The sequence below is a fragment of the Ziziphus jujuba genome, chromosome 1 (assembly GCF_031755915.1).
Source record: "Ziziphus jujuba cultivar Dongzao chromosome 1, ASM3175591v1".
NCBI classification, from domain to species: domain Eukaryota; kingdom Viridiplantae; phylum Streptophyta; class Magnoliopsida; order Rosales; family Rhamnaceae; genus Ziziphus; species Ziziphus jujuba.
This window is the reverse complement of record NC_083379.1, coordinates 35305835-35366782: the sequence shown is the minus strand read 5'-3', so window position 1 is coordinate 35366782 and position 60948 is coordinate 35305835. Positions and strand designations below refer to the sequence as shown.

The 60948-nt window shown below is 32.3% G+C and overlaps 5 protein-coding genes and 1 long non-coding RNA gene across 7 annotated transcripts; 4 read left to right on the top strand and 2 right to left on the bottom strand.

Moving 5' to 3' along the window:
* Window positions 1-648: 648 nt before the first annotated feature.
* On the top strand, window positions 649-10455 carry LOC107430502 (ubiquitin carboxyl-terminal hydrolase 14). 2 transcript variants are annotated; one of them, XM_016041356.4, is made up of 20 exons: window positions 649-1011; window positions 1582-1753; window positions 2328-2440; window positions 2550-2886; window positions 3454-3548; window positions 4098-4231; window positions 4305-4361; window positions 4466-4543; window positions 4840-4894; window positions 4980-5021; window positions 5258-5338; window positions 6547-6745; window positions 6818-6875; window positions 6973-7095; window positions 7459-7547; window positions 7651-7740; window positions 8931-9092; window positions 9357-9472; window positions 9604-9733; window positions 9955-10455. In XM_016041356.4, the coding sequence occupies exons 1-20, from the start codon at window positions 904-906 to the stop codon at window positions 10131-10133; spliced, it is 2418 nt and encodes an 805-aa protein (XP_015896842.1). In that variant the 5' UTR covers window positions 649-903; the 3' UTR covers window positions 10134-10455. The 2 variants fall into 2 exon arrangements, with proteins under 2 accessions (XP_015896842.1, XP_015896836.1); XM_016041350.4 differs by having other exon boundaries at window positions 650-1011; window positions 8922-9092.
* A 1136-nt stretch (window positions 10456-11591) lies between these two features.
* Window positions 11592-13870, top strand: LOC107430257 (cytochrome b6-f complex iron-sulfur subunit 2, chloroplastic). Its single transcript, XM_016041085.4, has 5 exons — window positions 11592-11771; window positions 11952-12196; window positions 12715-12832; window positions 13093-13275; window positions 13588-13870. The coding sequence occupies exons 1-5, from the start codon at window positions 11733-11735 to the stop codon at window positions 13687-13689; spliced, it is 687 nt and encodes a 228-aa protein (XP_015896571.1). The 5' UTR covers window positions 11592-11732; the 3' UTR covers window positions 13690-13870.
* A 145-nt stretch (window positions 13871-14015) lies between these two features.
* On the top strand, window positions 14016-18215 carry LOC107430186 (disease resistance protein RPM1-like). The gene is made up of 2 exons (XM_060817778.1): window positions 14016-15229; window positions 15302-18215. The coding sequence occupies exons 1-2, from the start codon at window positions 14920-14922 to the stop codon at window positions 17734-17736; spliced, it is 2745 nt and encodes a 914-aa protein (XP_060673761.1). The 5' UTR covers window positions 14016-14919; the 3' UTR covers window positions 17737-18215.
* Window positions 18041-24550, bottom strand: LOC107430519 (uncharacterized). Its single transcript, XM_060817780.1, has 6 exons — window positions 24167-24550; window positions 21759-23097; window positions 20523-20792; window positions 20155-20310; window positions 18762-18967; window positions 18041-18327 (listed from the first exon to the last, which is right to left on the bottom strand). The coding sequence occupies exons 1-5, from the start codon at window positions 24172-24174 to the stop codon at window positions 18848-18850; spliced, it is 1893 nt and encodes a 630-aa protein (XP_060673763.1). The 5' UTR covers window positions 24175-24550; the 3' UTR covers window positions 18041-18327; window positions 18762-18847.
* Window positions 24551-28297: 3747 nt separating this feature from the next.
* LOC107430280 (transcription factor MYB74) lies at window positions 28298-30358 on the bottom strand. Its single transcript, XM_016041113.4, has 3 exons — window positions 29992-30358; window positions 29572-29701; window positions 28298-29191 (listed from the first exon to the last, which is right to left on the bottom strand). The coding sequence occupies exons 1-3, from the start codon at window positions 30125-30127 to the stop codon at window positions 28366-28368; spliced, it is 1092 nt and encodes a 363-aa protein (XP_015896599.1). The 5' UTR covers window positions 30128-30358; the 3' UTR covers window positions 28298-28365.
* Window positions 30359-41089: 10731 nt separating this feature from the next.
* Window positions 41090-43180, top strand: LOC132799989 (uncharacterized). Its single transcript, XR_009634928.1, has 3 exons — window positions 41090-41598; window positions 41711-41771; window positions 42980-43180. It is a non-coding gene; the product is annotated as an uncharacterized LOC132799989 (long non-coding RNA).
* Window positions 43181-60948: the final 17768 nt, after the last annotated feature.

Genomic DNA, 60948 nt, shown 5'->3' with positions numbered 1-60948 from the left:
AAAATCAGTAAAAAGTAAAACAAGGAAGATTCTATTTTTTACATTTTATTACTTTCACATTTTATTACTTTTTTTTTGTCAAATAAATTTAATTATGCACTTCGATTGATAAATTTGATAAAATCAAATACAATTTATATAATCGATACTATGTAAAAAAAAAAAAAATTAAATTCACTTTATAAAATAAAAATTTAATATTAAATATTATTTTAGAAAAATCAATTTTGTTTTAACAGACACTTTATTATATAATATATTTATAAAGTAAATCTATTTACTTTGAACAAATTTGATCATTTTAAAATAATATTTAATGTTAGATTTCACTATATGAGAAGAACCTAATACTTTCTATAGTAAAATTGGTTATATAACTATGTTTGGAAAACTATTTTATTCTACTTAATTTTATTTATAGAAGTTTGTCAGGTTACAAGATAAAATTGCATGAACAAAAGATATATTATAGTTTGAAGAAGTAATATGGGGGATTTTATATATTTTAGGAAATACAATGTTATTACATAATAATAATACTAGTTCACAAAGGGTTAAACACAGTTTAATTACCAAGAAAAATGAAAAAGAAAAAGTTAACACAGTGTTGAAGAAGATGTTTAAGAAGGACACGACTCAGTTGGAAAAACATAAAAAAAAGGTGCTCAGTACTGAAATAGCTTAACTCGCTCTGGCTTTTTTGCTCGCTTTCTCTATTTTTTGTATTTTCGCTCCGACTCGTTTCAAAAAGTTTCAGACTTTGCATTAGCTTAGGGCAAAGAACATATTCTCTCTCTAAACTTGCCTATTTCTTTTCTCTCTCCTTGCACAGTCTCTTTTCTCTGTCTTTATCGGTTTCTTAGGAAACTTCTTCTTCTAAACCCTCTTTGATTTTGGTGAACGATGGTAGAGCCTCTGGACCTGCTCCGATCCAATCTCTCCCGGGTTCGGATACCAGAGCCCACCAACCGCATTTACAAGCAAGAATGTTGCGTCTCCTTCGATACTCCGGTAATCTATTTCTCACTTTTCTTTGATGTTTGTTTTTCTGACTGACTGTAGCAAATTAGTACAAATACTAAAGCTGATTTTCTTTTTCTTATTCATTTTTTTTTTAATTTTTTGTTTTCATAATCAGAAACCAATTTGTTTATTTTTAATATTTTTTCTTTATTACTAAATATTTTCCTATCTTTGTTTTAAATTGTTTTTAGCTGTCTGCATTTTGAAAAAACAAGTGCGCATTAGTGGGTTTTTATTTATTTATTTTCTTTCTATGCTATTGCTCTTTTGATGTTGAGAAAATGTAGGGTTTGGAAAAATTGTCCTTGAAATTTAACTTCTAAGAAAAGGTCTTATCATTCAACTTTTTTTGGGCAAAAATATTTACTTGGTTTTAAGAAACTAAATAGAAATTTTGTTCTACTTTTCTGTTTTTAATATCTTTTATCGTCATAAAATATGTTTGTTATATTTTTGTGGTGGGTGTAAAAGATATGCTATTTTTTTGCTTCCACCCCGATTGAGTTTTGTCTGGAGTTCAGTTGTTCTAATGGTGTTCTTTTTTGTGATGAGTTTCAGAGATCAGAAGGTGGCTTGTTTATTGACATGAATACATTTCTTGCATTTGGAAAAGATTATGTTGGTTGGAACTATGAGAAGACTGGAAATCCTGTTTATTTGCATATCAAGCAAACAAAAAAGTTGGCTCCTGAAGATAGGCCTTCGAAGAAACCGACTCTTTTGGCTATAGGTACTTTACATGTGCTTGTGTAAGAATGGAGGTCGTCGGCTATTGGACAGTATATCTAATTCTGTTTTCGAGTTTAGTTTATGCTTATTTACATTCTGTTTGATATGTAGGTGTAAAATGTCAACATGGTATTAAAGCCTAATTGTCTAACCAGTATTTTGTTCAAAACGTTGAGTCATTAACCATTTGTTATGTTGGTTTGATATACTTAATTGGATTCTCATAGCATAATATATATTTAAAGGATGGGTAAAAAATTCCTCTGATAGATACAAGGTGGTATGGCAATCTATAAGGGTTTTCCTGTTATCTATGTCTTGTAGATGTTTCTTTGTGGGGTTCAAATTAGTGTCTTAGATTAATCACATAGCTCAAATTAGATTAATCACATAGCTCAAATTTGGTAGCAGGCTGTAAAACGATAGTATGGCGGTGGTGCAGAGTCCCATTGTTTGTCTGTTTTTTTTTTTTTGTTTTTTTTTAATTTTTAATTTTTAATTTTTTTTATAATTAGTTAAATGGTGTTCTGCGGTGAAGAAACATGGTATAATCCATTTATTATAATGATTTGTAGGAATTGATGGTGGATTTGATAACAATGAAATTGAATACGAAGATGCTTACAGTATAGTCATACTGCCCGGTTATGTAACTCTTCCGTTTCCTTCAGTGGAGTTACCAGAGAAGGTGTTTGTTTCTGTTTCATTTTTTTTTTTTTTTTTTTAGAATAATCTATATATTTGGAGTAAAAAGATGGCATCCTAAACAAGAGTATTATTTGCCTATCATACTGAAGGTAAGGTTGGCAGTCGATGCCATTTTGAGGGCTGAAGGTGCTGAGCGGAAAGAACAAGTTGCAGCCTGGACAGCTGATAAAAAGCAAGTCAGTGCATATGCAATGAACTTGCAACAGATTGACAATGGTATTATTATTCCTCCCTCCGGGTGGAAATGTGCCAAGTGTGATAAAACAGAAAATCTCTGGCTAAATCTAACTGATGGAATGATCCTTTGTGGGCGGAGAAATTGGGACGGAAGTGGTGGAAATAATCATGCCATTGAACATTATAAGGAGACTCGCTATCCTCTTGCTGTAAAGTTAGGGACTATCACTGCAGATTTGGAAGGAGCAGGTACTGTTGCCTTGATTAGTGGAATGGTAAAATTTTATCTATGTACTTTTGATCCCTAGTTCTGTGCTTGTTCATGCTTGTTATTTAGTTCTCTATATGAGTCAGCTGCTTATTCAGTTGCTATGGCTGTATGGCATAAAATTCTCTTCAGTAAACTTTTATGGATATAAGAGTATTCACGTCATCGCATATCTAGACATCCAAAGTTTTGTTATTGAAACTGGTAATTTGCATCATGTAAGAAGAGCTTTGGCTTTGGCTCTTGTGTTTTGTTTTGGGGACTGCCTTAGTGACATGTAGAAGTAAGAGACATTGTATGAGTCGAGCTATGTAGATAGAGTGGGGGAGGAGATGAATTTGCACTCTCTCTTTCACTTCTTGAATATGTTAACTATTGTGTAAGAATTGTTTTGTTTTGCTTGGAAAATGCATTGGCAGCCCTACAAATTAAGGGCTAATTATGCCTTAGCTTAATAATCATGGTAGTTTGTTTTAGATGTTAGTTTATCTTGAGGTGTTTTGCATTGTGAGATTGCTAATGAAGAGTAACATATTGTGGCAGCTCAGATGTTTTCTCTTACCCAGAGGATGATAGTGTTTTGGACCCACTTCTCGCTCAACATTTGGCATTTTTTGGCATTGACTTTTCATCCCTACAGAAGGTTAGTTGTGGATTTAAACTTATTTTTTGGCATCTTCTGGTAGTTTTTTAAACAAAAATAGCTATAGTTTTACTAGTTTCCCTTTAAAGCTTCACATGGAGATGCAAGAAATTGAAATTTTCTACTCAGTTGAATTGATCTTCCAGTGGAGAGTAGTTACAATGTAGTATATCAGAGGGATTTATGGTGCTATATGATGTTGCTAAAGCTGTATGAACTTTAGAGTGTTGATTTCACTGTTTAACAATATACAAAACATGATATGGTCATTGTATGGAAAAGAGAGCTCTTTTGTGTGTATCATGTCTTAGAATTTATTGAAAATTAGCTCATATGTAAAGGCAGAAGTTCTGTAAATTTTGATAAGCTGCTTTGATATTTCATCTTTCCTAAAATTTTGAAGCCTTTTGATCATGGATAAAGAGCTCTGTTTTTTGGGTTTTTGGTTCCAAGTAAATACTTTCATTTGTTTTGAAGTTGCAAAGAAATTAGCCATGAGCTTGTGCATGTCTATTATTATGTTGACAACAACAATGTTGTTGTTTTCAGACAGAAATGACGACTGCTGAAAGGGAGCTTGACCAGAATACCAATTTTGATTGGAACCGTATTCAAGAAAGTGGACAGGAAGTTGAACCAATATGCGGACCTGGCTACACGGGACTTGTCAATCTAGGGAATAGGTAAATTTGATACTTGTAGTAGAGTGCTACAAAACATATTGTATTTAGTTTTTCTCATTTGGTTTTCTTGCAGTTGCTACTTGGCAGCAACTATGCAAGCTGTATTCTCAACACACTCCTTCTACTCACGGTTAGTTCTTTTCTTTTAATTTGTTTTGTAAACCAATATATGATATCACTTTGGAAATTGGTGAATACATATTTGTTAACATTTTTGTGTTATTATGGTGTTAGATACTATAAGAACCAAAATTTAAAGACGGCTTTTGAGGTGGCTCCTGCTGATCCTACTGTAGACCTGAATATGCAGTTGTAAGTATCAAACAGGTTTTTATGCATTATGTTAATCTTTTGTGTGTGTATATGTGTTGGTAGTGTTCTCTATTTGATGTTAGGTTAACATGTTTGTACTCTCTTGAACATGTGCTTATTTGCATATTGTGTACCTCATATATGTGATACTTATGCTAATACTTTTTTCCCTTTCACTCCTTGACTTCTTAATGTTTAAAAACCAATTCAGTCGGCTCTTAAAAGAAGTAGTTTCAATGGGAATTATATAGTATATCTGCATGAATCCATGTTTAAAAAGCTTGTTTGTATGGCAGAACTAAGCTGGGACATGGTTTGCTATCTGGTAAATACTCTGTTCCAGCAGTGGAGGTAAGATAACTATATATTGATTGGTTTTCTTGAAACGAAGGGTTTCTTCGTCTTATTGTTTTACGATGACTTATTTGTTATACAGGGAAAAGATAATGCAAATGCGACTACCCCAACAGCAAGTGCTGTAAGATTTCTCATTGCACCTAACTTTCTGTCTCTCTTTTTGGGTGTCAAGTTCTTCCTCAATCATTTATAACTTTCTGCCAACTTACTTCTTGCTTTCATTCAGTCATTGAGTTGTATAATGTGTTGGTCTCAGTATGTTAGTATTTGCTTATCATTATTTTCAATAGGGATGGATATTTTCTCTTTTGACTTGATCTGATTTCTCTTACTGCGTTAATCTTCTACAAAAATTAGAAACAGGAGGGCATACCTCCTCGTATGTTCAAAGCTGTTATTGCTGCAAGCCATCCAGAATTTTCTACCATGAGACAGCAGGTAAATTACCATCTTTTCTGATATATGATGAGTGATATCTAGTAATAACAGAAGAAACTGATGTTTTGTTTGTCTGAATGTATTTTTGTTGTTTCTTTAATCTTATGAGAAAGTGCTATGTCTATTGACACTTTTGCACAAAGTTAAGCTACATGTGGCTGTTTTGAAGGGGGGAAAAGTCAATTAAATAAGACTCGGATTTTGGTTTACTTTACGTCGTTGGTCATCAAAATTAATTACACATTGAAAGGTCATGAGATTTTACTATAGATGTCAGATTTTAATGGTATACTAAAACTTTGTGCACAAGCGTTTTATTGCTGTAAAAATAAGCTTGTTTATGTAATATATTTGCTTTTTAATATGCTAATGTTCCTAAAACAAGAAAGATATAGATTTATGAGCCTTATATTGCATGGTATATAAAAATATATATGGCTTTTTGTCTTTTGGGTGACATAAAAGAGAGAATTTCTGCATGTGACCTATATCATTGTGCATTATGCACTTATTAATGAAAAATCTTACTTAGGATAGCATGCACGGTGTCAAATAAAGGTTCATTTATGAGATATTTAATGGATCTCTTGTATTTCATATCCTTATTGACAGCATAAAATGCCTAATGCACTGATTGCATTGCTAGGAACTTAATTTGCATCATCCCGTTGGCAAATACTGCTGAGGGAACTTAATTTGCATCATCCTGTTGACAAATACTGCTGAGTTTTGTAATTAAGGTGGTTGGGATTGTCAAACAAATTATGCTTCATGGTTCACAATGTTAAATGGTTGGCTGTAGTCCTTGTCAAGGTTAATAAATAGTAAGCTACACACTAATGGTCGAAATGATTTCAACCTCAAATGGTGAACCTTGTGAATCTACTGTACCTCCATTTATGATTAAGGCTGCACTTTGCTTAATATGCGATTGCAAAATATTTTTAAGGGGAGTGCTTCATGTTTGATGACTTACATAACAGATAGAAGGCAACTATGTGCCTATTACTTGGCTTATCTGGTGTCTGAGTTAAGTTTCTTACTGTGGCTACTGTAGGCTGTACCAAACAATTGGACGATAGCTACCAAAAAGACTCCACTTTACCATCACTAATAATTCATCTTTTTATTTTCTCCTATAATGTTGTCAATATTGTGATATTGTTTGTTCTCTTTAATTTGATTACTTGAAACCAACATTCGTTTAGGATGCCTTGGAGTTCTTCCTACATTTTCTTGACCAAGTTGAACGTGTTAATTCTGGGAAACCTGAGGTTGATCCTGCAAGGTGTTTCAAGTTTGGTATCGAAGATCGCATCTCGTGTTCCTCAGGAAAAGTTGCTTACAATAGAAGGCTAGACTACATCCTTTCTTTAAACATCCCTCTGCATGAGGCCACTAATAAAGGTGGGTTCATTATTATTCTGGAGCATTATTCTCAAAACTCATATTCTCATAACTTTTTGTCTGACAATTCAGGAGAACTTGAAGCCTTTCAGAAATTAAAAGCAGAGAAAACTTCAGAAGGGAAGGAAGTGTAAGTTGAATACATTTTAATTATTTTTTGTTTTTTTGTTTTTGAACCTTTGATTACCCTGTGAGATTTTTTTATTAAGCCTGCCTATGTTTAGCAGATCTGCTGATGAGATTGTACGTCCAAGGGTGCCTTTAGAAGCATGCCTTGCAAGCTTTTCATCTCCAGAGGAGATACATGATTTTTACAGTACTGCATTGAAGGCCAAGACAACAGCTATCAAGTAAGGTTTTTGATATTTGAATGTTGTATACTGCATTGTAGTATTCATTTAGAAAGAAATCACTCCTGTATCTGAACTGTAGTTGGAATCATAGCTTAGTTAATTTATAAATGCACTGGCTATTTTAGTGGTCCAAACAGGCTTTTTGTTCACCAAGTTGTCATTGATTTGTTTTGTTCTTGTTACGATGACTAGGTTTATTAATGTTTTGAATTTAGATGACTCTCTCTCTCTCTCTCTCTCTCTCTCTCTCTCTCTCTCTCCATTATAAGATATTATGGGAAGTTATAATAACTCTTCTTTAATATTGGAATTAGACTTATTAAATTTCGTTTTCACTATCCACTTTGTTGATATCTGCAGGACTGCAGGCTTAACTTCCTTCCCTGATTACCTAGTCTTGCACATGCGGAAATTTGTCATGGAGGCAGGCTGGGTGCCCAAAAAGCTTGGTATTTTTTTTTTTTTTTTTGCAGCTTCTTAAATATTTTGTTTTTGCATTTTCTTTTACAGATTATTTAGACTTCTGAGGGCTTGTTTTTTCTGTCAATTCAGATGTATATATAGATGTTCCTGATATCATAGATATTAGTCACATGCGCAGCAAGGGACTTCAGCCTGGTGAGGAGCTGTTGCCAGAGGGTGGTATGTATTACATTCATGGGCTTTCAAATTCCTACTGGGTTTATTTTTAAAAAAAGACTTACGTAATTTGTATGTATTCCGCACTTGTTTATGTGTGTATTTTATTTTAGTGTATTATTTGATAAATATTAGCATGAAACCTCCACTAATTTTTAGCATGTCACTGGTGATGTATCTTATGGTGATCTAGTTTGGCAGATATCTGATTCACTAAAACTCTGAGTGGAACTGCAATGAGCCTCTAGGAGATAGTTTATTGTTGGTACCCAAGTGCGATAAAATGCTAAAATGCTCTGACATTTATATCAGCCTTGTGATTCAAGTATTTAACTGTATACAATTTTGCTATTTGATTCTTTTATTTTTCGTTTTCCTTTTTGACAAATGTTGCCTAGCAAGCTATGTAGAGACTTGATGCTTGTAAATTGAATCAATACCCAATAGATTCACTCAAAAGTTGAAATAGACTTTTTAACTAGAAAAACATGTTACTTTCTTAGATGTAACTGGACACATGTCAAATATATTCTGAATGTTAAAATACAACCACTTTATGTTAAGTGAATATAATTATAAGCAAGACATGGTAAGCTTTATTGCATTATATTCATTAATACTGCTGAGGAGGCATGCATTGATTAATATAAGTTATGATAAGCTGTAGAATATTTGATGGATCCTAATAGAGAAGATTATCTAGTTAGTAAAGGATGTTCATTTATTAATAATATACCTTGCAGTAGAGTCTTCTATTTATCCAAGAACTAAGTAAAGGTGAATCCACGTTTTGTTTTGTCCCAATGCACTGTGTATTCTTTCCAACAAAAAAAAATATAGGGATAGAGATGATGGAAGAGAAGGTGGCTTGTTTTGCCATTTAGGATATCCCATTCAGTGAAGTAGCCGAGTTCCACTTGTTGTCTCTTATTGCTTCAATTCTAAAACTAGCTTACAAATTCTGAGGTCAATGAGATGTTTTTGTCATGCAAATTTGACATAGTTTTTTGCCATATCTCAAATGGAATTTTGAGTTAAGCTGATTGAAGAAAAACATCTGCTGCATGAGACATCTAATTTGCTGTTCTAAGTCACATGTATATGTATTTTTGCTTTGTTATGTTCATGTGGTTGGGAATTGATCTTATGTGTGTCTATTGGCCTTTGTTAAATATTCTGCTCAGTTCCTGCAGAAGAGGTGGAATCAAATAAGCCTGTTGCCAATGAGGATATTGTTTCCCAGCTCGTTTCAATGGGATTTAGCGAGCTTCATTGTCAGAAAGCGGCAATTAATACCTCAAATTCTGGAGTGGAAGAGGCAATGAATTGGCTACTTTCTCACATGGACGATCCAGGTATCTGATTTAGTATTTTATCTTGACAAAAATTTATTCACTTTGGTAAAATCTGCGGATACTGCTGCTGAGTTGTGGTATTGACCATCATTGTTGTAAATTACACTGATCCTCATTTTAAGATTGTATTTTTCTTTTTTTTTTTTAACATGCATCTTCAGTTGGGGAATCTACTTATTAGTGTAATCCAGCAGCTGAGCTACAACATTGACTTTTATTAAGTTGTACTGCTGTCTGTTGCTGATTTGCTCTTTCTTTTTCCAGATATAGATGCTCCTATATCTCAAGGAGGGCATACTGTTGTTGACCAATCACAACTAGACATGTTGATCTCATTTGGTTTTCAAGAAGAAATTGCAAGGAAGGCACTGAAGGCATCGGTAATATCGGTTGATAGCTTTCAATTATTTCAATAATACACGGAAAACTTCCGTTATTGTTTAGTGTGAAGCCACTGAAATTTGTTAAACCCTTTCTAATTTTTTCCTTTTCATCTCATGTCTTTTTGCAGGGTGGTGACATTGAGAAAGCCACGGATTGGATATTCAACAATCCTGATGCTTCTGCTTCATCTGATATGGATGCAACAACATCGAACACAGTACCTACTGCTGATGCTGGGCTACCTGATGGAGCAGGGAGTTAGTATCTTATACCTATTCATGAGCATATTTTATTTTGTGTTGTTTATGTTCTTAAATTTTTCAAAGATAAAGCTGCTAGGACTTGTACAAAGCTTAGGAAATATAATATAGTTGTATACTAGTAGTACGAAAAACGAGTAAATCCTTTTCTGCTGATTCGTTTAGCTTGACAGTTTGACAGCAAATTTTGATCGAGTTGTTAACTTGGTGTTATGCAGGATACAGACTTATCGGAATTGTAAGCCACATTGGAACCTCCACGCAATGTGGTCACTATGTAGCTCACATATTTAAAGATGGGAGATGGGTCATTTTCAATGATGACAAGGTTGGGGCTTCCATTAACCCCCCAAAGGACATGGGGTATCTATATTTCTTCGAGAGGCTTAGTAATTGAAGATACCAGCTTCTGCAAAAGATGAAAAACGTGGAAAAAGAGCTAGGGAGATATTCAAATAGCGGAAAATAGATAGTGAACCAATTTTTTAGAACCATGAGCATTTTGTGTTATCTGCACTTTTAGTCTCTCATGTGGTGTGGCTCTCAGCAGTTTGTTTGTTTTATGCATCCCATCCAAAGTGCGAGGCCACTAGGACCCCACAGAAAGAAGGCCCAGAATAAAAAATTCCATGTTAAATATATTGTACTTCTTATAGTGTTATTTGTCTTATTATTACTATTATTTTTTTAATATATTCAACATAAGTTATTTTATTTTATTTTCGTAGAAATATGAAGTTTTTAGGTTAGCTATGGCTGAAAGCGTTTTGTTACTATTGAGATCAAGTTGAAAATGCTTTTAGCATATTTTTTTCTAAAAGAATGCGGAAAAAGTTATTGGGAAGAAGCCGGATTAAGATTTTTAGTATTCACTTCAAAATAATTCTTAGAAGTTTCCTTCCCAACTAGATTTTGTTCTGGAATACTTCAAGTATATTATTTTTCAACTTTATAGTTATCAACATCAAATATTTTTATCTTAGGATGAAAGATGCTGGTATTGAAAACATACTAAATTGGTTATTTGTTCTTGAATGACAAATAGATTAGGATATATCTATAGATATATTGATAAAATATACGTTTACAGTGTAATAATTATTTGTTTTATCATTTCAAACGAGACGTGATTAAACTTTTTTATTAGTTCAAATAAGAAAGTGGTGGGAAAAGTTATTATTATATTATTATCATAACTGATCTTTTTTAGTTTAAGATATTGTGAAAATTTTATAAGGGTTTTGGCTATATAATCCCTTGAACTGTGTTTATAACTGTACTTCGGTTCTTGAATATATATATATATATATATATATATATATTTTTTTTTTTGGCATTTTGATCTTTATTTCTTTTTAAAATGCATGTTAATATTTAAATTATATATATTGTAAAAAATAAAAAATTACAAAATTAGATAACCGTACAAATTCTTTATATGCTGTATCAAATCAATTGTATGTATTAAAATTGTTAAAAATTAAACTAAAAAATAGTTTAAAAACCAAAAAACATGAAAAAAAATAAAATTTTAAAACCAAATTGTCAAAAAGATTAAGAGAGGAACCAAAGTGCAACTATAGATATAATTGACAGAACTAATAATCCAATTTTACAATATAAACCTTTTTTGGACATAATATTTTATATATTCATAAATACTCTTCAGTCTCTCATTTTCTAATTCTATCGAAAAAAAAAAAAAAGTTCAATTACTGATTAAATGGATAAAATTTGGACGAATAATAGAGATTTTTATTAAAAAATTTGTAGAACACAGATTTACAACAAAAAATAATAAATAAATAAATAAATAGTATATTATAGCGATTACCGATATTTGATCGCCAACGTGTGGCTCTGTAACATCATTCATCTTCCATCAAACACTATCTCTTGCCTTATCCAATAGCTGCTGATTTTTTTACATTCCATCTCTTCCTCTCGTCAAAATTTCAACACCCACCACCTCTCTGTTCCTCCCAATTTCACTTCCATGGCTGCCTCTACTCTCTCCCCTGCAACTCCTTCACAGGTAATCCTCATCCTTCAAAGCATAGATTACAACGTCTCTTGTGTTTTTTTTTTTTTTCCATCTCATCATTTTTCCTCAAACTTATAACATGCTTTTAGTTTCCCATTTACAGTTTGAGAAGAGAAAAAGAAAAAAAAAAAAAAAAAATCAATACGACCAACCTATGTTTGTTGTTTTCAGTTGTGTTCTAGCAAGAATGGTATATTTTCTTCTTCCCAATATCTGATGCTGAAGCCCACAAGGACCAACTTTGTGGGAAAGGAAAAGGGCATGAGAATTACTTGCCAGGCCACTAGCATTCCTGCTGATGACCGTGTCCCAGACATGGGCAAGAGGCAGCTCATGAATTTACTGCTTTTGGGTGCTATTTCTCTCCCCACTGCTGGAATGCTGGTTCCTTATGCCACTTTCTTTGCCCCACCTGGGTAAGCTCAACAACAGTCCTGTGATTTCTAATTTCTATGCCGAGTAAAACTACATACTTGGCCCATTATTTCTTGTAGTGATATATTGATAGATGGAATTTGTACCTAGTTTTGTGATTTTCTTATTTGATTTTGAATGGAGTAATCAGCAATTAATCATTTTCCAGTACATATATATATATATAATTTAAGTTTGAAGGGCATTTGAGATCTTTTAGGATATAAACAATGTCAGAGGTAATAAATAAATCTATCAAGATGACTAAGTGCAGTCAATATTTTATTGGTTAGCTTTTTAATATAGCTAGTTATGGATTAGTGAACTAGGATATGTGTAACTAAATATAAGTTAATAAAATATTAACACATGACATTTGGTATGCATCTTAGAAGTTATTTGATATTTCTAACATTGTTCTAAATATGTTAAAGTATAGAAAAAAAAATAAAAATAATCTTATTGTTTATGGCATTCTTTTTTACGCTCTGTAACTTGATAAATACTGGCGATTGAATAGGGGGGGTGGGGCCGGTGGTGGTACCATAGCAAAGGATGCTCTTGGAAACGATGTTATTGCGGATGAATGGCTTAAGACCCATGGTCCTGGTGACAGGACCCTAACTCAGGGGTTAAAGGTAACTCTTGTGCGCTTTCCTTTGTTGCAAACCAGCTTCATATTTTCAAACTCCAAAATTTGTGGTTTATGAAATTAAACAGACTTTGAGATACATAATTATGTAGCATGATATGCAAAAGGACCCCCTTGTTATAATCATTTACCACTGCAAGCTTGTTTTGATTATTTTTTCTTGGAAAATTTGTGACCCAGAGTACATAAACAAAATGAGCAGAGATTTAAATGTTGGAAATGATTGATCTTCTCATGAATTTGCAGGGAGACCCCACCTATCTTGTTGTGGAGAATGACAAAACCCTTGCAACATATGGAATCAACGCAGTGTGCACACATCTTGGGTGTGTAGTGCCGTGGAATGCTGCTGAGAACAAATTCATATGTCCTTGCCATGGTTCTCAGTATAACAACCAAGGCCGTGTTGTCAGGGGACCTGCTCCTCTGGTAAGCAACCAAACAAGCTTTACTGCTATTCTATGCCTTTCCCTTTGCTGGTTTAAAGGATTTTCTATCTCACCACCTGATAATATATTATTTGAATTTGATCTCTTAGTTATAATTTCAAACATGAAAATTGTCTTAATGATCTTGAAAGTGGTAACCATAAATATGAGAACAACGATAATGATTTTGAATCATCGCTTGTATGCTTGTCTTGAGGTAAACTAACTTTTAACTTCAAAAGTTATAACTTTTTTTTTTCACCATTCCAAGACCTGTAAACTAATTAGAAACAAAATTCTTCATTTGGAACAGTCCCTTGCTTTGGCACATGCTGATGTTGATGATGGAAAGGTAGTATTCGTCCCATGGGTTGAGACTGATTTCAGAACAGGTGAAAATCCATGGTGGGCTTAGATCACCTTCCTCAAAATTTCATCCTCGATTTTTATGTGATTAATTTGTATACCAATCATCTTGGTTATAGTAAGCATTTTGAATTGGATTTGGAGAAAAAAAAGAGAAAAAAAAGAAAATCTGTCTTCAAGAATCAGAACTACTATTGTTAAATCCAATTTGTTCAGAAAGTTCGTATTGATGATATCTTGTAATTTAATTTTTTTTGAGTCAGTATTGAAACTTTTTCAATCATAGAAGAAGAAACAGACTTATTTAGTACCAGTTAGGAATTCGTTACACCAGTTTATATCTGGTAAAACAAAACATAAATAAATGTATTCGTGAAAGGAAATATCTCTCCTCTTTCCTTTCTAGCATTCAAACGGAGCCAGTCAAATCAGTAAATTTTTGCAGCATCATTGCCATAAAAAAGGTGTTGAAGTAAAAACTTTGGCATCCAAAATGGTAGTCGAACAGCCTATAAACTATAATATATCCTCCTAAATAAAAACCAAAGACATAGAAGGAGCAATCCACGAACAAGACAAAGACCAAATCTCTTTTTCAGCCCATAACATACAAATTTAAATCTAAACGATAATTTCTAATTGTCCTTACATTTGTAATCTCTAGAAATGAAAGTGTCAACGGTACTCTCTAATGTTTGTTTTTCAAATTGTTCAATGTATTCTTTGCTGTTTTAAATACCAGTAAATGAGGAAACCAAAGCTCCTTTAATGTCATAAAAGTAGGCCTCCAACAATCTTATGAGATTGACATATAGATGTGTTTGAACGAGGGCGTTTTCGATTTTATTCTAGTATTAAAATACTCTATTGAGTGGACAAATGACCCATTATTATATACTTCAACCATGATGATGTAACTAAAGAACTAATACGTTTGACCAACACCCGGGATCGCTAGTACCATGTTCTGTTTCTAATAGCAATGGTTGACACGTTCAATTTCCCACTTGCGTAAGTTACAAGGAACCACAGATTTAGGTTCATTCAAACTGCAGCCAATTGCAAATAATTTAAGAAAATTATAAGCTTGCTTTTTCTACAGGGTTGACTGGTATTTTTCAAAGGTCTATAATTGAGTTTGACATTTTCTGCTGGAAGAATTCCTAATACATTCAGGTTCTCACTGCTTTGCGCAGTCTGTTCGTATTTAAGAATATTGGTTTTATACTACTTGAATCATCTATTCTTTGGTATTATTTTGCCCATCAAGAAGCAAAATATGGCAGAGTGTGCAGTGACTACTGTGTCTGAGAAGTTGATCGACCTGCTTGTCCATAAAACACAACTGTTTAGGCGAGTCCACAGGGAAGCTAAAGCTTTGATAGATGAACTAGAGATCATTCAGTGCTTCCTCAAAGATGCAGAGGCGAGGTTGGAGAAAGGAGGCATGATCGATGGTGTTAAAACTTGGGTGAAACAAGTTATAGAGATAGCATATAACATAGAAGATGTCATTGATGAGTACCTTCTTCACATGGCACAAAGTTACCAAGGTCAGAGTGGATACCTCGGTGTTCTCTCCAAAACCGGTAACTTGCTTAAAGCTTTGAAACCCCGTCTTGATATTGCCTCTGAGATTCAAAATGTCATGGCATCATTAGGTGAAATCAGGAAGAGAAGTGAAAGATATGGCTTTAAATCCTTGGAACAAAGATCAAACAGCCAAATTCCAAATGCTGAACAGCATGACCCTCGTTTAGATTCCTTTTTCATTGAGGAAACTGAACTCGTGGGTTTTGATACCATCAGGAATGAGCTTGTAAGAAAGTTGGTTGAAGGTAAATCAACACGCATGGTCGTTTCATTGGTAGGCAGTGGCGGAATTGGCAAGACAACTCTTGCTAAGAAAGTCTATGACAATGAAGCGGTGAGAGAACACTTTGAATGCCATGCTTGGATCACAGTCTCTCAATCATATGATATGGAGAAGATACTAAGGACCATGACAAAGAAGATCTGTGCAGTTGCAGAATGTCCTCTCAGGGAAATGGACTCAATGCAGGAGCTAATCAATCATCTGAGGCAATATTTGCAAACAAAAAGGTATGTCTTTGTCTTTGACGATGTCTGGCAAATAGATTTTTGGAAAGTTATGAAGCATGCTTTGCCTTCTAATGACAAAGGCAGTAGGATAATCATAACAACACGTAATGATATAATTGCTGCATCTTTTAAAGAAAACTCATGTGATTTTGTGCAAAAGCTTCTACCTCTGTCTCAAGAATTGGGATGGGAATTGTTTTGCAAAAAGGCATTCCGATACGAGTTTGAGGGGCGTTGCCCTCAAGAATTAGAGCATTTGTCTCTTGAAATTGTTAAAAGATGCCAAGGATTGCCACTAGTAGTTGCGGCTATAGGTGGCCTTTTGTCTACAAAAGAGAAGGTCATGTTCGAGTGGCTAAGAATGCTTGAGAGTCTCACTTATGAGTTGGAAAATAATCCCCAGCTCACAAGCATATTAAGAATTCTATCTCTTAGTTACCATGATTTGCCTCACCATCTGAAATCTTGCTTCTTGTACTTCGGCCTTTTCCCAGAAGACTATTCCATTACTGATGTAAAACTATTCAAGTTATGGATTGCTGAGGGTTTTGTGAAAGAAAAGAAAGGCAAGACAATGGAACAAGTAGCAGAGGAATACTTAATCGAACTCGTTCATAGAAACTTGGTTGAAGCTTCATGGGAAACGGTTAATAAGTCGAATAGATTGTGTAGAGTGCACGATTTGATGCATGAGATTATCAAGTTGAAGGCTGGTGAACTTGGTTTTTGTCAAATTTTGAATGACAAAGATTCACGATGCAGAGGAAAGATTCGTCGATTATCAATCTACAACTGTAATAAAAATGTTCTAGACGCCATTGAAGATCATGGGGTTCGTTCAATTTTCTTTTTCAGCATTGAAAATTTGCCCAAATCTTTCGTGGCTGGTTTGTTTAAAAAATTTAAGCTTTTGAAAGTGTTGGACTTCAGCTATGCTCCTCTTGATCATCTTCCTAAAGAAGTGGGGAACCTATTCCACTTGAAGTACTTGAACCTAAGGAATACTCAAGTGAAGAAGCTTCCAAAGTCTGTTGGAAAACTACAGAATCTACAGACATTAGATCTTAGAGGTACCCTGGTGCATAAACTTCCCTTCCAGATTAACAAACTTCAAAATCTTCGACACCTTTTGGCTGTGTATTTTGATGAGAAGGTAGAATTTAGTTCGAATTCAGTTCGAGGCATAAGGATTCAATGGGGAATTGGGAGTTTGGATGGGTTACAAACATTGACCACTTTGGAGGCACCTCATCATGGGGTTGATCTAATGAAAGAGTTGGGGAATTTGAAGCAACTGAGGAGGTTGGGAATTTCCAATTTGACTACAGAAAATGGTAGGGAACTTTGCTCTTCAATTGAGAAGATGAACCATCTTGAACATTTGGATGTATTCGCAGCAAGTAAAGATGAGACTTTAGATTTGCAATCCATTTCATCTCCACCTCCTTTTCTTCAACATCTTGTCTTGACAGGTCTGTTGAAGAAGTTACCAGAATGGTTTCCGAAACTCGAAAACATACAACAGTTATGTTTAAGTTTCTCAAGATTACATGAGGATCCATTAAAATGCCTCAAAGGGTTGCCTAATTTGGTGAATCTTTGGCTTTACCAAGCATACGATGGAGAGCAACTACATTTTGAAGAAGGTGGTTTTGGAAAGCTCAAAGTGTTATCACTGGGAAAAATGTATACACTAAAAGTGTTGAAAATTGACCAAGGAGCATTGCCACTTCTAGAAGAGCTAGGTATTGGACCTAGCCCTCTACTGAAGGAAGTGCCCTCTGATATTCAAAACTTGAAAAACCTCAAGCTTTTGAAAATCTACCAAATGCCCAGAAAATTTGTGCTTGATATGCAACCAGGAACAGAAGGCCGAGATTATTGGAAAGTAAAGCATATACATTCCGTCCATTTCTGGTACAGAGTTGAGGGAGATGTTTATGATATCTATAAGCTGGGTGATCCGCACCTCTTGGAGCATTTGCAAAGTTGAGCCTTCTTATGGGGGTGCACTTTGTGTGAGAGTTTAGGCACAATTTGTTCAGCCAGTAGGACTTTGTTCTACATTTTTCTTTGCTAGCAGAACTATTTGACCATTTTGTTTTTCGGTTCAGATTAATTTCCCCCCTTTTGAAAAGTACTTATGGGTCTGTATTTTGTGTGTGAATTAGAGGTATAACAGCTTTTTCCTTTTTATTTTTTTATTATTTATTAATAAGTATTGAGGGGAAAAATGCAAAAGAAAAGTTTTGGATGTATCAATACGTGCTAAATCCATTACCCAACAAGAAAAAAAATAAAAAAATAAAAAAATCTTACTATACTATTAAGTAATGTAACTTTCACTTTATTTGATTCACCAACCATGTCCCTTGGGACAATACAAATGGAAATCTTCAGTTGATAACCCCAATTTTGGATTTGATCATGCTGGTGCTAAAATCCTCCTCTCAATTTATACTCCCCCCCCCCCCCCCCCCCCCCCCCCCCCCCAAAACCAAAAAAAAAAAACTCTTTTTTCTACATTTAATGATAAAATTCTCTAATAGCATTGCAAGAGGAAAATAGCTGAGTTACCCTCCGTCTGCAGATGAAGAGTCAAAAGAAAAAAATTACTTAAAAAAATGCGAATAAACTATTAAACTGTATATATTCTAGAAAAGTATATAATTACCCATAAAAAAACTGCCATTCCTTTTCTCTTATTTTTTAAAATTTACCTTCTAAAAATCAGAAATCCGAACGTAGAGAAAATTGAACAGAAAGTAAAAAACGAATGCAAGAGTGCAAAAAGAAATAGCTCATGAGCCAAAAAAGTAATATTATCAAGGAAAATTTTTTCCTTCTTTCTTCAGTTTCTGTCCAAAATTTTTCCTCCTACACTACAAGGTATATGTTTATGGCACTTTTTGAAAAGAAAAAGGTAACATTAATAAAGTTATAAAGAAGAAGAAATGACTAAAGGTTCTAGCAAATACTAAACAAAATAAAAATATAATAACAAAAAGGCAAACCTACCTCATGACTATATTTCCCATTGAACAGCCAACCCCCCATGACTGAAAAGGTTTCTTTTTGAGAGATAAGGAAACAGATGGAGCCTTTTATGGGGCTATGAGCCCTTCAATGGTGTAAAAGAGAGATTCAGCCCAGTCAGCTTTAAATAGCAATGCTTGCAGAGTTTGCATTACATCACATTCTGGATCAAGCTTCCGCTGCCATCCCTAAGATACCAAGAAAAATTTCAAGAATAGGAGAAAAAAAGAAAAAAAAAAAGAAAAAGGTTTGCTAAATATCTTTCACATGGGTGCAATACAATACAATAAGAACATTTTTTCAAAAATAGCGAGGCTGGTGTAATTTACAAGTTAACAAGCTTTCCCTCCTATCCAAAGTCTCACTAGAAATGCACTACTTTTATTGCTTTGTAGCTAAAAATTCATTCTCAAATAATTAAAGGTCTACGTGGATATATCTATGTAAAACTAGTAAAGCGAACGAATTCAAGCCTACTGAGAAACCTTGTCAGGTTGTGAAGCATGTTTCATGAATATCTTATCAACAAAAATATCAAGCTTAAGGTTTGATTTTTTCCCAGTGCATTTAGGATTGCATTCCCAGACCGAACCCAAAAAAAAGCATATATATATATATATATATATATATTATGAAAAAGTTGAAAAAAGAAGAAGAAAAAACTTTTTCAGGCTCTGAAGGCCTCATATTCTTTGAACTGGAAAGAAAAAATGTGTTTCTAGGTCATATTCTTTAATCTGGAAAGAAAAAAAATTTCTGTATCAGAAACATCCAACAGAAAGATTGAAGAAATTGCAGAACGCCAGCTTTTGCGTCACAGTCACTTCCTTAAATTCAAAATAAAAATTGTTGCTTTTGCGTCACAGTCACTTCCTTAAATTCAAAATAAAAATTGTTCTCATAAAATGATGTGAGAAATGCCAGGCCTTGCTATAGAAAATTGCAGAAACAAAACCACTCATATTCAAATAAATGTTGATAACCACTCTGATAACCCAATTGATACATATGAGCATGGCCACGTACATGGTTGCGGCAAAATTTTCAAAATTCAAAAACAACACTGAGGGTCAGGGCAAGAAACAAATATAAAGGTTTCTATACATATAAGTTAACATAAAACGTCAAGGACAAATAATACCCTATAGGTTGAAAGCATGCTCAGACTTAGACCTTCAAGGAAATGTTGACTACCTTTTCACATAACATGTGAATCTTGCTTTATGATAAAATTTATGATCATCCAGTAGAGGTAATAGGTTTAAACAAGCATCAAACAATATGTGATCTATGCAACACAGGCACAATTTTGTGGACCGAGTATGTGCAAGGCTTATGGTTTTGGAAGGACGTTGGGAGGAAATACAGGACTTACCTCAAGAACCAAAGTGGTTACCATCACGGTGCAAACATTGCCATCAATATTGACTTCATGTCGCCTAACCTGCTCAAGCAGTTGGTGCATGCAGTCTGCAGGATGGACAAATTCACCTTCTGAAGAGTTCCAGAATTTGAAAATTTTTTCTACTTCCTGATAAACAAATAAACTTCATAAGGCATTTGGCAGATATTATTAAAAGAATTAGACTTGTGATCTATCTTAGTCCATTCTAACTAAAGAAAATTAAAAAAATATATGAAAAGCATAGGTAGTAAATGCAAAACACAAAATTCTTTTATAAAAAGAAGAACTAACAATGTGCCCCCTTCTTTTCCCCTTTAGCTATGTTACAAATGCATTACCTCGACAAATGCCCTAGGATTTGGACAGTTTTGCTTTCTAGACAACCTAAGTGTGCACTCAGCTGCAGTTCGCCCATCTCGAAGGGCAACAGCTTTAAAGAATTCTAGCAAATTTAATCGGTCTTTCTTTGAAAGCTCAGCTGTCATGCCTACATCAAGGAAAACGACATGAGGCCTTGATTTGAAGAGTAGTTCATGTGATGATTTGCTACGTTTTACACGAACAAGAATGTTTCCAGGATGCATGTCTGCATGGACAAAATTATCAACCTGAAAAGAAGATTTTGCTCAGATAAATGCATTTAACAACTTCAAAAGAAAATTTTCTTATATATAATATAGTACATAGGTAAATTTTCTCACATATGATATAATGCATAGATAATACATACAGAATTTCTTGCTCCCAAAATTCTTTGACACTAAAGATTCCACAATTTAATTTGCAAGAAGTACCATATACTTTTAAGTACGCCTAATAATAGGTACAAACTAAAAGAAGAATGCCACTTCTACCTCTGTCTATCTACAAGAAGGACAAGATGAAGCCCATGAAAAATGTGAAAAACAGCTTAATCTTCCAACTGCTTTACAATATGGCAAGTGTTGCAACATACAAAAAATACAGCAGTACTCTTTAAAAGAAATTATTGAGCAAACAAGACAAGGATTATCATCATTGATAGAGGAGATTCCTAAACTTCAAGCATATATCTGGATTTTGACAATCAAAAACTCAGAATCCTCTTTAGTTGAACAAATATTATGACTTAAATAGAATGCAACATAACCTTTTTTCCACAAAGGTGCTTTACATAAGCTTATTTATTTATACATTCAATTAATTTACTGAGTGAAACGAGAAAGAGACACTTCTAACTTAGCATGCATACCAATACCGACTACTCTGCATCAATACACAAATATTAAATAATGTAAATCATAACTCAGACTTGTACTCAGAGAGCATTATATCCCTGATATTTGCAAACTGTATTCACTTAGTCACATATATAACAAATCAATTTGGCCTGAACTCGTATCACCGCTTCTTAATGTAAATAAGTAGAGAATATTAAAAACCATAATTTTCCTAGACAAATTAAGGGTACTAAAGAAAGGAGGAAAAAGACAGGAAGCAAGAAAAATCATTAATCAAGGTAGATCAATATATAAAAGCAAGATGCAGCAAGAGAAACGTATAAAGAGTACAATCTGAAATATGAAATACTGTACCAAAAGCATCTTTAAAAGTGCATGGGAACCAATGTGAGCGAGGGCACTTTTAAGATCTTCATTTCCTTCAAGCTCATCGACATAATAGAGAACATTTTCACCCTGTTCATAAGTTTCCACTAGAACAGATGGGTGCACCAGAGGATACAGAGGCCTTGGAAATGAGACATCCTTCCATCTTCTAAAATTATATATGAAACGACTTAAATGGGCAGCTTCCCTTGAAAGATCAACTTGAGACATCATAAATACAGCAAATTGGCGTATGCTTTCATCCAATCTCAACCATTTCACAGCAGGGATGAACCTCGAAATTTTGGCCAAAAAATTGATTATTGTAAAATCCCTTCTAATTGCTTCACCAACACCTGGGTGTCTAACCTTTACAGCAACTACGATGGGCTTGATCTGTTGACCAGGATATCTGTATTTCAATGTAGCTTTATAAACTTGAGCAACACTTCCTGATGCTACAGGTTCCTCATCAAATCTTTCAAAAATTTCAGGCAACTTGCGACCAAATGCCTTTTCAATACTTTTTTTGGTAAATGAAAAACTATGTGCTGGTGCTTTTGTCTGAAGTTTTGCTAATTCAGTGCACAAATCTTTTGGGAAGAGATCTGGTCTAGTTGCAGCCCATTGACCCCATTTAATGAATGCTGGGCCAGCTTTTTCCAGTGTACAATGGACAACATGAAGCCATGTTTTCCTATATCGACTTCCAAGGGATTCCACAAAAGGTGCCATCAATATGGAGGGTGAGAACAAAAATGCTAGATATATAACTCGGAGAAACAATATAAAACACTCCAGAAGTGAAAGCAAAAAGGAGGTTAAATATACACGTCCATCTTGTGCATGGAGATAAAGAGTATCTTTTGATGGGAGGTGTTCTGCTTCTGTCCATGTTCTTCGCATCCAAGCAAACTCTCCAATAATGAAGGCAATGACACTGGGAGCTACTAGATTTGAACGTGTCAAAGCCAAGCTCACGGCACATGCAATCTGGTTTATTGGTGCTAAAGCTGGGCCATGGTAGGTGCATAATTGAGAAAGCCTCTTCCATGAAATTTGGGCACAGTGAGAAATTGTACTGTTTGTTGAAATCCCATAGAAGTTCTGGAAATTACTATTCTTTGATAATTTGTGCTTAACTTTGTACAACATATATGGAGATTGTCCTCTAAAAGAAAGTCTACAGCAGGAAAATAATCTGCATAGGGGGGGAAGGGTTCTAACTGTATCATATGCCCTGTATTTATTCACTTCTAAGGAGCTAGTATTTCGATTTACAAGAAGGGATTTTGCTACCCTCCTAACATTTCCACTGACCATAAATCTGCATATGAATAGACATGTCTTTGCAATGTCATAACACAGTCCAGCATGAGATACCAAGCTAAAAAATAAAACAAATAAAGCATAAACCTGAATGTAAATATTAAAAAGTCAAATAATTAGTACTCTACAATGCATTCAGCACAATTTTTTTTTTTCCCCCATCTCCATGTTTGAACATGAGTTTAGCTATAATCATATCATAAAGATCAAGAATCTTGTTTTAAAAATAAAAAAAAAATAAATAAATAAAAAAAATAAAAAGAAGAAGAAAAAAGAATGAAAATACAATCACGAGAACTGTTTGTGCTTCCTTTGGTCATATCACATTTTTGCTTTTCTAAGAAGCCAAGCCTTCTCCGGCCGCAAACTAGAAAACTAACATTTTTTAAACCAAAAACAGATTTATTAAGAAATTTTTCTAGCTTTTTAATTCATGGCAAAAACCAAGCTTTAATATTTTGCAAATCATCTCGTTTATGTGGCAAGAAAAGTTTACTTTAAATAATTGCATAACCGTTATACTGAGATTTAGCTTCACAGATTCCCCGACTAAAAGAAAGATCCTAACTTAACAAGTTACCAGTGCATTTCCCAATTCTTGCTATGCGTTCGCATTATAAGCATGGTTAAGCACAAAAACAAACCGACAAAGCCTTTCTAGAGAACCTTATGCAAGAATATCATATAATTAACACGCATATATGGTCAGCAGTATCAAAATCATAGATTGAAAAACAAAAATTGAAAAGCAAAATGATAAACAATTAATAGAAAAAATCCCTATTCAATTAATCCCTCAACCTGTTTGCAAAGAAATCTTGAAATTGGTTAAATGCAAGGAAATACTACTAGGACTCAGACAAAATTTAATTACTTGCAAATTTTTTTCTGAGAAGTGATAAATACACATCTTTATCATGCTTATTCCCTCAGCTTTCTCAGACACCAAACAAAGGGCAAAACTGAGCCATTACTACTATCAAATATCAATAAGTCTCTCAAGTCCCTAGAAATGGAAAATAAATAAAAATAGAAAGCCAAAGAGTAAGGTTGTGGAAGATAGTGACCTTGACATGGTGATTGGGGTTTAGAATCGTCGTGCTCTAAAATATGCAGGTGGCGCAATACACCAGACAGCATTTTCATCGAAACGGCGGTGGACTAACCCATCGTCTGCGGCTGACGGGGGTCGAACCTCGCCTCCGAAGCAGGAGGTACTCGGGTTGGCAAGTCGTGCCGATGGTGATTGTGGCACGTGGCAAATTGAGGGAGCTCCAGAAGCCGATATTCAGGGATCTATCGGTGGCGACCGGAACACAAATGTTTGCCACTTTGCCTCTCCTCCATATGCTTTGTTTGTCTGTACTCTGTTTGCCTTTCACTTATTAATCTGGGTTTTCATTTTCAATTTTTCGTTTTTCTAATTACACTACTTCTTTTTTTGGACCGAGTAATAACACTAGTTTCAATTTCTTTTTTTTTTTTTTTTTTTTTTTTCAATGGATAGGATAGCACATATAATATTTCATATAGAATAATTATATTAAATTTCCGCTTAAAATCTTTGCCATGCAACTTATCATTTTTAAATACAATTTGTACAAAATCTCTCTTTTTTTTAAAAAAAATTTTTTTTATTAGAATTACAAATAAGAATGGCATTACTTTTGTAACAAAATTTATTTTTTTTCCCCTTGAAAATGTTGTGTAAAACGATATTCTACAGAAGTTTAGTACAAGGAAAAATATATTCAATAAGTCCCATTCTAGTATAATGAAAGGATAACAAAATTGAAGATTTATTTGTTACTCATATAGATGTCTTCATGGAGATTTACTCGTTATTTGTATAAATGTCTCTGTGAGGACAGTTGGCAGCAAAATTACTTTTTATTCAAAAAAATAAAATAAAATAAGGTTTTAAGAGTTTGAATTTTCCATCCAAACAAAATATATATATATATATATATATATATATATATTTATATCGATAAAGCTCTATCAATTATTAAACAGTTGTATTAGGATGTATGCTCTATCAATATTAAACAGTTGTATTAGGATGTCTAAGATATTATGCTCTATTATTAAAATTGATTTTGACTTTATGTTACATGTTTCCTATTATACTTCCGGAAAATGAAAAAGAATAGATTTTTTCTGCTTTTGTATATCTACCTCCCCGGTCCTGTACATGTATATTCTAAGAATTTACAATAAATTGCCATCACTATTAATTTTAGTAAATTATCTAAATTTCCTTATGAAAAAGTATATTATCTAAATTGGACCAAAATTTACACCATAGATAATTTCATGCCTCATTTAAATATTACAATAGAAAGCGTGTTATCAATATATAGACAAACAAAAAAGTGCATATATATATATATATATAATAAAATCGATTTCCAATTATTTATCTCAATTAATTAATCATATGTATTTTTATTTTTTAATAAAATAATAATAATTGATAATATTTATCTATTTATTTTTCTTTTTAGAAAATATTATATTCTTAATAAATTAAGCCACATTAATTAACAGATCAACTATAAGAGGCAGCCATTTTTACAGTATTTTTTTTTTCACCCCATTAAATTGATAAGTTATTTAAGCAGAGCTATTAAAGAACTTTTGTTTTTCAAATGGGATATCTATATTTTTAATGTGACATATAAAATTTCGCAATGTACGAAAGTACTGAAGATGTTCTTGTCAACAAATTATTTTTTGAAATTAGGGTATTTAAATCCATTACAGCATTAAAATTTTCCATGATGGACATCCAAATTCAAATTACTAGCATGTCCATCCTATTACTTGTAATAAAATGCCTATATATTCTAATTTAGAGGCGGATGCCCAAGAAATGTGCTATTGCATACAACAGTTACCAATTTTTTGCTATTTACTCTCTCTATTTTTTTGCCCCTTCAAGCTTTTTTTTACTTGTGTTTGCTAGCAATTAGCAATAGAATACGTAAATTACATTATAATTATTTATCAACCATGAAAAAACAAAACCTTGGCATAGAGTTTTTAATTTTTTTTTTTTTTTTTTTTGCTTGATAGGGGATGTTATATTAACCCAAAAAAGGCAACCATACAAAGTCAAGCTGCCTAAATGATCAGGTTGTAGTAGAAAAACCATAATCCTAATTCATAGTGTCTACAAAAATTCAACAAAAGAAAAAGAGAAATAAGGTAATCATCGGTGGTACCCCATTGTGAAGCTAAATGAGCTAGCCGATTACAATGTATTAGGGTCCAAACAAAATAAATAGATTGAAATAGAGGACAAAGGTCTAAAATCTCTTTGATGAAGCCAACGGTAGCCCAATGAACAGAGCATTTATCCGGGTTGTTGAGCTTTCGGATAACGGCTTTCGTCTCACTCTTGCGGACGACGATCGTGATGCCATCTTCCAAGGCCAGCAACACTGCTCTAAGAATTTCAACAGCTTCACCTGCCTCGGGGGAATCGATATATTCCCTAGTAACTTGGACCTTTAAAAAAAAAAAAAAAAAAGAATTACACAAATCGTGCTGTTCAATTGGGTCAACCTTACACAAATCGGACGAATGTTTGAAGGTAGACCGTAGATTTACTGTGGAACCAATACAAGAAATGAATCAAATTCAAATTACTATATTTGTCAGCACCTTATAATTAATTTTAGAACATAACATTATATACGGGTATAATTATATGCCTATAAAAAGAGAACATTACTTGTATAGGTTTTATATTCAATTCTTGCATGTAATAAATTGTCTTATAAACTATATTTATTTTATTTTATTTTTGTCATAATTAGGGTTCCTTTATGAATGGTCTTAATGAATAAAATCATGAAAACGATCCCCACTTAATTTCTTGTGTCAATAGCTGACTGACAAATGCCTATGATTTTGAAAAATTAAATGTTGCTAATTCCCGAAAGTAAATAATAATTATAATAATAATAAAGAACAATTATGTATATTGTAAAGCACGTGAATCATATAATTAGTGGTAGGCAGAGATCAAATCAGAAGTGATACGACAGTGGGAGAGTGAGAGAAGTGGATGGAACAGTGTTGTCGGTTCTATTGAAACCGAGTCATCGTTTGAACGACAAAACGTAGAGGTTTAAACGTAGACGTTACGCCAAATTATCTATTACACATTTTTCTGCCTCCCTTTTATTTATTTATTTATTTTCGCTGATTTATTCATTTCACTTTCTGTACTGTACCGTTGGATAATAATTCTTCTTTTTCAATTTTCTTAATTTGTTTTTTTCCCTACTTCCTTATTCCATTAATTTTTTGGATTGGCTTTTGAAGAATTTTTTTGAAAAAAAAAAGTGAAAATATATTCTTTCCTTATCCTTTCTTTCTTGGTTTCTGGAAAAGATGATCACAAAACAGATACCCAGCAATATTGCTTTATTACCCTTTTAATTTCCCATTTTCCCTTTATTATAATACATTGCTAGAATTATTTGTCACATGCAATATAATGCATAGATAATTTTTTTCTTTTTTTCTTTTTTTCTTTTTTTTATCATACGTGGTCACTTAGCTTGTGTTGGACACTTAGTAATGTCATATAATTTGTAGAATATATATGCATCTAAATTATATATAATCGAGTGCTCTCTGGCAGGCAATATATGTATTATTATATACTCCACTAATGCAAAGTTTTCTGTACGAACTTTCAAGATCATTAAATATGAAAAGCCATTAATAATTAATCGAATGTATAAGGTTAATATGATACAATTCATAATTGTACGGACTAATAAATATATAAGACTTTCTTTAATTTATTTGAAGTCTGTATGAAGTATATAATTAAAAAGAAATAGATATATATATATATATATATATATATATATATATATATATATATATATATATTGTAATAATTTAATTAACATGCCTAAGATTATGAAGAAAGGAATATGTATATTTGACACATCATTCACAGAAATCATGGCAGACCAAACTACTTGCTCAGGAAAAAAGAAAAACCAAATAAAACAAAACTTTTTTCACAAAAATTATATATATATATATATATATATATAAATAACAATCAGAACATGTCTAGCATTAGCTTGCATGTTGCTGGGGCTAATCAAATACGTCAAAAGAAAAAAATTGAAAATGAAAATTAAAAAAAAAAAATTAAAAAAAGAAGGGAAAAAGAAAAACATATGTTGCTACAGCCTGCTAGATGCACTTGTTTTGCTTTTACAGCACTACAATCTTACAAAAGTTCGTTGGCAATATTTAAGGAATTATGGATATCATACATCATCAGATTGCTGCAGAAACTGTCCCTCTCATCTTCATTGCTGCTATTGACATAAGTTACCGAACACGAATTCAAAGGAGTAGAACTCGATGAAGGTGCACAAGACAAAAGCGAACTGAAACTCATATTTGCAAACGAGTTCGAACAGTTACTGGGATCAACAAAAGCTTGGTTTTCCATTGGGTGGTGATGGTAAGACTCCAGATTATGATACCCGGTGTTTGGTATCGAAAATAGACCCTGATCGGATAAGTTGGTGAGGTTCTGATCCTGAGACAGTTGGTTTTCATTTAGAAAAGCAGTGCTTGATGTTGTTGTTGTTGTTGCTGTTGTGCATGTTTGGCTATCCCTAATTGGGTTTTGAAGCAGATTTGGTTGGAAAGGTTGGAACTGCTGGTTTTGATTAATTTGTGTTTGTCCAAGTTGTTGGTTTTCTTGAAGATTTTGTAAAAGAAATTGATCTGTAGGAGTACTGGTTTTGGTGGACTGGCACGATAAAAGGGCTGTGGCCAAATTGATGAGGTTTGGGTTCAAAATAGGTCCAATTCCGAGCAGATTTGGAACATTAATCTGAGATGAATTATTATTGTTGTTGTTGTTGTTATTGTTGTAGAGTGTTGAGCTGAGAAGCGATGAGAGTTCAAGAAGATCCATACGCGGTGCATGAGTGACTGGATCAATGCCCATTTTCATGAGTCTTTTTCTGATGTGGGTATTCCAATAGTTCTTGATCTCATTGTCAGTTCTTCCTGGTAAACGAGCAGCAATTGCAGACCACCTAAAGTAATAGAATTTTGCAAAAAGAAAATTAGATAATTTATACAAATAAAGTAATATTTATTCATAACGATTTTTTATTTTCAAAAGCGAAACTTCAATAATTCAAGACAAGATTGAAAACGATATGCCCCTTGACTTCCACAAGCCTTAATAACAATAATACAAATCAATTTTAATTGAAAAAACAGGTCCATGGAGTAGGTAAGTAGTCTATGGGGGAAAAAAATAAAAAAAGAAAAGAAAAAAAGTCATATTCTTTAGCATTTCTATCACACATAATCTTTAATTTGATTATGCAAAGAAAAAAAAATGAAAAAGACAAAAAATAAAAATAACGTAGCAATGGAAAATGCTTGAATTATTTTATGTACAACTTACTTGTTTCCAAGAACACTGTGCAATTGAATTATTGTCTCTTCTTCTTCGAACGAGAATCTTCCTCGTTTAATGTCGGGTCTTAAATAATTAGTCCAACGAAGTCGACAACTCTTTCCGCACCTTTTCAAGCCTGTATTTTCAATTAACACACAATCAAACAAAGACTTATATAATAGGCCAAACAAAACCAACAATTTCAATTCTTAAAATCTCTTATCAAACAAATTAAGTAGGAATTGCTAGCTTCTCGGTGAGCATTTGCACCCTATTACCTGTACCAGTAATAGGACCAAATATAATACTGAACAAATATGATGGTATTATTACTGGTAAATAGGATGCAAACGCCCATTGAAAACTGAGCGACGTCGTCCATAGTAGTATAGCTGCAAGTACACATACAAACACAAAATTATATACCTGCATTCTTGGGAAGGGTCCTCCATCTTCCATGCCCATGTTTTTGAATATAATCGATCAGTTTCTGATCTTCCTCAGGAGTCCAAGGACCCTTTTTCAATCCACTAATTTTCTCACAACAAGGAATTTTCCCCATTCTTGAAACAAAAACTTTGTCTAGCTATAGCTAGCAGGAAATGAATCAATCAGTGAGAGATATTGATGGGAAGAAGGAAAAGAAGTGTGGAACCCAGAGATAATTGTAGGGTATTATCGGTGTATGTGAGAGAGATGTATACATATATATAGATGTAGCAGAGAAGGAAGACAAGCAAACTAAGAAAAATTGATAAGTCAAATGGATTCGGTGCCGCCCTTTGTGATCACCCACAGAAGACGTGTCTTCTTATGAGGAAAAAATTAAGCCCACTGTCACATAAAAACTCTCTCTCTCTCTCTCTCTCTCTCTCTTTCTTTGAATTTTAACAGCGAAACCGTATATTTGAGACTTTGTCACCTTTTCTTTCTTTATCAGCCACATAAGATATGCGGCATGCAAGATTCTGTTTACGTAATTCGATCCGGTAAAAATAAAAAACTTAGGGTATTTTGGGCACTTGAGACCTTTTTTTTTTATTTAATTTTTTATGTCTCATCATCATCAATATATATTTGACTATACTATTACTTCATAATTAATGCCTTGTTATTTTTTTAATCTCTTGGCAAGTTCTTATTGGTTGCTCCAACTGCTCCAATCCAATTCAGAAAACCTGGTTTTTTCATCTTATTTTTTGACTTTGATCTTATTGGTGCTTACAAAACTATACATGGACTTTGTCGAGAAATTTTTATTGCACAATTTTATGTCGAAAATTAAAATAGAATTATGTTAATAGTAAAGTAGAAAAATTTAGGATTCTCAACCCAAAAAAGCGTAGTATTTGAATATTATATTTTTAAAGAAAATGTTTATTTTATATCCTTTTAATTTTGTTTTGATTATAGATAAATTTATATTTAAGAAAAAAAATCATATTCAAAATTATTTATCAATTTTTTAGTTATAATTTTTCAGTTAAAAATTATAAATGTAATTATGATAAAATTAAAAAAATTAGAATGAAATTTACCTTATTTTTAGTTTTAATAATTATTTTTTATAATTTCTTTTGACCCATGTTATACGTTCGTTGATAAAAAACACTACCAATGATGTAACTATTTATGATAAATTCTAATTTTATCGGAAATAGTAATTAGTTAAGACAAATGTGACACGTGCTAAAATGCGCGTCCTTTTCGGAGCACCGGTGAGCTTATCTTAATTTTCTTGGCAACGTATAAGCCGTGACCAACAGTATGTCTCCACGTTAGTATCCAGTGACGCTTTCGTAGACCTCGCAACAGTGACATAACTGTGTCCACATCCATGCATATATACTATCATATGGTTCCGAGCCGCGTTCAAGCCGCTGAATTGTTATATGGTTTTCATTTATCTTTAATTGGAAAACAAAATTCTCCATACTATTTAAGTATTTATCAAATAGTAAACAAGATTGGATTATGATGATGGGTAAACTTGAAAGAGCTTTAGGTATAAAATACGAAATTTGTACTACTTTAAGAATATATATAATAACTGTATGCGAATGAATCAAAATATCTATATCCATGTATATATATATATATATATATGTAAAATATATTTTAAAAGAATAAAAAACTATTTTTGTAATCATGGAAAGATAGTTTTAAGATTAAAAAATTAACTTATCAATAATAAAAAGGCGAAAATTGAGCAGGCAAGTTTAGTTTCAAAGATAATTCATTATACCCAACAATAATTCTTTATTTCAACGCTATTTTTTTCAAAAAAAATAAAAATTAAATGCAAAAGAAAAGAAAAGAGTAATATAATCTATTTTCATTCGTTGTCCAAAACCCCCCAAAAAAAAAAAAAAAGAAAAAAAGAAAGAAAGGAAGAAAGAAGGTCATTTTCATTCATTAATTTGTCCTTTTTTAAAGCATATATTATATTTTCTATCTTAGAAATTGTATAGTACAATTTGAAATATATTCCATACATATATATAACATTATTTTTTTCCAAAAAATTCAAATCAATAAAATATAATCTTATATTTAAATTAATCAAATAAATTCGTAAAAAAAAAATGTCGATCCTTAAGTCGTGAAACAAAGCAGCCACAGAAGATTTACCATACCAAAGGTGGTGTAAAAAGAAAGAAAGAAAAAGAAATTAACGAATCTTGTAGTTGGTCAAAAAGAAAAAATATATAAATATATATATATATATATATAAGTGCAAAATATATTTTAAAAAGAATAAAAAATTATTATTGTAATTATGAAAAAAATATATAATTTTAAGATTTAAAAATTGATTTAATAAAAAATAAACTCATTAATAATAAAAAGGAAAAAAATTGAGCTGGCAAGTTTAGATTTCATTATACCAAACAATAAATCTTTATTCCAAAGCTGTTTTTCAAAAAAAAAAAAAAAAAAGAAAAGAAAAAGAAGAAAAAAAGAAATAAGAAATGAAAAGAGAAGTATAATATATCTTCTCAAGCTCATTTTCATTCGTTCTCCAAAACCCAAAAAAAAAGCAGAAGAAGCTCATTTTCATTCATTTATTTGTCCATTTTTCAAAGCATATATTATATTTTCTGCATTAGAAATTGTAGCCTACCATTTATAAAGTATTCCATATATATATATATATAAATATAACAGTATTTTTCAAAAAATTGCAAATCAATAAAATATAATTTATCTTTTAATTAATCAAATAAATTAAAAAAAAAAATGTCGATCCTTAAGTTGTGAAACAAAGCAGCCAAAGAAAATATACTATAGCAAGAAGTGGTATAGAAAGAAAGAGAGAAGAAGAAATCAACGAATCCTGTGGTTGGTCAATAATCATGGGATTGAAAGTCATCTAAAGGGGGCATGTTCAATGTCTAATCAACCTGTCTATCAAAGTTTTATATTGGAATTGAGTGGTGAGGGCTAACTCAAAAAAATGTTGTCCATTTACGATGATGAAAGCTACCTGCACACACATACCAATTTAGTCCCTGCTTGCTTTAAAAGCAAGATGCCTATAACTCGTTAGCTTTGAAATATTAATATTTGGTCAAATTTTGCGTTCAAACCCCCATACCCTTCTGATGGCCAATATACAAAAGAGCTAGCTTTATGCATGCATTCTTATTAAAGGAAGCGTGGAAAATAGATTCAATTATCACGTGCTGTTCTGTTTATTGTTTTGACATTTTCTTTATCTTTCTTTCTTATTTTTCTTCTAAGCCAGAGCTCTAGAGTCTACTGTGTAAAGCGACACAGTAATGCATGTGCTGGAAATGGATTGGATTTTCCTTCTCCAAACCGCAAACATGTGTGGTTGAACTTGTATCTAAGTGGAAACCATAGAAAACTTATAGAGTGAGCAGGCTAAAAAATTACACATGTATATCTATGAGAGAGCTTTGATGCATGCATGCATGGCTCATAACCCCTAAGATTAGTTGGGGGGTACTGGGAGCGCAGAAGAAGAAGAAAATGAAAGCTCCCCAACTTTTGAAAATACATTGCTTCTTTTGTCTTATGTTGATAGAAATCCTTAACATTGCATAAATAACCTTATCATAGAATGCACTATATATATATATATATATATATATATACGTGGTTAATTTTGACTTTAAAAAAAAATTGTATATATGTAGTTAATGAATCAAGCACACTATAAATCTACAATATATAGTTTTAGTGTCAAATTTTCCTTTGTTAATATTTGTTCAAAAGCTTTAAAAAAATAATAATAATAATTTAATATAGATTTAATGATATACTACAATAAATCGTAAATGTATTTTTAAATATTATAATTTTAAGTGATTTTATAGTTAAAAAAAAAATATTGATAGTTGTCAATCTAACATGAGCCTAATTATATAGTTAATTATAGATCGATCAATGCACATAAATTTGAATTATAATTTGCATATGGATATAAGACTTAAATATATGATTTGTGCAAGATTTGATCAAACCCTTTCTGTATTTAAAATTGATTTAACAATTTCTTTTCTTTCATCTTTTCCTGGACATCAAGTAACCTTAACAGTCATAAGGCCGTCTAAAAGAAGAAACAATGATAGTTTTTATAGCCCCTTTAAAATTTTATTTATCAATTCCAAAGAAAAAAGAAAAGATGTAGTTGGAATTTTCTCTCCTTGTACGTTATTTGAAGAATTATTACATTAACCAGAGGACTGCTTTAATTAAAGTAGGATGAACATATAAAAAAAAAAATTTTTGAAGATATTCAGTGTTTTTTTTTTTTTGAAATATTAAATTACATTAATTAATTACATCAAGAAAAAGAAAAAGTGTCTATATGTAGTAATTCTTCAATATCAATTTTTTCAAATTCAAATTGATAATTTAATAAAATAAAAATTATAAAGTCATTGAGATTAAGAATTGTGAATTTGTGATAATGATTTCTTTATATTCATGATTCATAATATAAGATTTGTCAATGTCATTGACATGATAACAGTGGGAATGATAAAGACACATTAACATGGAGATGGAGTAGTACCAAGCCAACTAGGGATCTAATTATCGTAATATCTTAGACCCATCAATTCAACTGAAAAAAATCCAAAAATGAAGTTTTATCATTGTCAGAAATCAGTAGAATTCTTTTGAATTCATATCCTTTCTATTTTATAAAATTACTAATGCAATTGGTTAATTAAAAAAATTATATATGCTAGTAGATCATGAGTCACCTAAGCTAGTCCACTACCTACTCAAACTTATAGGCATCCCTGGAATTTGCAAAGCAATGGACTTCAACCTTCTTTCTTTGGGTCCTACCAAATTTCTTCTATCTGTCTATCAGGCTTTTTTTTATACCATGTTTTCCACTGTTTTGCCACGAAGTCTTGTCAAAAGAAGTTTGGGAGAAGTTTGAAACGTTAAGGAAGATAACGTGGTGATAGGGAGGTTTTTACATGATATGGGTTCATGAATTTACAACTCGTCCAACGCTTTCGAACATTGAATTTGGAAACTCCTGGGTTTTCTTAGTTTATTTGAATTTGGTAAATATAAAGCAGTATAACATTGTTGCAAAATAAAAGAAAAAAGTGGATAACAGGAGCCGACCAAGGAGACCAACTGGTAAGTAATGTCAGAAAGAAAAATGGATCAGTAATATTGCTATCAATACAGCTAAATCCCAGCATATTTACATATAAATATGTGTATGACAATAGAAGAATATGGAACAAGATGCAATATTTCAAGTTTCTTTGTATACAACTTTTCTGATAAAACTAGAAGAATCTTTCACATGCATTTGAACACATCTTCAAAGTTTTGGTTTCTCACCATTATGGCACATATGCTGAAAAAAAGGTCAATATGGTAAGAAAAAGAAAAAAGAGAGAGAGAGAGAGAGAGAGAAATTAGGACAATAATGCAATAAGAATGACACATCAAATAGAAAATTACAGTATTAATAATGTAACCCCCATCTTAATTATAAATTTTACTCCTTTGAAGTTCTTAATTGGTTTGGAATTTATTGATTAAGATGGTCATAAACATGTCATCCACAAGCGTTGGAGCTGGGGTCCTCATGCTACTACCTTCAATCATAGCTTCATCATTCGGTATCCAATGAAACATAAAGGGGATATTTTTTTTTCCTTAAGAAGCTACCTCCTAAATGGGTAGTGTTTTGGTCAGCGCCAGCATAAAGAGGAAGAAAAAAAATAATAATAAAAATAACAAAATAACAAAAATGTGAAAAGAACGCAGATGGGTTTGATTTTTATGTATGAGTGTTGCCTAACAATGTTATTATTTTAACAATATAAAAGTAACATTGGATTTGACCTTCCCCCACCCTCCCCCAGAAAACAACAAAAGAAAAGGTGGTGTCCACGTTTTTCAGATATGACACTACAAATACTTTTCGGTATTAATACTGCACCCAGAGTGGGTGTTGGTATGACTGACCTCTCCAAAATGGTTAAAATAAATTTTCTACATTTAGTATGTCTACTACAACTTTTTGGATTTGTAAAATTAGAAAGTGAAAAATTAATTATAATTTTCTTTAGTAGAAACAATAAAAAAAAATCTTTTATAGATATTTTTAGTATTTTTCTTCCATGAAAAACAAATTTAAAATAAGTTAAACAAAGTATTTTTCATTTTCTTTAAAAAACTAAAATCAGAAAAAAAAATATCTATCTGTCTATATATATATATATATTACTAGATGGTCACAAAATAACATTTTATTCTAATTATATGTTTACATATCTTATTTTAGTTCGATTATATATAATTATAAAAAAAAAAACTAATTTATTTTTTAATTTTACCAAATGTAGAAGTTGAAACTCGTATATACTTTTATTTTAATTATGCATTATTACAGAAAGTAAGCCAAGCCACATCTATATAAAATAAAAATTATAAAAAATTTAAAAAAAAAAAAAAAGGGTCAGGCTACCACAAGTTTCGGCTCGCTCCGCGGCTACAAGCCTCGGCTTGCTCCGTCTGGATTCTTCTTCAGCGACGTGGGCTCAAACGGTAGTGACAAATCAATTATAGTTTTCAAAGTCCGTAAAAAACGCTAAAATCAAAAAGAATAGTGACGTGGAATAAATTCATTACTTAAAAAAGATTGAGATCAGGTGTTTCAAGGACCAACTTTTACCAGTAGACTTCACCTCCCGAATTCAAGGCCCATGTAGAATTACAAGGATGCTTAATCAGTCGCATTGACAAAGCTTAATAACTTTCAATACCAAATAGTAATTAGATTGTACTAAACCTAACATTTTCATTCATTGTTATTGTTTTATTTATGAGAGGAGAGATTCGTTTATTCTAAAAGACAAAACTAGGGTCAACTATTATTTTATAGATTAACTTAGATACACTAGCTTTTTTAATTTTTTTTAATAACAAAAAAGATAGTGATACTAACTAGACCTAGCTTGTTTAACAAGTTGAATTTTTACACGTACTAATGAAAAGAATAATTAAACTTTTCCTTCTGTTTCTGAAAGGAAGGGATATTTTTGACTGACCAATGATGCGACACAAATTGGACTCTTCGAATCTTTTTTTTTTTTTTTATTTATTAAAAAATAAAAAAGAACACCGATCGGGCTTAGATGAATAAAATGTTCTTATTGGCCACTGAAAACTAGTAGATAATTTGAACAGCCACAACAGCCACATATATAGCATCATTTGCTTGTTGAGCTCTCTCACCACTATGAGAAATTCCTAAATTAAGTTTAAATCAAAATACCAATCATACCATATTAATTAAATTAACTCCGGAGGAGTAATAATTTCAACATCATGTCCTTATGTTTGGTGACAAGGAGATCTAAATTGATTTTATAATTAATTAATCTACTAATATATACTTCAGCATTATATATAATCTCATTCGGGGTATGTGGATTCCTAATAAAGTTTTTGAATTAATATACTTAAATCGGGTTTAAATTTCATAGTTGTTTTGGTAAGCACCTGGCATAAATCTGAAGTTTGCTTGTAGAGAACTAATTAATTTGTTCCACCAAATTCAATCACCATTAGGTTTTTTTATGTTGTAAGCTTGACTTACCAATCATACTAATTTGGTACATCGACTACCTAAAAACATTATCAAATTCTTTTATGAGTTGTACGCATTTATCTTCAACAAACCATGATTATCTGGAATTTTTTTATATTACTCTCGTTGAATTCATACGTGCATGGCTTCGTATCATTATACGTTTTTTCGTGGAAGATGGTTCAGGATTTGTTTATCAATTTATGGACAAGTTTTAGTCATTATTATATATATTACTTATGTGGTGGTCCATGACATCTTACATATTTTTCTTTCTGTACGTTCCTTATTTTGTATTAAGAAATTATATCCATGAAGTATAGTTTATATAACTAGAAACGATCATATGCATGCATCTTACTAAAATATAAATTCAAATAAAAGGACTTATCTCTTTGGGAAATATAAAAGATTTTTTTGAATTAAAAAAAAAAAAAACAAGCGCTGTAATATACAATTATAGTATATTGGCATGGAAGAAAGTACATATATATATATATATACGTATACATGGGGGACGTTGAATAATATATATTAGTGTTCTTTTCTTCATGACATGGTTTGTCTAGGGATTGTATTGATATTCAAGGTAAAAGAGAGAGGACACCTGTTCTACCAAGCATATTCAAGAACTTTCTATGTATATAAATATATTTGACTGAGATTTGGTCGAAAGGAGTCATCCAAGCAACCTCCAAAGACCTGTTGGTTGGGTGACAATGGAGACACCAAGTATTACTAGCTCTACTAAAAAACCAATTAAATAGAGGCAATGCGGTTTTGGATCATTATATGTGCTTCAATTTTATTAGGTAGTTAATTACTTGTTCAAAATCTTGGTTTGGTATTGAACTACTTGTTAATTTCTAAAAGAATAAAATTTCATTTGTTAAAGCAAAAATCAGTTAAGTTTTTGTTAAATAATAGTTTCTATAAGCACAACCCAATAATAAAAGTTATTGTTTATTTGAGTAATGATCCAAATTCAAATCCTTTTACCTCAAATATCCAGAAAGAAAAAAGAAAGAAAGTTTAGTTGCTTCAAAATTGAAATTGATGCATGTTTTAAAATCGACATTTTAATCGTGTTTAGTAAATAATAGTGTTTAATTATTACTACTATATATTTACAATGACTATAAAGGATTTTTGTTGCTATTATTATTATTTTTGTTGAAGGGATTATAATGCTTCGTTTGGGATTGATTTTGAAACTTCAAAATTGATTATCAAATAATTTAAAGCTAGAAATGTTTGGTAAATTTCAAAAATTCTAGTTTTACAAAAATCTATATTTTTTTAACAACTATTTCTAAAAAACAGCAAAAAAAACTAGCCTTTGAAATTTTAATTTTAATTTGTCTAATTATCCATAATTAAAATATCAGTTTTAACTTTTATTAAAAAGTTAATTGTATCATATTTGCCTTAGATTTATTGATATTCTACTTAAAAGCTTTATGATCAACACTTTTTATTCTTTACTTTTTTTCCATTTATTGTATATATATTTTTCGGATCAATATATACTATAGTTGTGAAAAAAAAATGTGTTAAATATTTAGTAATATATGTTATATGGTGTGTCGCAATGCGGACATTTGCATTTTAAAATGATATAGATGTTACTTTAAACGATAGCTTTTAAATAAATTATTGTCTCAAATTTTATTATTGATGATATTTTTTAAAAAATCTCTGTCTAAAATCATATTTTAAAATGTAAACATCTGTAGTGGAGATGCATTGATATGTTTTAATAAAAATAAATACTACAGTTAAGAGATGATAATAAATAATATATCTTTTAGTTATTATATATCCTAATAATAATTAAACACTATTATTTACCAGACATTTAAATATTGATTTTGAAATATAAATAATTATAAAATAATAGTTTATCAAACACTTAATCAATTATTTCTATACCTAATTATTTTTGCAACACAACTAAAACTGATTTTCTTATAAGCTAAGTAATACCAAACTAAACCTTGGTAATATTTTTATAATAATGTTGCAATTTTTTTTCTTACTTTTATGACCATACGTAAGATAAGTAAATGGTTCACTACTGCTATATTAAAAGGGGGGAAAAAAAAATCTATAACAGCTCATTTATTACAAAATTAGAAAATGAAAAAAATACATGAGCTTTTCTAATCAGGATCCAAATTGATATTTTAGGGATAGAGATTGGGATGGGTTAAAGTTTGGTTGCTTCGTCTCGAAAATTGGCTTTTAAAGTTGGTAATAATCAATTTTGAAACTTCAAAAGCACATTCAAAAAATTGCTTTTTCGTTTTCAGAACTGAGATGCTATTGCCTACATACCTATAAGCTACTCCTTTCGAATAGATCATGCATGCATGTGAATCCTTTTTAATCACAATGCTGCCTATTATGTGTGTTCGATCAATTTCCCTCGTTCAAGTAGTAAACAATAAATCAATAATAATATTGGTTATCTTTTTTCATTGATAATAATATATATTTTTAAGTTTAAAAAAGAAAAAGATAATATATATTTTTAAGTTTAAAAAAGAAAAAGAAAAAGAGAGAGAGAGAGAGAGAGAGAGAGAGAGAGAGAGAGAGAGAGAGAGAGAGAGAGAGAATGATATTAGAGTTATTAATTTAGTTTTTAGCTTCTTCTAAACAGTAAATGACAATAGTAAGTAAAATCCTTTATCGTGCAATAATACAGAAATGGCAAATAAAATATTCACATGAAATTTGTGTTAGATTTTATGGATCTAAATATACATAATAAATTCCATTAATCATAAATTACTAATGTAACACCCCGTCCCGAACCATGTCGGAATTTTTGCACGTTGACCGAGGTTGACCGTTGACCGAAGGGGTCAAAAGTTGACTTTTTGATCCGGTTGGAATTCTGGGTTGACTGAGGTACTGTTACGAAGTACACGTTGGCACGAGTTCGTAGACTGGTAGCACGTTGAAAACGGAGCTACGGTTTGAAAGTTTTGAGTAAAACAAGTTGAGGTCCAAACTGTCCAAGGGGTGCCGGAGTTGACTTTTTATTTATGCAAGGTTGAGCGTTGACTCATGCATGGTTGTGAAGTGCTCATCGATACGAGTCCGTAGACTAGCGGTACGTCCGATTTGGACATGTGGTTTGAAAGTTATGGATCTGTAAAGTTTTTCAAATACCGTATTATTTTAATATTATTTTTACACGCATAACGAGGTGCCACGTGTGACTCAATGAAGGTGGCCATGTGTCACCATGGTAAAATGCCACATGTCAACCATGTGAAAAATCAAATTATTTTATTATTTTTGAATAATAATATTATTATTAATATTATTTAATTATTTCTTTTTCTTTTCCTTTTTCTTTTTCTTTTTCTTTTTCTTTTTCTTTTTCTTTTCTTTTCCCCACGTGGGAAAACACCACCACTTCTTTCTTTTTCTTTTTCTTTTTCTTTTTCTTTTTTTCTTTTTTCCTTTCTTCTTCCCCGAAACACCAAGCACGCAACAGTTATTTTTCTTCCCTCCGGCCGTCCCTCTCTCTCTCCCGTGTTTTTGAATTCCGGCCACCCATAGCCCTCACGCGCCAGCCACCAAGGAAGCCCACCACCTCGCGAGCTTGGCCGCCAAGTTTCACGGCCAGTCGCCGCCGGACGCGCGCCGATCGGGCCGGAGAAGCCGCCGGCCGGCCAAGTTTCTCTCTCCTCTTTTCTTGTGTTTTCCGGCCAGCCCACTCCCAATTGAGCCTCCTATCCCCCTATTTTGGGTCCTCTGAATCCAAAAATGGCCTCCAATCTCGAAAATTCGAAGCGGTTTGCGAGTTATGGAGAAGTGAACACCGGCCGAAACTTCCCGACCAAATTCCGGCCACCTCCGCCGGAATTGGGGTCGATGGAGATCGGATTTGTGATCCTCGTTCCACGAGCTTCGATTCGGTATATCATTCGCCTATTTTGGTTAACGTTTGCGTTTAAGCCCCCGGGTACCGGGTATTATTTACCCGAATAAAATATTAATTTATTTGACTGTCTGTGAATTTTGTTCTAGGAGCACCGGTGAGTCGTAGAATTGATCCCGTAGTAGATCGTGGGTTAATTACGTGCTCTAGGTGAGTGACCCACCTTTAAAAATATTTTTTGGATAATTAATTGTATTTATGTGGTATTAATTTGATATTTGTAATTTCTGCTTATGTGGTGTACTTTAAATATAATCGGGAAAAGATATTATTTTATATATATTTACCCATTGGTAATAAATGGAAATTTTGGGGTCATTAAGAAATTCCCGATTATTATTTTATTGTGGTTTAATTTATTACTATGCATGAGCGAAGTGAATTTCGGTATTAATTGTACATGATTTTAAGTAATAATTTCCGGGCATAATTGGGTTAAATATTTTACGAAAATATTTGGTTTAATTTTATAAATTATGCCCGCGGTATTTCAATTGTTGAATCTCGTATTACGAGAAAAGGTATGGTTTTATCTGTTATCGATGTTTTCGTACCGGGTTGTTGAATAAAAATATGTGGGATGGTGTTTTGTGAAAATTTGGTATACTTCCCACGGTAATTTTGTAAAACGGTACGGTTGGTTATTATTGTTTATTTTTAGACGCACTCACACAGTATTGGTGTTCTGGTGTATGGTGTATGGACACGTGGTAGTGCGCGGTTATTATCTGGTTTAGCGCACGGTTATTACTTCACCCGTGAGTTGCCATTGGACCGTGGGCAGGCAAGGTTATTGTTGTGCACAGCCGCCCCCCTCCTTGGCCGGGTTGATGGTTTTTAGCAGTCGGTACTGTCGGGACGCCGAAGTGACCACTGCAGGTTTCTCTCTTTAACCTCCCGCCAGTCGGTGCTCGGGACGCTGGGTATCGGAGGGCATCACCGGTATATGGTGTGGTGCGTCAGGTGTAATTGTCGGTGTAAATTGCAATTAAAGTTTAAAACCCCAAAGGTGTTCTAAAATTTATTTATTATAATTTATTACAGTTTAATTATATATTTGGGGTATTTATTTATTTAATTGTTGTTTGTTAAATTATTTAATCCCTTGATTTTCGGGAAGTACGTATATCGGGTTTTGTGAAAATGTTTTAAAAAGGGGAACTTTTCCAACGGAGTGACTAGTGAGGATTTTGAGAGAAAGTATTACTTCAATTGTTTATTTATTTATTTATTTAATTGTTCGGTATTGCTTAATTAAATTCCCTTATTTTTATATTATTATTATTAAAGGTGTTCAGTAGTTAGGGTCACTCACTGAGATGATTAGCATCTCACACTCTTAAATTCCGTTCCCCTAGGTTCAGGTTGGAGACGTTGATTGTCCGGGGCGAGCCCGACGTCTCAGTTCGTTGCCGAAGGTTCAAGAAGTTTTTCTTCCCTTTTTCCTCTCTATCTTGTATTACATTCTTATCCGTCATTTTATAGATTCCACATTTGTTGTATAATGCTCTGTATACTGTATTGTTGTTCTTATGCACTGGGTTGCTACTGTTGTTTTATTTTGAAGTGCTGCAATTTGTGGAACCAACTTGTAGTTTGTGGGAGGAATAAGGAGATGTTTTTAGAAGTGTGTTTTCAGTGCAGGTAATTTGTGGTAAGTAAATCCCTTAGGGGAGGCTCTGCCGAATTTTCTGTTGGAGGGTTCGGTAGGGTTTCCCTGGGATCAGGGCTATCTAGGGTTCCGGGGAAGGAATTCTGGACGGGTCCTGACAACTAACCTCCAACTGCAACCGTTGATAAATTAAATCTTTAATCCTGCAAAATAAAAAACAATGTAAAGTAGTGCCTATGAACACACTACTCTCAAACCACTCTCAGATCTCTGAAAACTCTAATCTCAAAAATGCTGTATATCCTCTCTCTGTTTGCTTGCCCTAGACCTCTTATATAGTCTCTGCAAATCACATTTACCTATGAATTTTAACACAAATAAAATACTAATAATTTAATAATATAATAATAGAAAAATATAGGTAAGTCATTAGGCTTATGAAGAGAGTTGGTTCTCCAATCTAATGGGTCAACTGTAGTCTTATAGAGAGTGTGTGACCAAGGGCCCTACTACAAAATAATAAAATAAGTCAGTCTGTTTAATGGCATAAATAGGCCCTGTAAGTGAGTAATTAATTATGCTAAGTTAAAAAATTATTTATTTATTTAACATTCTCCCACTTGGACTGCATAATCATCCTCATCATATATATAATCCAAACTCACGTACTACAGAATCTCTCGAACCATAATACCATTTCATCTAAATATATAGCATACCGACAGGGCACAACAATATACTAGACTAGACAGTAGAGATTCTCTCAGTAAATCTCCCAAAACATGATACCATTTCAACTGAGCATTTTGCATGCCATAAACTCAGTTTAGGTAGTAGAGATTTACCTAACCACGTGCAATCCCGCCAACACACAATACCATTTCATTCGAGCACATTATGTATCGACAGGATATATCAATATACCCAAACTAGATAGTAGGGGTTCACCATGGCACCTATGGATCAACATACACATATACATAAACTAATAGTTTCAACAGGCCTGTAAATATAAGGAGCAATAATATATATAATAAATCATTTCATAAATAAATAATGATCCACATACATCAATGTATCAAAATACTTAAAGAAATAAATAATGCTCAACATGGATATTACTGCAGAAAATATAATAAACTCCCACTGACCCACAGCAGTCTCAGCTGTCTAACAATCCCATACGGGACACATGCTCCTCAAATATGCCTACGGGTAAGGTCTTGGTCAGTGGATCTGCCACCATACTGTAAGTAGGCGTGTGAACTACAGTAATGAGGCCTTCTTTAACTTTCTCCTTAACCACAAAATACTTAACATCAATGTACCTCGCACCAGGGGTACCTTTTAAATTATTGGAGAAAGATATTGCTGCAGGATTGTCACAATACATCATAATAGGCCTCTCAATGGAGTCAACCACTCCCAAATTACGAATAAAATTCCGAAGCCAAACTGCATGACGAGTAGCCTCATAACACGCCACATACTCTGCCTCCATAGTCTAGGATGCTGTCACTGACTGTTTGGCACTGCGCCAAAATACAACACCTCCTGCCATGATAAATATATACCCAGTAGTAGATTTCTTATCATCCACACAGCCTTTATAAATCTGCATCACTATGACCAACAACATTTAGGGAGTTGGTACGTCGATATGTCAACATATGATCTTTAGTACTCTGAAGATACCTAAAGACCTTCTTAATTGATTGGTCATGAATAGGACCAGGATTGCTCACAAATCTACCAAGCACACCCACAACAAAAGCTATATCAGGCCATGTACATACTTGAGCATACATCAAACTACCCACTGCTGAAGAATAGTGAACATTTCTCATCACTATCCTCTCTTTATCATTCTTGGGACATTGATCCTTAGAAAATCTTTCATCCTTTGTGCCTGGTACACTTTCAGGAGAAAAATTATGCATATCAAATCTCTTAAGGATTCTATCAATATAGGCTCTTTGAGACAATTGCAACACATAATTAGTCCTATCTCGAAAAATCTTGATGCCCAAAACAAAAGAAGCCTCTCCAAGATCTTTCATATTAAAATGGTTGCACAACATTTGCTTTGTCTCAGCCAACAGGTCAATGTCATTAGTAGCCAAAAGTATGTCATTAACATACAACACCATAAATATAAAACTGCTTCCATTGACCTTTATATATATGCATCTATCAACAACATTCTCCTTAAAGCCATTTTGGATGACAACCTCATCAAACTTAAGATACCATTGCCTAATGCCTGCTTAAGACCATAAATTGACTTCTTAAGCTTACAAACCAAATTACCATTCCCTGTTTGCCGGAAGCCAACTGGTTGAATCATATACACATCTTCAAATAAATCACCATTCAGAAAAAGCAGTTCTGATATCCATCTGATGCAACTCTAGGTCATAATGTGTCACAATTGCCATAATAATTCTAAAAGAATCCTTTGTGGATACAGGAGAGAATGTCTCTGTGTAATCAATTTCTTCCTTCTGGCTAAACCCTTTGGCTACAAGTCTAGTCTTATACCTCTCTACTTGACCATTAGAGTCTCTTTTAGTCTTAAAGACCCATTTGCACCCTATAGGCTTGCTACCCAATGGTAACTCAACCAAATCCCAAACACCATTTGATGCCATGGATTTCATTTCATCTTCCATTGCATCCAACCAAAAATTTGAGTGCGAACTGCTTATGGCTTCCTCATAAGTGACTGGATTTGAATAATCACTTATGTCAAAATCATGCTCCTGCAAGTAAACTTCATAGTCATCAGGAATAGCTGACCTCCTAGTCCTTTGTGATCTTCTCAAAGGCACATCGGCATCTACAATAGCTGGGATATTCTGCTCTTCAATGATGGATTCATTCTGATCAACTACTGGTTCATTAACTACTGGATTAATAATATCTCTATCAGGAACTACAACACTGGGAATGAATACATTTTCTTCTCTAAATTGAGGCTCACTTGGACCATTAATATCATCAAATCCAAAATTATCTTTAAAATAAACAGCCCTGTCTGATTCAATAATTCTCGTGGTGTGAGATGGACAAAAGAATCTTGAACCCCTAGATCCTATACAATAGCCAACAAAATACCCACTTATAGTTTTAGGATCCAACTTATTAACTTGGGGATTATAAATCCTTACTTCAGCTTTGCAACTCCATACTAAAAAATGATGCAAATTAGGCTTTCTCCCTAACCACAACTCAAAAGGAGTCTTAGGAACAGATTTACTTGGAGCTTGATTAAAATATAAGCAGCCGTCCCCACAAATAATCTGGCAAGCTAGAATTTGCCAACATAGATCGCACCATGTCCAACAAAGTGCGATTTTTCCTCTCAGTTATGCCATTCTGCTGAGGTGTGCCAGGCATTGTATATTGCGCATCAATGCCACACTCACGTAAATAAATTGCGAATGGCCCTGGGTTCCGTCCAGTCTCATCATATCTGCCATAAAATTCACTACCTCTATCAGACCTCACAGCCTTTATCTTCTTATTCTTTTGAAGCTCCATCTTTACTTTAAATTCCTTAAAAGAAACTAAAGAATCTGACTTCTCACGGATAAGCTCAACATTTTCATAACAAAAAAAATTATCAATAAAGTTAATAAAATACCTATAACCACCCAAAGCAGTTGGAGTGAAAGGTCCACATACATCAGTATGGATTAATTCCAAAACATCTCCACACCTTACTATCTTATCCTTTATACCCGTGGAAGTTAGCTTCCCTTTCACACATTCTACCCAAGTCGATAGATCAGAGAAATCAAGATTAGCAAGTATTCCATCCTTCACTAACCTTTCCATCCTGTGCCTAGAAATATGTCCCAAATGCTTATGCCACAACATTGAGGAATTATCATTAACTCTTGGACGTTTAGAAGCAATAACAGGGGCAACAACAGAATTAATAGAAGAATTGAGATCATTACTAAATAAATCAAGTGTATATAAATTGCCACATAAAGTTCCAAAACTAACAACTTTATCATCCTTATACATCTCAACTTTATTATTCCCAAACAAAAAACTAAAATCTTGACTATCCAAAAGTGAAATAGATAACAAATTCCTCCTAATTGAGGGTACATATCAAACTTCTTGTAATTCTAAAACATATCCAGTGGCAAGCTGCAACTTGATTGTTCCCATGATATCTACCTTCACTCTTGAGTTATCTTTCATATAAACATGCTGCTCAAGATTGGTTGGCCCTCTTTGCCTTATCATCCCTTGCAATGAATTAGTAACATGAATTGTTGCTCTAGTATCAAACCGCCAAGTATTCATAGGCACATCAATAATATTGGTCTCAATCATTAAAATATTATCTTTCTTTTCTTGCTTTCCTTTCAAATGCCAACAATCTATCTTCTTGTGTCCAACTTTATTACAGTAGCCACACTTTCCATTGAAGTAGGCTTTCCTTTCCTCTATGTGATGAGCTCCATCCCTAGGCACTTTTGACTTCATACCAGAAAACTTTTTCTTGTTGGGCTTAAATCCTTATCCAAACGTAAATTCTTATCCAAGCTTAAATCCTTGTCCTTTCTTTTGGAAAACCCTCTTGGACTTATCTACCTGATGTGAAACTATAGCAATAGATCTTGACCTACTAAGCTTAATATCATCTTCCTCTTTTACAAGAATAGCAGTTAATTTCTCCAAACTACATCCTTCTTTCTTAGTATTCAAACTAGACCTTATATTATCAAATTGAGATGGAAGACTCTTCATTATCGAATAGGTGAAGAACTCCTCTCCAGTGTCTATCTTAAGGTCCTTTAACTTATTATAATAAGAAAAAAGTAACATAATGTGGTCCCTTACTCCTTTAATTCCATCATATTTAGTATTATTCAAAAAGTTCAAATAATGATGCTTCTCATTCATATCAAACTTGATAAATTTCTTTCCTATCTCTTCAAGAAGTTCCTTTGCAGTTTCCACCTTTTGAATACTTGCATAAATTGATTCGTCCATATAATTCTCCATCATCATTATGCAGGACTTATTAGAAAGCCTCCAATCCTCATAAAGTTTCCTATCTGCTGCATTACTCTCATCAGTTGGTATCTCTGGTGGATCTATCTCTAAAGCTAAATCCAATTTCATAAATGTCAAATTCATAACTAAAGTCTTCTTCCACTTCTGATAGTTTGTCCCATCCATTTTCATCATGGCAGTCATAGGTAAAACGTTCGAGGTGCTACTAACTGTGAAAATAGTAAGCACAATAAAACATTTAATATATATAAAACAATAAGTATTTTCCAGCCCCTTAACACAAAACATAAAATATCAATATCGCTAGGGTCTTTGTAGCACTAAAGATACCCTTTCGTGGGCTAGAGACAGTCAACCAAATAACCACAATCAATGCATTGAACTGAATCACCGACAGGGTAACTCAAAACCTGCGATTTATGGCATTCAAATCAACTTCCACTTCTATTTCAGGCGTCATACAAAGCAACTAAAACTACCGACAGGGTAGCCTAGTTACCTGTATAGACCCTGGTTAACAAGTGGGAGAAAATAACAAATTGGCAATTTCATTAAATAGGCAAATTTAAAACATCCCATCCACCATGCCAACAAATATTACATTGGTACACATAATGCAGATAAAATAAATCTCACGACGTGTGAGTACTCAAAATTCCACTATACCAACTAGACACAAAGCCTCTTTAGAGAAAGCTAACATAATCAATTTACCAAGCATAGATATGTAATTTAATTCAATAAAATTGGAATGAAATAAATAAACAAATAAATAAATGAATAACATCTTTTTTTTTTTTTTGTTTACTAAGAGTGAACAATAGATAAATAAACAAATAACCAAATAAATGAATAAACAAAATAAAAATAAAAAGGAAAAAAATGTTTTTTTTGCTTTTGTTTTTTGGCTGCTGACGTCAACACCAAGGCTCCAAACGGCATGCCGTTTCTCTCTTCTTCTTACCCAACCGGGTCACGGTGACCCGGTTCCAGTCCAAACAGGTCACGCGACCCACTATTTTCTCCCGACTTTATCTCGCCGTTCCGGCCATCGTTTTCAACGATTCCGGCGGCTTTAGGTTCTTCTGGTTACGGGAAATTGTTTCCCCAATTCAATTTGAATAAAAAAACCTCCAAAGTTTAATACCCAAACAAGATGAATTCGGCCTTTAAACAAGAATTTTCAGATCCAATTTCGAAGTTTTCAGTCTAAATTAACTTAAAAAACTAATTTCGTTCGACTTAGAGAACAAGAACCACAATACCCAGATCAAAAATTCATACAAAACACAATTTTCTCAATATTTTGCAAAAGCAAATATGGCCGAAAATTTTACAATTTTTATTTATTTATTTTATTATTATTATTGAGTATATAACAGTGGATCAACATATAATATCCGATTAATAAAGGAAGAGCAAACAATAATAAAAATAAATATCATGTAATCAATGTACAGATCATCAATGGCCGAATATATGGTGTTCAATCCGATCATCATAGATACAACGAAGACTAGTCATAAAGAAATGTATTATGCATATTAACCATGCTCTGATACCAATTGTTAAATTTTATGCATCTAAATATACATAATAAATTCTATTAATTATAAATTACTAACCTCCAACTGCAGCCATTGATAAATTAAATCTTTAGTCCTGCAAAATAGAAAACAATATAAAGTAGTACCTATGGACACACTACTCTCGAACCACTCTTAGATCTCTGAAAATCCTAATCTCAAAAATGCCGTATATCTTCTCTTTGTCTGCTTGCCCTAGACCTTTTATATAGTCTTTGCAAGTCACACTTACCCATGAATTTTAACACACACAAAATACTAATAATTTAATAATATAATAATAGAAAAATATGGGTAAGTTATTGGGCTTATGAAGAGAGTTGGTCCTCCAGTCTAATGGGCCAACTGGAGTATTATAAAAAGTGTACGACCAAGGGCCCTACTACAAAATAATAAAATAAACCAGTCCTATTAATGACATAAATAGGCCCTGTAAGTGAATAATTGATTATGCTAAGTCTACAAATTATTTATTTATTTAACAATTTGGTGTATAAAATTTGATAAAATAGTATGTACGGACTTATATCCATAAAAAATGCATTACCAACTTATAACTCTTTTTTGTACAACGCATACTAACATACTAATTACATTAATTACATCTATTAGTAGCTAATAGCATCCAACTATTATACTAAAAATATTAATTTGTTTACAACATATATATACATTTATATATTATATAGATTGCGCAAAATCCATACTTTTATTTTTTATCTAATTTTTATTTGGGTATGTTATGTCCCACCCTGTATGCCCAGAACCCACAGCTAATGGGAAAAAGCTAAAAAAAAAAAAAATTGATTATAATATATAAAATAGTACACCTGACCTTATATATATAAAGGGAAATTCTACGATGCAGACGGTCTGTATGCAGACTGTATCCAAAATGGATATTTTTTGAATGAAAATATCGGTTTTGATATTTACAGTGTACAGAAAAATCGATACTTTTATTGAAAAAGTGCCGGTTTTGGATACGTCTGCACCATAAAAGGACTCTATATATATGTATATATAGAGAAAGAGAGTGCTATATAGAGATTATGTGGTCTCCACTACACCAATTACGATCTAGTTAATTTCATGGTGGATCAATTTTGCAAAAATCTTTATGTATAGTAACAATTAGTTTCATGGCACTATATATGATAGTTTATTATTGGCGGCCTTTACTTCCTTTTCTTGTTTCCCTTTTATTTTAGAATAAAAAGTTCCTTTTACAATGCAAAATGAATTCTACACAGTTTCATAAAATTTTAAATGATCCAAATATCCCTATTTATATATTTATTTATTTTTAATCTTTCTTCCTCACCCTCTCCGTCTTCCTCATTTCCCATTATTCTCTCTCTGCTGATCACCATTTCTCTACTTTTTCACATTCATTTTTTCATAAACCCAATTAACTTTTTAAAACCACCATTAATTAATACTTTTGTTTGATTAAGCAGAATAAGGGATATGATACGTCAATGCATTAATCATGTGTGTTTGATTTCAAAGATGGGTCTGATGCTTTATGTGTGTGTGTGTGTGTGTGTTTTTGTATGATGCAGAAGGAGGTGGTTATATGGAGAGGAAGAGACGAAGTGTCCAAGGATATAGAGTAGGAGTCTGTCTGTGTTAAACTTCATCTTTCTATGTAATAACTACCCGCCATATAACCATGGAATATATTAATCAAACAATAAGGGGTCTGAGGGGATATGATATCTCAATAAAAAAGGATATTATAGAAATTTGAAAATTATGAAACTGTGTAAAGTATTTTCTGCAATGCATCTAGCACTTCTCTTTTAGAATTTTTTGAAATATTATAAAAGGGATAGACATGGCCCCTGCAGGCCTATCCATAACTGGTTGTTATGAAGCAAAATAAGAAGTGGACGTGAATTTGGTACGGTCGGGTTTTTAATTATTTGATTAAACCAAATTGAATTAAACTCGTTTACCCAAAAAAAAAAAAAAAAGAAAAGAAAACACGAAAAGAAGAAGAAATTGAATCAAACCTAAAGGGAATTCCAAATCACATTGACCATATTTTTGATGTTATATATTTTTGAATAATTTGAATTTAATGTAATTTTTAATTGAAATTATACTATTTAAGATATAAAAATATTAAAAAATTACTAATTATAATAAAAAAAAAATTATGCATATATAATTTTTTTTTTTTTTTTTTGGGTTTGCTGAGAATGTATATATTACATTCTGTTTGATTTAGTTTAGACTGAAAATTTGTCGAAATATAACCGAATCTTCTATGGGACAAAAGCCAACCGAACCAAACAAAGATCAGTTTGACCAGTCCAATTCAGTTTATGACATCCTAAGAAAAAGTGTATAAAAAGAAGTGTTTAATTTTGATACATACTTTGTTTCAAAAAAAAAAAAATAAAACCTTTAATACATACTTCTTTTCCGAAAAACATAAAAAAAAATTAAAAAAAAAAAATAATGCATGCTTTAGTTAGGAGCAAACGTCTGATATTCCCCATAATACTAATTTCCATCTCACATAGCAGCATGTGGGACCCATATCATTCTGAGTTGGAATTGGAATTTATGGGAGTTTGGGAAATTTTTTCCCAATTTTGTGGCTGGCCAGTCCTAAGCAATTTGGTTCTTATATATTGATTGCAAGAATTATATTTGTTTCCTGTAAGAAAAATCATATGTTGTTTTAAATTGCGGATTTTTTTACTTTTTTGATAAAAAGCATAATTCATTGCAAAAACGCACAGAAAGCCTTTTAAAGGGGAGGATTACAAAATTAAGCTGCAGCTATAGCTTAAAATACCGAAAATTTTTATGAAATTTCTGTAAAATTTTTATTTTTTAAACACATCATGAAAATTTATCTTTCAAATAAAAATGGATATAGTTTTCATAATATTTATCAAAATTTTTTATAGCTCTTTATAATTTTCATAAAAATTTTATTATAATATCCACATCAAATCCTTCACAATTTGATTTAAAATTCTATAATTTCCATTAAAATTTTCAAAATTTTTATAAATTTTCATAGAAATTTTGAAAATATCTATGATTTTTTTGTTGAATTTTTTTATTAAATTTTTTTATAAATATTATTGATGTTTAGTAAAATCTTTTGCTAAATTAATATTATTGATATTTTTTTTAACCTTTAATTGTCTTCCAATGATTAGACAAATAAAAAAAAAATCACATTTAACAAACAATGTCTAAAATTACATTAGACAAGTCTACCTATTATATTCTTAGAGAAAGTTAATATCACAAGTTACAAGTTTACCTACCTATTATTATTATTATTATTTTATGATAATAAATTTAATATTTGTATAAATATTATAAAATAGATAAAAATTAGAACGTAGACAAAAATTGAAAGATATGCAGAAAATATATTTTATGAAGATTAAGGTTCAAAATTTCAGTATCGATAGTATTTGATATATGTAAATTTAACTCTCAAATATTCATATCGATGATATATTAATAATTATATGCAAAATTATCTAGGAGATACATATTTTAATAATTACTTTTTACATTTTATATTTTAAAATGAGAATAAAAAAGATACAAATAATTCTCAACCACACAGGAATTTTTTAAAGTACTAAAATGACATTTATAAAATATAATATAATTGTAATAATTGTTCTATATATCTTAATTAATAAATTATTTTATTAAATATATAATTTTTTTTTGCATTTTTATTAATAACAATATATTTTTAACTATTAACGCTTATTATAAATCAATTGATTAAGGAAAATATAATATCCATTCAATATTTTTGTATTTTAATAGATAATTGATTAATTAAACTAAGTAATACTAAAGTTTAAAAAAAATTCCATTTTTTAAAATAAATTTCCATAATTTTTTAATGAATTTTTATCGATATATGATAATTTTCGATATTTCCATAGACATTTTCATGTTTTGAACCCTCGATATTTCCATCAATATTGAAATTTTGAACCTTGGCTAGAATTAAGCATCTCAGGTGCCAAAACATCCAAGATATCCCTGGGAAGCGAGTCAAAACGGGAGATATTTAAATCAAAATACAACTTTGCATGAAGAGCTTTCTTAGCAACATGGTCTGCCAAACCGTTTGCCTCCCTAGAACTCCAAAACAAATTCTAGATGTTTTCAAAAAACAATGAATGAAGAAAGAGAAGATTGTATCTGGTATCCCATACTCTCAACCACCATAACTGAATCTGACGACCATTCAAGCTTGTCCCACTTCTATTCAGCTGCCTTACTCGCTGCCCACATCAAAGCTTTTAGCTCAGCTTCCATCGGAGAATTATAACTAGTATGTTTTGAGGATAGAAAAAGTAGATTTCCTCTTCAGTCCCTAACGATAAAAACAAGACCAGCCTGACTATTGGTGAAAGCAGCATCTATGTTGATCTTCCACCAACCTTCAGGGTGCAACTTCTGAAAGTCCTTATCCTTAGGAATGACGTCTTTAGGGTCATCAATTGTTGTCAAAAACTCCTCAACCATGCGGTTAAGATGAAAAACTTCATCTTAGGAGCACCCAAAAACAACTTCTCATTTCTACATTTCCATGCAAAGTACATCAAAGATGAAATAAAGATTGTTATCTCTCTACTATTCATATTAGGATTAATGCAGAAATCCACAAGCTCCTTAATATTTGAAACCACCCAACAATCTAGTTTATATCCCCATTTACTAGCAAAGGCTAATCTTCTAATGTTATGACAATCTTTGAAAATATGGAGGGTCGTTTCCTCTTCGGCACAATGTATCACACAGTTGTTGTCAACTTTTCCAATTCTACTGATTACCAAATCTTGTGTGGGGATGACATTGGAAACAACTCTCCAAAGATAGAGCTTTAAATGATCATATAATTTTAGTTTCGAAAGCTTCTTCCAAATTCCGTTTCCACCACTTGCTCGAGAGTTTCTAAATAACAAACATAGCAACTTTTTACTTAGAATTTTCCTTCCTTGTATCCTAGTCAAATGAGTTTGTCCTGGCACTAAATGTGAGGCTAATCCAAGCTCAAAATAGGTTCTACCGACTCTGGATTGCATAAATGCCGGATCACATCCTCCTTTTAGAAATGGTTTCTAGTATCTCAGATTTCATAAATTCTTCTCCAAATTGATGTGTCTATTATAGAGCATTTATTAGGAAGCCCAGGAAGCCAGGGGTCATTCCACATGTCAACAGACTAACCAAACCCAATTCGAAAGTAAGCACCTATATGCAGGAGGTTTCTGGACTTTACAATTCCTTTCCAAACCCATGAGGGTGCGTTTGGTACACAGGACATGTTCGGATTGGATAGGACCGGACATGACAGGTCCGGATCGGACATGATAGAATAATGCAGTCCTATGTTTGGTATAGTTCCGGACTAAATGGTGGACTGGTTGTTCTATGTTTGGTGCAGGATTAGACTGGATTGGACTATTTTATAATTTTTTTAATGAAAATTTATAAAATTCGATTTATAATTATAATAAAAAATAATATATTTAATTAATATTGTAAATGGATATATTTGTATTTACATATAAAATTTCAATTTTTATTACATCCACAAACTATATTAATTTATAATTTTAAAAATAAATTATAATTAAATTATAACATAATATTTTATAAATAATAATTAATAAAAAATAAAGATAATTAATGAAATCTTGTAATTGTAATTTTTTATTTACATTGTAATTAAATTGTAATTTTTTTTATACCCACAAATTACTTTTAATATATGGTTTTAAAAACCAATTAAATTGATATTATAATATATTAAATCATATGTACAAATAAAAAAACATAACATCATATTTAATTAAGAACTTGTTAATAACTACGATTTCACATACTTGTCTGCATACAAATGTATATATTTGAGTTTACACCGATAACTAGTTATATGCGAAATAAATAAAAATACCCATTGATAATAATCCAAACAAATAGCCGATTATACAACCATTAGGCCACTCATTGTTCAAGTTGGCACGTGTATGTGTGGTGATATGTTGTATTGGATTTGCCTCATTTAGATTCCTCATCATTTGTTCTACATACTCAGCATATGCTATTTCAGCTTCTTCGGTTGTATTATATGCTTGATATAAATTATCCTTAAATCCTTGGACTTGTTGATGACATTCAGGCCAAGAATTATATAACCCTGGTTGTCTATCTTTAAATACAACATAAATTCTTCTCCTTGCCATTGAATATTCCTGCATATTATATTAAATTATAACATAATATAATAATATAATTAAACAAAATAACAATGCATTAAATCAATCAAGTGCATATTAATACACCAAAACATAACACATGCTTCATAAAAGTGTCTTTACATGCATAATTAGATACCAACATCCATTACCATACCACATATGTCCATAAACAACCATACAACATATGTCCATAAAGTTCAAATATAAGTGTTCCTAATTATCATCCCCTCATACATAAGCTTCAATATATGATCCACAACGATACTTAGTAATTTAAAAATTTCCTAGCAAATTCAATCTTGCCCGCATCCGTCCTAATAATCTTAAACACCTCAATATTCGATGGATCCAATCTCATTGCCTTAGAGATATCGAGATTGTGATCAGCAGAGAAGCCTAACCTGTCAAGCTCCATAGCTAAGTATTGCGGATAGTTGGCTTCAGATTTATCTAACTTTGCAGCCAATTTATCAAACAATTTCTCTGCTACATTGCCAAACCCGCTCACAATATCATCATCCTTCAATCCAAATTTTCTCTTACCTCTTGATTTAGGTCGGGTGGACGGTTCACTATGTATTTCATTCATAGACATAGGAGAACACACATCATTAAATTGTTCATTCCCACTATCCAAATTCAAATCATTGATCATATCAATCGGAGTTTGTACTCCATGTCCTGTTGTCCGATCCTTTCCAAAAATTGTAGCAAGCCTCTCATACATCGGAAACGATTTACCTTTCCATGCCTTTGCATTTGGATTACTCTAAAATAAAAAAAAATAAAACAACAAACTTTTAGTTGTAAACAATAGAAAAACATACTTCAAGTTAAAAAATTCAATGAAAGAAGATGTCCAATGTTTCAAAACCTGCACATTATGCTTTCCAAACTTCGTCACTATCAACTTCCACACATTTAAGAGAGTCATTCCATCCGAACCCACTTTTGTTTAGCATATCGTATATTATACCGTATTGCTTCTTCCACTTTTCAATTTTGACTAAATGTGTGGATTTGCTCGCAACCCCGAATTAGGATATATCTCAGCTACTCGCCTCTCAATCATAGTACTTGTGCCAGGCTTGAATGATCCTGTGTCACACCGCTGCCCACTAGCTACAACCTCATCTAAAATAAGCAGCAAAGCATCTTCCTCCCTTTTACTCCATATTCATCTAGATTCAACCCCTCGGATATCATGACTGCTACCTCCAACCTCCATTTCTATCGAAAATTTACATTTTTATGATCTCAACAATACAATAATAGCAAGCAAATAAGCAACAATCATTCACGGTTGACAACAATGGCACAAAATATATATTGGTTTTCATACAAATGATCCAAGATGTTTAGCAAAAAATATAAAATAAAACAATTAGAGAAGCATTAAAGACAACAATCGACCACTAATGACCACGACGACCTCTCCATTCATCAAACATTTGCTTAGCTAAATCATCTCTCCAGTGGGTCCATTGGTCCGATGAAGAAATCAATCCTATAAAGTCATCCTCGATACTAACGTCAACATCATCACTCCTATCAAACTCGACTTTCCCAGGATCAATTATCATTTCTCTTCTAATAAGATTATGTATAAGGCAACATGCAGTAATTATCTTGATTTGTGTTGCAATAGGATAGAAAGATGGACTTCTTAAAATTGCCCACTGCTTTTTAAGAACCCCAAAACATCTTTCAATGACATTCCTAGCAGATGCATGCTTCATGTTGAAATACTCTTCATGATTTATGGGTGCACAACCATCTCTCCACTCAGAAAGGTGATATCTTGTTCCTCTATATGGTGCAAGAAACCCTTCACCATTAGTGTAACCAGTATCCACTAAGTAATAACAACCTAAAAAAAGAAAAAACATATCTCCTGTTAGTGTATGCAATGTTGACTACTACAATGTAAAACTTGAGAATTAGTCTTACCGGTTTGTATCCTTAACCCATTTGGCCTATTTAATGCATTTCGAAGTACTCTTGAATCCGAACCTTCCCAACCAGGTAATACAAATATAAATTCCATATTTGGATTACATACACATAAAACATTTGTGGCTATCTCATTTTTTCTTGTTCGATATCTTGTTTTATCGTTTTCTGGGACATTCACCTTAATATATGTTCCATTTAAAGCTCCCAAACAATTCTACGTCATTAACAAAGTTACTAACATGATATAATGTTACAAATAATTAACCTATAATATAAATAACCAAACAATTCCACAAACGTACCGTAAATACTTTTCATCTATCATCCAGACAATTATCTGATACAGGTTCTGGTTGTCTCAACAAAGTCTTATATAAGCGCAGTACTCCATGCAACACAGAATTGAAATATCTACTAATTGTCTCTCCCGATCTAAAAAATCTAGTGATAATTGTACGGTTTTTTGTATGATAAGCAATTATGTGTAGAAATATACACACTTGCTCTTCCAATGTAACAATGCCATCACTTTGAACATATCCATCCTCGCGTAATAACTGACACAAAGTATCAAATGTTCTCCTATCCATCCTAAGCTGACTAATACAATTAACATCATTGTCTAACAGACTATTTAGAAATGACATACGCAATTCTTCATTCCTAGGTAATTGATTCCTATAACCTCTAGCATGTCGCCTTATATACGCCCAGTACATATACATAAACAAAAGCAACATAAATGCCGTACAAAAAGACTCTAATTGTGAATCATTTGGAAGCAAAAAGAATGCAGCGACTTTTCTTCGATCCATATGTACTACCAAAAAAAAAAAAAAAAGAACAAATACATCAAAAGCACATTATATTTAAGACACATAATTTATTTTGGATGAAATAGAAACAATTATTTATGGAACTAAGAAAAGATAAAAGAAACATAATCATTCCCAAACTTGTTTGTTTAATTGATTATAGCAATGAGGTAGGATTAAAGATTAAAAAAAAAATATATGAACTTCATATTTAATATTTATTTATATTTATATTCTACTAATATTTTTTTTTAACATTTGTTCATTTGTAATCAAATAATATACTTCATAATTGTTATATTTAATACGTATTTTATATATTTTTATTTGTTTATAACATGTTTTAAATAAATAAGGCATCAATTTCATAACCTCATTTCAATAAAATGGATCGGCTCAATAGGATGTGTTTGATTGTGCCAGAGAGGGGAATTTTTAGGTGACATGGAATTAGTTTTATTATGCCAATATATATAGATAGTATATTAATATATAAGAAATTTAATAAGAGTGTTGTACAAGGTACAAACAACTAAATCCAATTTCAAATTAATGGCTCGGGTAGCATGCCAATGGAAAATTTCAACTGTAGCCAAACATCATCAATAGCAATCCAATGGAAAATACCAAATGAGCAAACATGAGAGATTTTCCTAAACATAAACTGTAGTCAAACATCATCTCAATGAAACATATAAATGGAATTATTTTCCACATCCAAGGAACACGAGATAGATTTTCTTCAACCAAATACAAAGAAAAAAGACTTAGCAGGAAAACCAACAAAGAGAAAATTAAAACATTTGATCAACACCATTTTAAATATGCACTTTTCGGCTAACCAAGCTTTTTTGGCTGTCAGGGACCGAAGTTTCTCAACCACTCGTAAGCTGCACTGCCTCGTTGTCCAATCGATCCAAATCACAAAATAAGTCTAAACTACAGAAAAAGAAAAACATTATTAATAATAGATAAGCTCTAAAATACACAAAAGAGAAAGGTCCTATGCATAAAAGATAAGCTCAAAAATAATTACAATCATAAATTAGCCAAAAAAAAATAAAAAATTTAAACTACAAAGGAAAAGAATATCCATCCTTGGATGTATATATAAGAATCCCAACAAGTTGCAATGACTATAAGAATCCCAAACACAATCATTTCAACATATCCTAAGCCGCCCACCCACTACAATAACAAATGTCCAGCAGTTAAATAAAAGTGCCACCAAACAGTTAACTATTGCAACAATTATGACCACCCACTAAAGCCGCCCACCCACTACAACATTATTACCAGAAAACTTGCCTAATGCAACAACTAAACTTGCCTAATGCAACAATTAAACTTGTTAAATATTAAGATTCAAGAATATATAAGCAGCAAAATTTTGACCCAATTGAAATCATAGTATATGTTTTATGAACTGAAATAATATAGTAGTTGACATGAACAAAGAAGTAAAATAAACTCAATGGTTTTCTACCTTTTTTTTTTTTTTTCCCTTTTCCTATCTTCTCTATTTAACCTGAAAATTTGCTCTAAAGGGTAAGAAAAATTGTGGGATCATATCATCTGTAAGGTTGAGATTGGACTTTTTTTTTTTTTTCATTTTCCTATCTTTTTTTTTTTTTTTTTTGAGCTTTGATCAAATTATGGGACCTGACTCGACCTGAAACATGGGATAAAAGGCCAGTATGCAATTTTACAAACTTGCTTATGCAGACTAATTGTGAGGAGGATTACAAGGCAGTGAACCATGGAACATTTTTTGTGCAAGAACTGAAATCTCCATCCTCAGCTCAAGGGTTAATGCCTCTGTACCCTTCAAATAGTCTTCAAGAAAGAGCCATTGATCAATACCCTCAATCAGGTTCCACATCTCAACTTTACCATGTTGATCAACAGCTATCCTTGATGGACAATCAACATCCAGATTTGGTTTTTCAGCTGTGAGTGAGTCCTAACAACACAACGGTGCACAACCATCTCTCAAGTTTGGAAATTCATATTAGCCTAAGTCTCTAACACCCTTTTGATGAAACTATA

Bases quoted from the DNA above. Each gene is read 5' to 3' on its own strand.
- LOC107430257 (XM_016041085.4), top strand. From the start codon at position 11,733: ATGGCTGCCTCTACTCTCTCCCCTGCAACTCCTTCACAG. The intron at 12,833-13,092 runs GTAACTCTTGTG...ATGAATTTGCAG, and splicing joins CCCTAACTCAGGGGTTAAAG to GGAGACCCCACCTATCTTGT. The intron at 13,276-13,587 runs GTAAGCAACCAA...CATTTGGAACAG, and splicing joins TCAGGGGACCTGCTCCTCTG to TCCCTTGCTTTGGCACATGC.
- LOC107430186 (XM_060817778.1), top strand. From the start codon at position 14,920: ATGGCAGAGTGTGCAGTGACTACTGTGTCTGAGAAGTTGATCGACCTG. The intron at 15,230-15,301 runs GTAACTTGCTTA...TGGCATCATTAG, and splicing joins CGGTGTTCTCTCCAAAACCG to GTGAAATCAGGAAGAGAAGT.
- LOC107430502 (XM_016041350.4), top strand. From the start codon at position 904: ATGGTAGAGCCTCTGGACCTGCTCCGATCCAATCTCTCCCGGGTTCGG. The intron at 1,012-1,581 runs GTAATCTATTTC...GATGAGTTTCAG, and splicing joins GCGTCTCCTTCGATACTCCG to AGATCAGAAGGTGGCTTGTT. The intron at 9,734-9,954 runs GTTAGTATCTTA...GGTGTTATGCAG, and splicing joins GCTACCTGATGGAGCAGGGA to GATACAGACTTATCGGAATT.
- LOC107430519 (XM_060817780.1), bottom strand. The intron at 20,793-21,758 runs GTACAGTATTTC...TCTTCTTTTCAG, and splicing joins CACTTTTAAAGATGCTTTTG to GTTGATAATTTTGTCCATGC. The intron at 18,968-20,154 runs GTAAGTCCTGTA...TTGGTATCTTAG, and splicing joins TAACCACTTTGGTTCTTGAG to GGATGGCAGCGGAAGCTTGA.
- LOC107430280 (XM_016041113.4), bottom strand. From the start codon at position 30,127: ATGGGGAAAATTCCTTGTTGTGAGAAAATTAGTGGATTGAAAAAGGGT. The intron at 29,702-29,991 runs GTATATAATTTT...TTGAAAATACAG, and splicing joins GACCCTTCCCAAGAATGCAG to GCTTGAAAAGGTGCGGAAAG. The intron at 29,192-29,571 runs GTAAGTTGTACA...CTATTACTTTAG, and splicing joins CACAGTGTTCTTGGAAACAA to GTGGTCTGCAATTGCTGCTC.